The sequence below is a fragment of the Dromiciops gliroides genome, chromosome 1, assembly GCF_019393635.1.
Source record: "Dromiciops gliroides isolate mDroGli1 chromosome 1, mDroGli1.pri, whole genome shotgun sequence".
Taxonomy (NCBI): Eukaryota; Metazoa; Chordata; class Mammalia; order Microbiotheria; family Microbiotheriidae; genus Dromiciops; species Dromiciops gliroides.
Window position 1 is genome coordinate 76,154,269 of NC_057861.1, and position 70,919 is coordinate 76,225,187.

General features: G+C 44.5%; 2 protein-coding genes and 1 non-coding gene across 4 annotated transcripts; 1 reads left to right on the forward strand and 2 right to left on the reverse strand.

Annotated features, from left to right (window-relative positions):
• Positions 1 to 19,666: 19,666 nt before the first annotated feature.
• On the reverse strand, positions 19,667 to 45,872 carry PARP10 (poly(ADP-ribose) polymerase family member 10). Of its 2 annotated transcripts, XM_044005608.1 has the most exons (12): positions 45,808 to 45,872; positions 33,308 to 33,417; positions 31,482 to 31,742; positions 31,020 to 31,262; positions 30,625 to 30,861; positions 29,849 to 30,444; positions 24,979 to 25,200; positions 24,674 to 24,770; positions 23,975 to 24,559; positions 23,649 to 23,782; positions 20,939 to 21,113; positions 19,667 to 20,730 (listed from the first exon to the last, which is right to left on the reverse strand). In XM_044005608.1, exons 3-12 carry the CDS (start codon positions 31,651 to 31,653, stop codon positions 20,366 to 20,368), a joined length of 2,826 nt encoding a protein of 941 aa, XP_043861543.1. In that variant the 5' UTR covers positions 31,654 to 31,742; positions 33,308 to 33,417; positions 45,808 to 45,872; the 3' UTR covers positions 19,667 to 20,365. The 2 variants fall into 2 exon arrangements, with proteins under 2 accessions (XP_043861543.1, XP_043861551.1); XM_044005616.1 differs by lacking the exons at positions 33,308 to 33,417; positions 45,808 to 45,872 and adding an exon at positions 44,566 to 44,676.
• Positions 42,078 to 42,184, reverse strand: LOC122737602. The gene has a single exon (XR_006354422.1). It is a non-coding gene; the product is annotated as a U6 spliceosomal RNA (small nuclear RNA).
• On the forward strand, positions 44,575 to 49,890 carry GRINA (glutamate ionotropic receptor NMDA type subunit associated protein 1). The gene is made up of 7 exons (XM_044005625.1): positions 44,575 to 44,711; positions 47,130 to 47,481; positions 47,577 to 47,689; positions 47,861 to 48,061; positions 48,539 to 48,667; positions 48,771 to 48,914; positions 49,045 to 49,890. The coding sequence occupies exons 2-7, from the start codon at positions 47,154 to 47,156 to the stop codon at positions 49,192 to 49,194; spliced, it is 1,065 nt and encodes a 354-aa protein (XP_043861560.1). The 5' UTR covers positions 44,575 to 44,711; positions 47,130 to 47,153; the 3' UTR covers positions 49,195 to 49,890.
• Positions 49,891 to 70,919: the final 21,029 nt, after the last annotated feature.

A 70,919-nucleotide genomic window follows, 5' to 3' on the forward strand; every position in this document is an offset into this window, starting at 1 on the left:
ATATGATGTCCAAGCTTTTTTGGAGGGGATTGGGGGTTGGTCATGGCTTTCAGGTAGTCCAATGATCCTTAAACTATTTCTCCTTGATCTGTTTTCCAGGTCAGTTGTTTTTGCATTGAGATACCTTTTATGTTTTTCTTTCCCCTATCTTCTTCCCCCAGTGTTTTGATTTTGTTTTAGTATTTTTTCCACACGGAGTCATTGGATTCTGTTTGCCATTCTAGTTTTCAGGGAGTTTGTTGTTTGGGCAAGCTTGTGTACCTCTTGTACCAAGTTGTTAATGCCCTTCCAAATTCTTTCTTCCATGGCTTGTATTTCTTTTCCATTTTTCCATTCCTTATTCATTTCTTTTAAATTCATTTTTAAAAAATAATAAACATTTTTATTTATAGTTTTGGGTTCCAATTTTTATCCCTCTTTCCCTCCCTTCCCTCCCCTCTCCCTGAGGAATGTGTTATGCATGTATTATTATGTAAAACATTACTATATTTGTCATTTTGTACAAGAAAACTTGATTAAAAGAAAAAAATGAAAGAAAGTGAAAAATAGCATGCTTCAGTTTATTCCATCAACATCAGTTCTTTCTTTAGAGGTGGATAGTATGTTTCATCAATAGTCCTTTGGGATTGTCTTGGTCTTGATTCGTTTCTAAAAACATTTTAAAACTTTTCATCTCTTCTAGGAATTCTACTTGATTTTGTGGCCAATCAGCATTTTTCTCTGAGGCTTTGCTTGTAGATATTTAGATGTCATTCTCTTCATGTGAGTTTCTATCCTGAGCATTCTTGCCCCCATAATAGGTCTTTGCTGAGGGATATTCTTTTGATTTGCTCATGATTCCAGCTTGACTATGGATTTTATATTAAGCTTGGGCTCTAAACACTTCTGGAGGGAATGTCTGGGCTGGTTCTACTGATCCTTTCTTATGGTCTTGAGTGTTGTATTATTCTAGACCCTCAGGTAAACATGTCTACTGGTAGCTTGTTGGTAGGAGGCACACTAGTGGGGGCTCGAGCTATTGTGTTAGCAGGGAAGGAAAAAGCAAATATTTATGAAATACCTGCTATATGTCAGGCTAAATACTTTACAAACATTATCTCAATTTTGCATATGATTATTCCTAGACTTATGATTACCTCCCAGAACCTGAGGTAGTAGTTATCCCTCTAGTGACCCAACTTAAAAACCTCTGAGTATAAGTTGGAGAGTCAACCAGAGAGGATGCTTCTTTACATTGAAGAGGCGTGTAGAGAAGAGGGAAGCAAGGGTAGATTATGTTTTGTTTTGTTTTGTTTTGTTTTGTTTTGGGTGAGGCATTTGGGGTTAAGTGACTTGCCTAAGGTCACACAGCTAGTAAGTGTCAAGTGTTTGAGGCTGGATTTGAACTCAGGTCCTCCTGAATCCAGGGCCAGTGCTCTATCTACTGTGCTACCTAGCTGCCCCTGCAAGGGTAGATTATGGAAGATGAAAATAAAAATATGGCATGGTTTTCAATCAATCAGTCAACAAGTATTCATTATAAGAATAGTGTCAGGAGTGCTTAAATTCAGAATAAGCTGAGATTGGGGAGGAAAGCTAAGGACAACAAAGAAGCTTTTATAGATTAGGGAAAATATAAGAATTGGATAAGAAAATATGTTGCTGCTCTGGGCAAATTAAACAATAATAACTAATTAGGGAGAAAACAGGAAGCTCTTCTCCAGTCTGTTAAGAAGACACTTAATGGAGATTAATGTAAAGCCTTACGGGTTTTCAAACAATTGACTTCACAAGTGAAAGATCAGAGAGGTCTGGCTAGATAGCAATATTCTGAAAAGAAAAATCTAAGGATTTTTTTCGGGGGGATATCAAGTTCTATGTAAATCAGGGGCAGCTAAGAAAGTTATTAAAATTTAAGCTGCAGCAGGAGAAACATAGCATCCCAAACTAGGGAGGTCATGGTTCTGCAGTATTCTGCCCTGTGTAGTCTGTATCTGAAGTCTTGTGTTCAATATGAGGTGTTACATTTTAGGAAGTTCATAGTGGAGCTGCAAAGAATCCAAAGGAAGACACGTCGAAGGGCCCTTCAAGAGGATTTGCCGGAGGAACCGGGGATGTTTTGCTTGTAGGGGATGAGACTTACAGGGGTCATAAAAGCTATTTTCAGTTTTTTTGAAAGATTGTCACATGGAGGAGGAAACATCTGCTTGAACCCAGTGGGCATAATTAGAAGAAATGAATGGAATTTTCAGAGAGACAGATTTAGCTTGATGTAAGGAAAATTTTCCTAACAATGAGAACTATCCAAAGATGGAATAGGCTGTTTAACCCTCAGAAGCTTTTAAGCAAAGACAGGATAAATACTCCTCAGGCATATTGTAGAGGAGAGGTTTTGTTCATATATGGGTTGAAGTAGATAGATAACCTCTGAGATTTCTTCCAGCTATGAGAATCTATGATTCTGTCAAAGTGAGCTAAATTTTATCTTATCTTAAGCCGTTTCTGGCAAACAGGCAAATGATTGCTTAAATGGTTTTACATGTTGGTGTTAAATCTGTTTACATATTTTTGTGTGGGTAAATGGATATGTTTGGAAACATACACGTTGTTGTTTTTTTTTCTATGTTTGCATTGGGTTTGGCACCATGTCTCTGAAAAAGCCTGAAGTACCAGTTTTTTACTTTGTGGGGATAAACAATGGAAGGAATGGGGGCAGCTAGGTGGTACAGTGGATAAAGCACCAGCCTTGGATTCAGGAGGACCTGAGTTCAAATCTGACCCTCAGACTTGACACTTAATAGATGTGTGACCCTGGGCAAGTCACTTAACCCTCATTGCCCCCCCAAACAAAGACATCATAAGGAAGAGAACTGGAGGCCTGGAGTGGAAAGGGGGAGGAGGGCAGTGACTTTTGTAGTTTTGTGATTTGGAACTGAAAATTTACAAATCCCATAATAAAAAGTTTCATTGGACTAATTTTCCGAGCATCCTCGGCCAGGCACAAGACTTACCTAAATTTGCTACAATAAAAGGCTGAATGTATGTATAGCACAGGATACATTTGTTTATGTGAAGAACTATTTTATATCTAGGGAACTAAAGGGTACCTGGCTCTTGATTTTAAACCTTTTCTACTTGCTTTCATTTTGGTTCTCTTAATTAGAATTCATTTTCAGAAATTATCTTATTAAACATGGGTTCCTCCATCTGCATCAAGGTCACAATTATTTTGGAAAGGGAAGTTTTATTTCCAGATATCTGGAAAAAATGTCACATGACTGGAGTTGTTGGAATTGGCTTCCCTCTGAGCACAAAGGGATAAAGGCAATAAAACAGTGAGCACGCGAATAGCTTCAGTGTTTTGACTTTTACGGGCTCTGTAATCTGATTGGATAAGAAGCTGTGTCTTCAAAAAGGAATGTGACATTGCTGGCCTCTAGTTCTTGCTAGATAACCAAAACAAGGGGTGGGGTGCAAAACGAATTTATAATTCTTCACTTCTGGCTACTTTAAAAAAACAATTATTCAGTGGTATGTCCCATGAGTTATTTATTGTCAATAAGCCCTTGTCAAAGACTTGAAAATCCCTTTAATGTTCTAGGTTGCACATTAGCATATTTGTAGTAGGCAAAAGTCTTTGGGGAAATTCATAACATAATTAGGATACATATTGAGTTTTAACTGCATCAGATTCCCTCTCCTTTTTCTTGTATGTTTGCTTTCACCCCTAACAGGTAGGGGAACAGGGAAGTAGAAAGAGGTAGAATAATGGACAGATTCAAAAGCAACAGTGGAGACACTTTATAGAATCATAAGATCATAATTTTAGAGCTTAAAGGGGGCCATCTAGTCCAGCCCCTTCATTTTACAGAGAGCAAGCTGAAAGATAGAAAGGTTAAGTAAAATAAGAATAATAAAAAACAATGATAGTTCCTATTTATTTAGCCCTATAAGGTTTGCAAAAAATGTTTATGTATATAATATGAAATTAAAATATTTAAAATTCTATCAAATGTGTGTGTGTGTGTGTAAAATCTCATCAGAACCTCACTACAATCTTGTAAAGTAGGTGTTATTGTTATCTTCATTTTGTAGATAGGGAAACTGAAGGTCAGTGTGAGCTCGGAGCGCCACCTGGTGGTTCATGCAGAAATTTTACTTTCAGTAGCTACTCCTACCGATCCATCACTCTTAGTGCCCAGGAAGCTCAGGTAATCCTGAGTAGAGAAGAAATCCTGTACCTTACAGAAAAATTTAAAATCAAACCTTAGAAAAGACTTATTCACTAGGAACATATATGTTCCAGAGAAGAAAAGATGGTTTAACATAAGTAAAATAATCAGCATTATTAATTAAAGATTATTATAGCAACAGATAAAGAAAAAATTGTTGGCAAAATATGGTATTCATTTTTGTGTTTAACAATGAAATATTCACTTATGTTTTAAAAAACTAAAAAGAACCATAGGCATGAAACTTCTTCTTTAATCCCATCAAAAGTATATATAGACAACAATCTTTTGTGGAAAAAAGTAAGGCCAAAGATGAGAGTCACTCAGAACAAATTTAACCCTGGATCCTTAAAGAACCTGATTTCTAAATCAGGCTTTTTTTGTATTCTCTTGCTCATAACACACACACACACACACACACACACACACACACAACCTAGAGTAGGACTTTCAAAGAATCTCTAAAGCAAAGCTTAGAATTGGCTCACATATGATGATGATGATCGCATTTATAAAGTACCTACTATGTGCCAGGCACTATGCTAATAGCTTTACAAATAATATTTTATTTGATCTTCACACTAACCTTGGGAGTAGGTACTGCTAATATTCCCATTTTCAGTGGAGGAAACTGAGGAAAAAAGAGGTTAGTTGACTTGCCCAAGCTTACTAGTGTATTTTATTTAGCTAGTAAGTATCTGAGGTCAAATTTGAACTCCGGTCTTCCTGACTCCAGTTCCAAAGCTCTATCCTCTGTACTACCTAACTGCCCTTCATGGTCTGTCTAAAAGAGATTAAAGGATACCTTCTAAGAAAGTACTCAATGTACAATGTAGTTCAAGTATAGGACAGCTATTTATTTTCTTGGCCATAAAAGACATGCTTATGAGTGGGAGTTGGCCTTTGACCAGAAAACTCAAAGTATAATCATATAAAATAAAGGGCAGAAAATGAGGTATTAAACTAACTGTAAATGTGCAGCCATGACAAGGGATTCAGTGATTCCTTGGTCCTTTGTACTAAATATGGAAAAGTTTCTTGGTTGAATTAATAAGAGAACCTGAGCATTTGCTAGGTGAAAAACTGACCATGGCTTTGGGTTGATTGAACCTTAAAGGACTATTGAACAGCCTTGGTCATTTTGAGTCAGCTCAGGATGGTTAGTTCAGAATGTATGGAGCAGAGGGTCGGGGAAGGGATTTTTCTTTTCCATCTCTCCACATCAACCACAGCATGTAGTAGTGTATCGACTCATGCCATTCAGTAGTTTGAAAGGGTGTCTTGGAAGGGTCCAGGAGGGAGCCATCAAAGCCTATAGACACAGCCTCAGAGAGGCAGTCATTTCAGGGTAGAAGTAGTTTCAAAGAGGGGCAGCTAGGTGTCACAGTGGATAGAGTGCCAGGCCTGGAGTCAGGAAGACCCATTTTCCTGAGTTCGAATCTGACCTCAGACACTTACTAGCTGTGTGACGATGGACAAGTCACTTAACCCTGTTTGCCTCAGTTTCCTCATCTGTAAAATAAGCTGGAGAAGGAAATGGCAAACCACTCCATTATCTTTGCCAAGAAAACCCCAAATGGAGTCACAAAGAGTTGAACACAATTAATCGACTAAATGACAATGACAGCAAACTTCAAAGAGTGTTATCCCACTGCCTGCAACTGGCCCCTGCAAATGAGATTTAAGATGCAGAGAGGGCTCCCCCACAAGGAGAAGAAGGCTCTGCAAGACTGAAAGTGTGTATTCTTCTGTGTTCCCTATTTGTATGCCCAGCTGCCATTGTATTCCTGGTTTGTGCTCACTCTTCCAAAAGACATTGTCCTTTTTTTTTTTTTTTTTTGGTGAGGCAATTGGGGTTAAGTGACTTGCCCAAGGTCACACAGCTAGTAAGTGTTAAGTGTCTGAGGCCGGATTTGAACTCAGGTACTCCTGACTCTAGGGCCGGTGTTTTATCCACTGCGCCACCTAGCTGCCCCTTAGACTGTGAGCTTCTTGAGCAGAGAAGGGGCTGTTTGTTTGCCTTTCATCATATTTCCCAGTACTTAGCACAGTATCTGGTACCCAGTAAGTTGATCCTGGACAAGTCACTTAACCTATTTACCTCAGTTTCCTCAACTGTAAAATGGGGATAATTGTACCTGCCTTGAAGGATTGTTGTGAAGATGAAGTGAAATAATATTTGTCAAAGTGCTTAGCATAGTGCCTGACATTTAGTTGGATCTATATAAATGCTTGGGGACAACTCAGTGGTGAAGTACATAGAGCGCTAGGCCTGAAGTCAGGAAGACTCATCTTCACGAGCTCAAATCTAGCCTCAGACACTTACTAGCTGTGTGACCCTGGACAGGTTTGCCTCTATTTCCTCATCTGTAAAATGAGCTGGAGAAGGAAATGGCAAACCACTCCAAGAAAACCCCAAAATGAGGTCATGAAGACTCACAGGACTGAAACAATAACAAAATATAAATGCTTCTTCCCTTCCTTTCCCCCTTCACTTCATAAGTGCTAATTGACTGACTAACTGATTGATATACAGAGTAAATGCAAAAGTAAATGGGTGGGGGAGAAGTACTAACAATTGGGGAGATCAGGAATGGTTTTCTTTAGGAGTTAGTATATTACCTGTGCTCCAAAGGAAACTAGGGATTCTATCAAATGAATGTGAGGGATTAGAAAAAGCAAGAAGTAACATGACTAATGCAGAAATATGTTTAATGTTATTTTATACATATATATATATATAAAACCTATATCAGATTATCTGCTGTCTAGGAGAGTAGGGGAGGGAGGGGAGGGAGGGAGGGAGAAAAATTTGAAATTGGAAATCTTATAAACACAAATGTTGAAAACTATCTCTACATGTAACTGGAAAATAATAAAATACTTTTATTTTAAAAAAAGAGAAAGAGCAAGAAGTCTAGTTCTCAGCCCACCCCACCTCCTTGTGTTTTTTCTTTTATTTTTTTAAACTCATTTTTGAAAATTTTAGTGATTTAGCTAATAGAATATTCTAAGGATTCTCATATTTTATAAGCAATTGTTTTATCTTGGGTGTTCTTATAATTTTGATTGGGAAGCTTGGTTATTGTTTGAAGGCTTCATTAAAGTAATTGTAGTCACCCTGTAAACTTATTGTCTATTTCATTCTGAAATCTCATCCTTGTTTTCACAGAGCATGCTGAGTTTTCTGAGAAGATAGTTCTGGATTCGTGAACTATAATTTATTTTGTTTTGTTCTTTCTGATTTCTGCAATCCTCCCTTTTCCTCCTTGAAAAGCCCCCTCATGATCCTAATTATTTTTCACTGGTAAGGATTTTTTCACTCCTGGTAGTTTTGAGGTTTGTCTTTTTTTCCTTCTCATTGTATGACATGTTTAGGAGTTTTAAATCTTGGCTTTTTTCTTGTCAGGTCCTATGGATTTTTTTTCACCAATGTTCTTGTGAATTATAGGAAATTCTATTGCATATTTTCCTGTCTATTTTCTTCCCGCCCCCCCCTCCAAATTCTCTGGAATGTCAGTAATCCTGAGATTACTGTACCATGATCAGTCCTCCAGGTCTATCATTTCAGTCTGCATATTTTCCAATAGTCAAGAAGAATTTATTAAACACTTATTACATACCAGACATTGTGCTAGCTCTAGGGATACAAAAAAAAAAGGAAAAAAACACGGTCCTTGCCCCAGAAGAGCTCCCAGTTTAATGAGGAAGACAACATTCAAACGACTATGTACATGCAAGATATATACAGTATAAAATGGAGGTGATCTCAGAGGAAAGGGGGTTGAGGCGACTGGGAAAGGCCTCTTGCAAAAGGTGAGATTTGCACTTACTCTTGAAGGAAGTCAGGAAGCAGAGGCAAGGAGAAAGAACATTTTAAGCATGGGAGACAGCCAGTGAAAAGGTACAAAATCTGGGGGTGGAGTATTATGTTCAAGGAACAATGAAAAGGCCAGTGCTGCTGGATCATAGAGCTCATGGAAGGGAATAAAGAGTAAGAAGACTAGAGAGGTCCGGGTGACTAAGGGGTTTAGAACCAAAAGGAAGATTTTATATTTGACCCTAGAGGCTAATAGGGCATCACTGGAGTTTATTAAATGTGAAGGAACCATGGTTAGACCTATACTTTAGGAAGATCACTCTTGCAGCTGAATGGAGAGAGACTTGAGACAGGGAGACCAACCAGCAGGATCTATCCCAGTGGTAGCAATATGAGTGGAGAGGAGAGCTATATGAGAGATGTTATAAAAATAGATACAACAAGATGGCAAAAGATTGACCATATGGAGTGAATGAAAGTGAGGAATTGAGGATGACAGCAAACCTGGGTGATGGGAGACTAGTGGTGCCCTTAACAGAGATAGGGAAGTTTGGGAAATAAGAGGATTTGGAGGTAAAGATAATAGATTATGTTTTGGATAATGAGATGTCTATGGGACATCATCAAGATGTCCAATGGGCAGAGGTCAAGAGAAAGGTTAGGGCTGGATAAATAGATCTGAATAGAGATAATAATTAAACCCATAGGGCTGATGAGATCACCAAGTGAGATAGTATAGAGACAGAAGAGAAAAGGGTCCAGAGAGGGGCAGCTAGGTGATGCAGTGGATAAAGCACTGACCCTGGATTCAGGAGGACCTGAGTTCAAATCCAGCCTCAAACACTTGACACTAGCTGTGTGACCCTGGGCAAGTCACTTAACCCTCATTGCCCTAAGAAAAGAAAAGAAAAGAAAAGAAAAGGGTCCAGAACAGATCCAGCAAAGAATAAGGAGTAGTTAAACAGGTAAGAGGAGAACCGAGAAAGAGCAGTGCCATAAAAACCCAGAGAAGAGAGACTATGCAGGAGAAAAGGATGATTGACAGTGTCAGACACTGCAACAAGTTTAAGAAGGTTGAGGATTGAGAATTTATGAACAGACAAGAGTTAGAGAGCATTACAGGATGTAAAATGGATAATTTTGATTACATTAAAAAGGTTTTACACAAATAAAACCAATGTTGTCAAGACTAGAAAGAAAGCAGAAAATTGGGGAGACATTTTAATAAAGTTTCTCCGATAAAGGCTTCACATCTCAAATATATAGAGAACAGAGTCAAATTTAAAAGACTATGAGTCGGGGCAGCTAGATGGCTCAGTGGATAGAGCACCGGCCCTGGATTCAGGAGTACCTGAGTTCAAATCCGGCCTCAGACACTTAACACTTACTAGCTGTGTGACCCTGGGCAAGTCACTTAACCCCAATTGCCTCACATACACACAAAAAAAGACTATGAGTCATTCCCCAATTGACAAATGATCAAATATATGAAAGGCAGTTTTTAGAAGAAGATATCAAAACTATATCTACTCAGAAAAATGCTCTAAATCATTAGAGAAATGTAAACTAAAACAACTCTGAAATACCATCTCATACCTATCAGATTGGCTAAAATGATAGAAGGGGAAATAACAAATGTAGGATGAGATGTGAAAAATTGGGACACCAATACACCATTGGTGGAACTGTGTGAACTGATCCAACCATTTTGGAGAGCAATTTGGAATTATGCCCAAAGATTTATTAAACTGTGTGTGCCCTTTGACCCAGAAATAGCACTATATAGACCTAAGTCTATTTCCTAAGGTGATCAGGAAGAAAGGAAAACAACCTATATGTTCTAAAATATTTATAGCAGCTGTCTTTATGTCAGCAAAGAACTGGATATCGAGGGGATATGCATCAGTTGGGAAACGGGTGAACAAGCTGTGGTATATGATTGTAGTGGAATACTGCTGTACTGGAAGAAATAATGAGCAGCTTGATTTTAGAAAAAACATGGAAAGACTTGGAAAGAAATCATGACGAGTGAAATGAGCAGAACTAAAAGAACATTGTATACAGTAACAGCAATATCGTTTGAAGAATAACTGTGAATGACTAAGCTATTCTGAGTAATATGAATATTCAAATCAACTACAAAGGATTTATGAAGGAAGATGCTATCTACCTCCAGAGAAAGAACTAATATTTGGAAGTATCTATTTGATGGTTCCATATATATATATCTCTGTGTTAAGTGTTGACCCTCTCTAGTTCAGGTTTGGGAAGGGGGAGAGAGAGCGATCGCTCGTAACTCAAGATGTAGCAAAAATAAATTAATTTTTTTAAAGGATGAGGATTGAGAAGAGGTCATTAGATTTCTCAGTTAAGAAAAAATAATTGGTATAAGTCAGTGATTTTTTGAGTCCGCTGATTCCCAGGCGCTGTGCACTGTGTATGTGTGTGTGTGTGTGTGTGTGTGTGTGTGTGTGTGTGTGTGTGTGTGTGTGTGTGTGTGTGTGTGTGTAAGAGAGAGACATTTGAGTTTGCCTTCTTTGAATACACAGGGAGACAGCTGTGTTAAAATTCACTGGAGGGATTTGAAGAAACTCAAGATGCCGTATATGCGTCAGCCACCAGGTGGCACTCTGCTCTAGCGGTAGCCTTCCTATCTCGCCTAACAAACCTTTCTTCGGATCTGCACTCTGGCTGTTAGAGGATGATGCCCAAAGACTGAGCTATTCCTCATAGCGGCGTCCAATCTCTTTTGCCCTTTCACTTTCTCCTTGTTTGTTCCATGGCTTTCTGAGTCTATAGCCTAGGATTACAAATACTGAAAACAATAGAGGTTGCTACAAATCTTCTTGGCCCTATTCTCACTCCCTGGAATTATTTGCTCTCTCTGTTTCTCATCCCTCTGTATTCAGTGTTTCGGACACATGTGGATCACTCAAATTTCAATATATGGGAGATTAAGGTGTTTTAAGGCTCCGCCCCCCCCCACCTCCGCCGCCGCCACGTAGCATGGGAGTGACGTGGTGTGTAAGTATCTTATTTGTACATATTTGAAAGGAGGCACGAGAGGCATATCCAGCCTCTTCTCCTCCCACCCCCACCCCCCTGCCTCCCTCTTCTTCCAGGAAGGTTTAATTTCTGCCAGGAGGGGAAGCAGGAGGGTAGGGCTATCAGAAGCATGACCACTCTCCCCTCCTCAGATATGGGGAATATTGGGCTAGAATTAAAGCGATCTGCTCTCTTAAATATTATTAGTCTAGGGGATGAAAATTTCAGGTTCAAGCTAACTTTTGATCATGATGTTTTTCAATTGGGGGAAGGAAAGCCACAAGGTTTATATCCAAGCTTTGACTCCCCTCCAACCAAATATCAGTTCCATAATGAACACACAGAGGCAGCTAGCTGGTGCAGTGGATAAAGCACCAACCCTGGATTCAGAAGGACCTGAGCTCAAATCCAGCCTCAGACACTTAACACTTACTAGCTGTGTGACCCTGCGGAAGTCACTTAACTAACTCTCATTGCCCCTCCAAAAAAACCCAAACAAAACATAATGAACACACACACACACACAAACACACACACAGAGAACAATGAACTAAAAAATCCATTTACCCAAATCAGCAGCAAAACAGACATCAGAGAAAAATATAAATAGGAGAATATTATATATATATATATATATATATATATATATATATATATATATATATATATATATATACACCAGGCAACACAGAGTGAAGGAGCTCTTCCATTGGGAGCAAGATAACGCAGCTCAACCAAGAAAGAGAAGAGTCCTAGGTCTCACCCAAGGGGAAGATCCCTGAAGACTCTAGTGTAGCACCCTGGGGATATGGACATGTTGGAGACTTCCCAGTTCCTCTCGTGTTGGCTTCTTTGCAGTCTTTTCCTTCAGCACTCTGAAGCTGGAAGCCGGAAGCCAAAGTCATCTCAAATGACTATAGAACCCAAGGAGACTTAAAGAGCTTCTTCCCAAGCATGAAGAGGCGCCCCCCCCCAACCCCAACTGAAGAGTTCTCTCCGACATTCTGCCCCTCATGAAGGCTCAGGGCACAGATCTCCATCAACAAGGATAGAGTCCCATACCAAGGGGCTTTGCGATGGCATTACAAAGGTAAACGAAAACCAGACAAACCCTCCCGCTCCCAGTTGAGATGGACAGTCCTATTATGTTGCAGCCAGCTCCAAACTCTGCTGCAAGCATTCTGGAGCACATCCTCCTCCCACTGGAGCTCAGACTCCAACCCCTGGGGGTCCTGGGCTCCATAGGTGAGCCTGAGTCCCCCTTTTATCTTGCCTGCCAACAATAAGCAAGATTAGACATCGTTCCCAGTGAGGTGCAATCCTTGTGTGCATTCTGAAGCTCCTCTTCTGCTAGAACTCAGACTCTTCCCCAGGGACTCTGGGCTCTGCTTTCCAGCTCTAGTGGAATTACAGGTTATCTTTCCATAGGAGAAAGTAAACTCCTCGATAGCAGGAATCATCTTGCTTGTCTGTAATTGTATCCCCAGCACTTATCACAGTGCCTAGTACATTGAAAGCACTTAATAAATCCCTCCCTCCTTCCCTTTCCTCTTCCTCTTCTTCTTCGCAATGAGGGTTAAGTGACTTGCCCAGGATCACACAGCTCGTGTCAAGTGTTTGAGGTCGGATTTGAACCCAGGTCCTTCTGAATCCAGGGCTGGTGCTTTATCCACTGCGCCACCTCCTGCTTCTTTTATTCTTCCTTCCTTCCTTCCTTCCTTCCTTCCTTCCTTCCTTCCTTCCTTCCTTCCTTCCTTCCTTCCTTCCTTCCTTTCTTCTTTCTTTCTTTCTTTCTTTCTTTCTTTCTTTCTTTCTTTCTTTCTTTCTTTCTTCCTTCCTTCCTTCCTTCCTTCCTTCCTTCCTTCCTTCCTTCCTTCCTTCCTTCCTTCCTTCCTTCCTTCCCTCCTTCCCTCCTTCCCTCCCTCCCTCCTTCTCGTCCTCCCTTCCTTTCTCTATTTCTTTCTTATCCCCCTTATGCTTCTAAAGAAGCTGGGGAAATTTCCTCCTCAGGGGTAAAGGGTACTATTCTCACGTAGACTCTCAAGGGGAGGTGGGGGAGTTAAGCCTTTAGCTGTCAGGGCTTTAGCTGTTTGTGACAGCACACCTTCCCTTTTCATTGCCAGTTGGACCCACCTGCTCTTGAACTGCTGTTTCCATCCTGCCACATATCAGTGGTATCTTGACCCTGCCCACAAGTTCCAAAGGGTTCAGACCTAAATCAAAGTCATCCCCTTTCAGTGGCTGTCTGCTGCAGAAGCGATTAGAAGAACCACCAGAGAAAGGGGCTCAGTCTGTTTCCTAGCTCCCCTTCCTAATCTCTAGGACTTTCGGAAGATTCAAAAAGAGGGGCAAAGGAAAGAAAATTCCCCTGTGGTTACACGTGTAGTTCTAGTTTCCGTTGTAACAAATCTGCCATGAACTGCATCTGCGCATTTTTGGAGACTTTGTAGGCTATTCTGGTTATTGGTTTGGTTTTTTTTTTTTTCATTTCTTAATTCTCACTTAATGTACTTGGGCAATTTTAATTTTTTTTTCTTTTTCTTTTTGTGGGGCAATGAGGGTTAAGTGACTTGCCCAGGGTCACACAGCTAGTAAGTGTCAAGTGTCTGAGGCCAGATTTGAACTCAGATCCTCCTGAATCCAGGTCCGGTGCTTTATCCACTGTGCCACCTAGTTGCTGCCTTAAATTTTCTTTCAACTCTTACTTGATTTTTGGTATTTCTTAGCATTGTCAAATTTTGCCTAATTTCTTTATATCATCTATCCATTTGAAGACATCTCTCCAGATAGCTTTTGGGGTCTTCATTTTCTATGCTGATATCTGATTCATTTACTTTCTGATGCTTTTTCATTTTATTCATATTCTTCTTTGCCTTGTTTATTTTTTATTTGGTTGGTTTTTAGTTTCTTTTGCATTTTTAAAGCCATTTCTCTTCTGAGGCTGGTGTTGTGGACCCTGGCTTTCTTACTCTCACTGACATCTTGGCTCTTTCTCCAGGGTGATGGTTGGCTTTGCCAGTGGAGAAGAGAACATGGACGTGAGAAATGTTGTGGGCATAGAATTGACAAGACTCGGCAACTGAATGGATATGTAGATCAGGGGAGAAGGAAGATTTTGAGGATGACTCTGAGGTTGTGTCCCTGGGTGAACCCTCAAGGAGTTCCCCTCTTCCTCAGTTTTTACACTTGTCTGACATGGAAATGACTGTAGTCAAGACAGATTATAAAGGACAGGCCAAAAAGCTGCAAGAATGAGTGGAAACCCCAAATTAATAGGACTTCCATATTCATACTGATGTCCTCATTGAACACCCCAACCTTCCTATTCACCAGTGTCCTCAATTTCCATGACCTCTATCTTTTTTTTTTTTTTGGTGAGACAATTGGGGTTAAGTGACTTGCCCAGGGTCACACGGCTAGTAAGTGTTAAGTGTCTGAGGTCAGATTTGAACTCAGGTCCTCCTGACTCCAGGGCCAGTGCTCTATCCACTTCGCTACCTAGCTGCCCCCATGACCTCTATCTTAACTCTGTCCTACTTATGCATGAGAACATTCATACCCTTGGTCTCACTATCACCCATAACTGTTCTTCTTCCATGGTCCTGAACTCTGAAATTCCTACCATCACAAATCCCATCCTTTCATCTTTTCTGCCTTACTGCTCCTAAACATACTCTTCATTTTTACCATGAACTCAACTAAGACCAGCCATAGCCATCTTCTCTTGTCCTTGATCCCATTCCCTCTCATCTCCTCTAGGGGAGATAATAATCCTTAGTAACCACTTCCTCTTTCTAATTTTCTGTCTCTCCCTATATACTGTTTCCTTCCCTCCTGCCTATAAATATGCTCCAGTCTCTCATTCCTTTAAAAAAAACAGACCCCTTTACTTGACCCTATGTTCTTCTTAAACCATCGCGCTATACTTTTCCCTTTTCCTTTCTTTTTCTTTTCTTTCTTTTCTTTTTTTTTGACGGGACAATGAGGGTTTAAGTGACTTGCCCATGGTCACACAGTTAGTAAGTGTCAAGTGCCTGAGGTCAGATTTGAATTCAGGTCTTCCTGATTCCAGGGCCAGTGCTTTATCCACTGCACCACCTAGCTGCCCCCAGAATTGGACTCTCTTTCTTTTGAGGCCTTCTAAGTGTCACAGAAGACCTGAATTCAAATCTGGCCTCAGACACTTATGAGCTGAATGACTCTGGACTAATGATTTAACTTCTCTCTGCCTCAGTTTCCTCAGTAGTAAAATGAGAATAAATAATAGCTCATACCTCCCAGAGTTGTTGTGAGGATCAAATGAAATTATATTTGTAAAGCACTTAGCACAGTGCCTGGCACATAGTAGGTACTTAATAAATGCTTGTTCCATTTCTACTTTTCATAGCCAAGTCTCAAGATAAAGGTCCCTACATGTCTAGGAAGCTAGCTGATGTGGTCATTAGTGCAGGACTTGGAGTCAGAAAAGCCTGAATTAAAATCCTGTCTCAGCATATACTAGCTGTGTAACTCAGTCACCTAGATTGTTTCAGCCTCAGTTTCCTTATCTGTAACATGCAGATAATAATAGCATCTACCTCCCAAAGTTGTTGGGAAGAAAAAATTTTGGATCATTGCACTGCTGAAGACAACTGTCATTCATAGCAGAACATCTCACAATATTACTGTTATTTTGTATACAGTACATTCCACTCTGCATCAGCTCAAGCAGATCCCTCCAGGTCTCTCTGATAGTATCCTGCTCATCATTTTTCTCATAGTAAACTACATTCACATAGTACTTTAAAAAGAGATTTCCCTGGGGCAGCTAGGTGGCACAGTGGATAAAGCACCAGCCCTGGATTCAGGAGTACCTGAGTTCAAATCCAGCCTCAGACACTTGACACTTACTAGCTGTGTGACCCTGGGCAAGTCATTTAACCCCCATAGCCCTGTGCAAAAAAAAAAAAAAAAAAAAGGAGATTTCCCTACAATGAGCCCATAAGGTTGATCACTGCAACAACAGCAATTGATGACCTTTATATAGCACCTTGAACTTGACAAAGAATTTTCTTCACAACGGCCCAACAAAATAAGCTCGATACATTTTGCCATCAGTATCATCAATCAATCATCAAGCAAGCATCACCCATCAATCCTCATCATTATCCTCAGTAAATCCTCATCATTGTCAATCAATCCTTCTTTCAATCCTCCTCATCAATCAGTTCTCGTCAATCCTCATCTTCCTCCAATCATCATCAATCGTCATCATTCACTGTCATCCTACATTGCTCCTGCCTTCGATTAAAATTTTTTTCACAATTACTTTTTTTTTAATTTTTAAAAAATTATTTTTATTTTTTTTCCGGGGCAATGGGGGTTAAGTGACTTGCCCAGGGTCACACAGCTAGTAAGTGTCAAGTGTCTGAGGCCAGATTTGAACTCATGAACTCCTGAATCCAGGGCCGGTGCTTTACCTGCTGCGCCACCTAGCTGCCCCACACAATTACTTTTGTTAACTGTTTCCCTCTGTCCTATTCCCTTCCCGTGATATTTACTCCATTTTTGATCTTCTTTGACACCATCCCTCCTCAAAAGTGTTTTGCCTCTGACTTCCTCCTCCCTCAGTCTACCCTCCCTTCTTTCACCCCTCCTTCCTTATCCCCTTCCCCTCTTATGAAGCCTATCTTTTTTTTTTTTTTTTTTGCGGGGCAATGGGGGTTAAGTGACTTGCCCAGGGTCACACAGCTAGTAAGTGTCAAGTGTCTGAGGCTGGATTTGAACTCAGGTCCTCGTGAATCCAGGGCCGGTGCTTTATCCACTGCACCAAGCATATCTTTTTAACTTTATTTTTCTTGAGGATTTTTATGTCTATGTTTTCTTTCACCATATGACTAATATGGAAATGTTTTGCATGACTACACATATATAATCTATATAGAATTGTTTGCCTTTTCAATCGGGGGAAGGATGGGAAGGGAAGAAGGGAGAGAATTTAAAACTCAAAGTTTAAAAAAGTAAATGTTGGGGCAGCTAGGTGGCGCAGTGGATAGAGCACCTGGCCCTGGAATCAGGAGGACCTGAGTTCAAATCTGACCTCAGATACTTAACACTTACTAGCTGTGTGATCCTGGGCAAGTCACTTAACCCCAATTCCCTCACTAAAAAAAAAAAAAAGTGAATGTTAAAATTGTTTTTTACATGTAACTGGAGGAAAATAAAATACCAAATAAATAAAAGAAAAAGAAATGATGAGCAGGATGGCTTCAGAAAAATTCAGGAGTCTTATGATGGAAATTGAAGTGAGCAGAACCCGGAGAACATCATACACAGTAACAGTAATGTTTACAACAATGATCGACTGTGAAGGACTTAGGTACTCTGATCAAGACATTCATCCAAGACAGTTCCAAAGGACCCATGATGAAAAAATGCTGTTCACCTCCTAAGAGAGAACAGAGGAACTCTGAGTGCACATTGAAACATACTTTTTTTCACTTTTATTTTTCTTGGGGTTTTTGTGTGTGTGTGTTTCCTTTTGCAACATTGCTAACATGGAAATGTTTTGAATGATTTCATATATATAATTGATATATTGCTTGTCTTCTCAAGAGGTGAGAGAGGGCGAGAATTTGGAACTGAAAAATTTAAAAATAAATGTTATAAATATTTTAATGTAATTGGGAAATATTTAATGAAAGTAATAAAAATATTTACAAAAGACATCACCATTCTTCCAATTGCTCAAGTTCACAGCTTTAGGCATCCTCGGCTCTTCTCTTCCAGTAGTTACTAATTGTGTGACCACAGGCAACTCACTTAACCTCTCTGTAATTCTGTGCCCACATCCAATCAGTGGCCAAGTCTACCTCTCTATTACTTATAATAATCCTCTTCTCTCCCTTCATACTCTACTGCAGGCCCTAGTTGTCTATTGCCGGTACCATTGCCATAGCCTTTTATTGGTCTCCCTGCTGCCAAGCCTTTAATCTCTCAAATCCATCCTCCACACTGCTGCCAAGTTGGTCTGGCCTGGGACACCCATCTGGCTGTGTTGTTCTCTACTCCAGAATCTTTAGGGGCCCCGGGATGCATCTTGGATAAAATCCTAACTTCCCTCTACAAGTTGGCTCCCAGTTTTATTTCATATTATTCCCCTTGATTTACTCTTTGCTTAGGCAAACTGGCCTGCATACTGTTCTTTTGTATAAGTTTCACCTTCTCCCACCTTTCACCTTTGCCCAGATGGTCCTCTGTAGCAGCAATATAATTCTTTGAACCCCTGCCATTTTTCTGTGCACTGCTCAGATGCCACCTCTTGGGCAGAACCTTTCTTCATCTCCCCTTGCCACATACATTTGCCCAACCCTTTCCAACCCCAGTTGTTAGTTCTCTCTTCCTCTTGAAAGAATTTGTTTTTTGGCCTTGGATCTGTGGTTTCTTCAGGGTAGGGAACTCCCTCCCTTCCTTCCTTCCTTCCTTCCTTCCTTCCTTCCTTCCTTCCTTCCTTCCTTCCTTCCTTCCTTCCTTCCTTCCTTCCTTCCTTCCCTCTCTTTCTTTCTTCCTTTCTTTTCTTTGTTTTTGTGGGACAATGAGGGTTAAGTGACTTGCTCAGGGTGACACAGCTAGTAAGTGTCAAGTGTCTGAGGCCACATTTGAACTCAGGTCCTCCTGAATCCAGGGCTGGTGCTTTATCCACTGCACCACCTAGCTGCCCCCAGAACTCCCTTTCTGAATATTCTCTTTCATTGCTGTAGACCGACAAGTAATCAAAAGATAACAGTTATCTGGGGCACTAAGAATTTAAGTCACACAGCTAGTATGTCTGAAGCAGGAGTTTAATCTTATGTCTTACTCTCAAGATAGTTCTCTACCCTCTTCTCTAGACAATTATTTTGCATAAACTTTCTATATCCTTATTTGTGTACATGTATCCCCTACCAGTAGAACACAAGCTTCTTGTGGGAAGGGACTATTCCTTTTGTATGTTCAGCACCTTGCCCTGCACATAGTAGGTGCTTAATAATATTGGATTTTATTTGGAATCAAATGTACCCCTCCAGAGTCTCATCCCAGCCCATTCATTAGTTAAATCCCACAGTAGCTACCTGATACCACTCTCCTACACACTTTTTTTTTCTATAGTCCAGACTTGGAAGTTCATCAATATAGGAAATTCCCAACATCTGAAATTTGTGGTCTTAGTGAGTTGCCTGAGGCACTGATAAGTAATTTTCCCAGGGTCCCACAGTTAGCATGTGTCAGATGATGCAGTCTTCCTATCCCTAAGGGATCCCGACTGTACACCTTCTCAGCCCTTTCATCTGCCTCTCCCCTCTGATGGGAGGGCTGGAGTCGGGGAGCAACAAAATCCTCCCCAAGTCTTCCTTTCTAGAGGGCTGAGAACTTTCCAGCCAACTCCTCCTTTTTCATCAGCTGTTCTTGCTTTTAACATCATGCTGGGTCCCCCTGGTGGCCCCCACCCCCTACCCTTCTCAACTTCCTTTTATATATGGTCTTCCTCCATTAGATTGTAAGATCTCTGAGGGCAGGAATCTTTCTTTCTCTTATTTGTATCCCCAGAACATAGCACAATATCTGGCTCATAGATATTTAATAAATCTTTATTGACTTATATATCATGCTTTTTCTGGAAGGATCCCTATGGAATTAAAAGTACTTATCACGTATCTTTGTCTTTCTGACACACACATCTGAGGCTATGCTTTTTTTTTTTTTTGGTGAGGCAATTGGGGTTAAGTGACTTGCCCAGGGTCACACAGCTAGTAAGTGTTAAGTGTCTGAGGCCGGATTTGAACCCAGGTACTCCTGACTCCAGGGCCGGTGCTCTATCCACTGGGCCACCTAGCTGCCCCATGAGGCTATGCTTTTTATTATCGGTTTGCCTCTTGTCTGTTGTCTCCAAGGAATCACTAGCCTGCTTTCCCTGTTTTTCTATGTCATGCCTGCTGTTTTCTGATACCTAGATCGGCAGATCTATGTAAACAGTTTTCTCCTTCCCATGCCCTTTAAGGTCCCTTTTCACTTTCTATATCGTCTCAGTTTGGGGGGAGGAGGGAAGGTGGGATGGAGGGTGGAGGGAGAGTCAGAGACAGTAGCTTAGAATGAAAAGAAGGTAGCAGCAGAGAAGGAGGAAATCTTCTGTGCCAGTGCAAGGAAGCAGACCTCTCTCCATATTCTTCTCCCCACCTTATTTCATCCAACACTACCTAGCCTCCATGGACAAACCAGACCTGGATGATTCAGGCAAAGAGGGAGCAGGTGCATCCTGGGGCTATTTCATCAGTCAATAGAGGGGAGGTGATGGAGAGGAGGTCCTGAGGCCACTGAAGCTGTCACCATAGAGTCTGCTGGGGCCTGGTATGTGCTGACAGGTGATGAGGAAGATGGGCAAGGCCTGAGTGTCGTGGAAGATGACAAAAATTCTAGGCTGTCTTGTGGAGTCAACTGCACTGTCATAGCGCTGGATGCCCTGATTGGCACCCCTCAGGGGTGGGGCCCGAAGCTCTGGACGTCCTGGCCCATAGTCTCCTGTCAACACCCGAGCCACGAACACTGCCTTGTACCCCATGGCATCTGGGGGTGAGTACCGGTCCTTGACGGAGACCTTAGCCTGTACAGCAAAGTATACCCCCTGCCCGTACAAGGTAGCTGGGGTAGAGGGAGGGGAGAGATAAGACCCCAGCCCCCTACCCTCACTGTACCCCAAGCCTTCCCATAGCCCCAGGCCAGGCCCCTTTACTGCCAGCCTCCCCTCCCACACAGGTGGCCTTGCGTTTTGGTGCTCCCTGCTCTCCAATGTGTGCCATCCCTCTCATCCTGTTCCCCCAGACCTTTCTTGTGGGCCCCCGCCTCTCACCGTTGCGCCCACAGAAGCTGCGATTGAAGCCGTGGCTGCAGATATCAGGCACAGCTTGCCAAGAGGTCCCATGGTACAGGATTCGCTCAACAGGGTTCCGGGTACATGACTGTGCCAGCTTCTTCTTATGGAGCTCATACTGACTGTGAAGCAGGGGATGAGACACCCGTTCCACCTGAGGGGAAAGAGGGAGGTGGATCATCAGCGGGCAATAATTCAATCAGGCCAGAAGCTTAAGGGTTCCCAGGCCGTGACCCCTAACACACCCCAAAGACCCTAAGAATGCTCTTCATCTGGGCCAGAAGGTCTCTTCATTTCCTAGGCTGTGACTTAGGTACAGATGCAGTGAGTGTCCAGCAGCCACTAGAAGGCAGCCTCTGACCCTGACTCTGGCTAAGTCGCCTGCAGAACTTAGTAGTGGGCAGGGGTAGGGGTGGGGACGGGGAGAGGGCAGTCCATAATGGCTGAAGCATTAGCTTTAGCTCCCGGCCCAGAGACAGGCAGCCCTTCCTGATGACAGCTCAGGGCCCAGAGGTAACAGCAGTGTAATTTAGATTCAAGAGACTTGGGTTCGAATCCCACCTCCAGCAGTTACTAGCTGTGTCATCATGGACAAGTCACTTAAACTCTCGATGCCTCAGTTTGCTCCCTTATAAAATATAGCCTGTTTCCTTCTTTGAAAATTGCACTCACTAGAGCCCTATGGTTGTTGCAAAGTAAGCCCTTTGTAAACCCTTAGGGCACCTGAAATCCTAACATCAACTTTTGGACTACATCTTTACTCAGAGCTCATTTCTCTGGGCCCTTACTCAGAAGCAGTTTGGTGAGGACCGTGGCACAAGCCAGCCCGGGCTGGGGGTGGGGGCTTTTCCCCAAGTCCTGAGCTCAGGAAATACAGGCTCAGAAATCATAGTGATTGTGTTGGGAGAGGACCATGGGAAATCTTCATAAAGCATCCATATCAGGGTTCCCTCCTGACCTTGGGAGCCTGTTACGGGACCCTTTTGCTCCTTAAAGTCTCCCAGGAACAGGCCATGTTCCCTGCCCCCAAACCTCTGCCTTTGGACTTGGGGAAAAGCCCCAATTTCCCCCGTCATCCTCCTAGCTCAAACCTTAGGTTGCAATGGGCAGTGGAAGACAGCAAGGAGAAGGGATAATAATAATCAAAACAATAATAATTAGCAATTTTTAACTTACAAACAACTTTCTTTACAACAGTGGAAGGATTATCACCCCCATGTTACCAAGGAAGAAATAATAATAAGAGCTAACATTTATATAGTGCTTTCAGGTTTGCAAAGTGATTTACAAATAGCATCATTTGATCTTCACAACAACTATGATAAGTAATTACTATTATTATCCCCATTTTACAGATGAGGAAACTGAGGCAGACAGTGGTTAAGAGAGCTTTCCAGGATCACACAGTTAAGTAAGTGGCAGAGGCTAGACATGAACACAGGTCTTCCGGACTCCCGACCCCAGACTCTATATACCATAATTTGTTCAGCCAAGCCTGAATTGATGGGTATCCTCTCAATTTCCAATTTTTTGCCACCACAAAGAGCTGCTATAAATATTGTTGTCCATATAAGTCCTTTTCCTTTTCCTTTGATCTCTTAAGTATATGGACCTTCCAGCGATGTACCTGGGTCAGAGAGTGTGCAGTTTAAGAGTTCTTTGGGTATAAGTACAAATCACTTTCCAGAATGGTCAGACACTAATCACAGCCCCAACAACAGTGCCTTAGGTACCCATTTTCCCACATCCCTCCAGCATTTGTCATTTTCCTTTTCTGTCTGTCATCTTAGCCAATCTGATGGGCGTGAGGTGGTACTTGGGAGTTATTTTACTCTGCATTTCTTTATGTATTAGTGATTCAGGGTGTTATTTCATAGGAATATGGATAGCTCTGGCTTCTTTAGAGGGAGTTTCTTCATCTGGAATTTCCCTACACTAATGGAATCACTGGTCCAGGCCCTTTCCCTGTCTTTACCCTACCGAGAGAAACAAGGACTATGAAAAATTTCAAGGCTCTTGGGAAGCTACTTGTGCAGACAGAAGTAAGCAGAATCAGGAGAACAAGATGTGCGGCAACTACTATTGTATAAATGAAAAGAGCACCAAAAGGGGGTGCGAGAACTCTGACCAACCCCAATGATGGAGAACTGTCAGTGAGCCCCCTAGCGGTAGAGAGTGTCAGTGAGCTACCTAGAGGTAGAGACGGTGTAGAGCCCCCTAGCAGTAGAGAACGTGTCAGTGAGCCCCCTAGCGGTAGAGAACATGTCAGTGAACTACCTAGAGGTAGAGAAGGTGTAGAGGCATCAGTGAGCCCCCAGCGGTAGAGAGGGTGTCAGTGAGCCCCCTAGAGGTAGAGAATGTGTCCGTGAGACACCTAGAGGTAGAGAATGTGTCAGTGAGCTACCTAGAGGTGGAGGTGTAGAGGCATCAGTGAGCCCCCTAGCGGTTAGAGAGGGCGTCAGTGAGCCCCCTAGCGGTAGAAAGGGTGTCAGGAAGACACCTAGAGGTAGAGAAGTAAGGAACTCCCGGTGTGACGCACGAGGTAGACGCCGAAGAAGGTGCTGAGTATTTAAAAACCAAACCAAACAGAACCCCTGCTCTGAACTGCTGCGGGCCGGGGAAGGGGGTGGTGCTTGTAGTGGGGGGGGGGGGGGGAAGGTGCAGAGAGCGGGCGGGACTTCAGCCTTACCTTGATGACGCGAATCTCGCTGGAGACGTCGCCCAAGGTGCGGTAAAAGCCTCGCAGCGCCTCCTGGAATTCCGCACTGCTTTCCTCCAGGCACTCCAGCCCTGGTGGCTGCTCCCTCATCCCCCTAGGCACCACTGAGGAGTTCGGAGGGAGGAGGGAGGAGTGAGGGGCGGGTGGAGCCAAGCCCTCCCATCCCTTCCCTCCCCAAGTTGCTGACACTTTTAATTGTTGGGGTTTGGGGGGAGGGGAGAGGGAGAAGACTGGGCGTGTGGGCAGGTGACCCAGGAAAATGAATGCGCAGGTAGTGGGAGCAGTGCCAGCCTCACCTGCTGCGGCGGCAGCGTCTGGGGCCACTGTGTGGCTCTCGATCACGGGAATAGTCATCAGTTCCCTGAGGTGACTGGCAGCACATGCAGGCTGGGGGTCATAGCCACTTAAGACAGCGCAGTTTCCCTCCAGGGTAACGGTCACATCGTGGTGCCGCCCCAGCCGGGCCCAGAATGTGGCGGGTAGAGCCCGCTCCACACCCATCACCCTCTCCTCTCGCAGCTGCGTCCTGAGAGCAGTCTCCAAAGCTTGGCTCAGCTCACTGAGATCCTGATCAAAGGCGACGTGCACGATGAGTCTCCCGCTCCTGTCATTGTCGCTCCTGCCCTTGGCCTCCGTGTCATCCAGGAGGGACAGCATCAGCGCTTGCTTCAGACTTCTTGTCTCCCACATTGTCAGGCTCTCCTCCACCAGGGAGTGATGCAGGGCCAACTGCAGGGCTGCCTCCTCCTCTAGCGTCTCCTGTGCTCTGCAAGAGGCTGCCACCCGCTCCTCCAGTTCCTCTTCCTCCTCCTCCATCTCCGGGGGAGACCTTTCTTCTCCATCTACACCCTCCAGCGTGTCCAGAAACCTCTTGATCTCCTCTGAAGGTCAGGTAGAGGGATAGAGTTGGAGGGAGGAAATAGGGAAGGGGTAGATAGAAACTGGAGAGGGGGGATAGGGACAGTGGTTGAGGGGAGGCTGGGTGGTGCTCCTACCTATTTGGATGGCTGAAGTGTTGGGAGCCATGCTGCTAGGGGGCAGAGAGTTATGGGCCCAGCCTGCTGGTGACTTTAGAAGGTCCGGGGGGTCAAGCTGTGGGGACAGGATCAGATAGGGAGAAGCAAAGTCAGGACTCTACATACTTACTGCCATACTCACTCCCTTGTCTCTAAGGCCAGAGCTGAGATTCAAAGGTCAGAATGACAGTAGCATATCTGAGATTGGGCGGTTGTCAAGATGGGGTTAACAGATAGCTCAGAGTTCAGGATCTGGGCTTAGGGTGGAGGGCAAAGGCAGGTACCTCAATGGGGTCTGCATCGAGGGCTGCCACCACCTGCTGCTCTACTGTGAGGATGCAATGGAACTGGACCTCCAGGTCCTGCAGGAGGTCTTGGCCCTCACCACCCAGCAGGAATCGGGTGCTGCCTGGGTGTTTCAGAGGCAGTGTATGGCACTGAATGCTGCCCAGAAGGCTCTGTAGGAACTCTGCAGCAGCTTGGCATGGCTCCAGCGCCCCACTGAGCTGTGAACATAAAGAGAAGTTCTGAGGGAGACCGTTGAGTTGGGGGAAAATGAAATGACCTCTTTCCTCAGCGAGGTATGTCTGCTATCAGAGCTGCTGAGGTTATACTTGTGAAATCATAAACCTTATTCTGGTAGGACTCTGGGAGAGATCTCCCCTGGATGGGCCAGAGAAGAGAGATGTGGGAGAGACCAGGTGAAACTAGGTAGAAATAGGAATCTGAACTTGGGAAAATGTGATCGGTCACTTGGTTCAGGAACCCATCCACAGTCAATCTTTAGTGCCCCCCATATTGATTCTAGTATAAATTTAAATTCTGCCTGGCAGAGCCACACTCTGGCTCCCACTACTTTTCTGTGTGTTTTGTTGTTGTTGTTGTTTGTTTGTTTGTTTTGGTTTTTTTCGGGGCAATGGGGGTTAAGTGACTTGCCCAGGGTCACACAGCTAGTAAGTGTCAAGTGTCTGAGGTCAGATTTGAACTCAGGTACTCCTGAATCCAGGATTGGTGCTTTATCCACTGCACTACCTAGCTGCCCCTCCCACTACTTTTCAAAGACTCCCTCCTTTCCTTCAAAGCACAACTCAGGGACCATCTCCTGCCTGGGGTTTTTCCTAATCCCCCCAGTGGATAATTCTCTCTACCTCTTAAAATCATTTTGTGTCACCAGTGTTTGCTCAGCCTAGTAGGATGAATATAAGCTCCCTGAGGTCAGGGGCTTGGCATTTTTTTTTGTCTCTGTACCCCAGCATTTAGTACAGTGCTTTGCACACAGAGTAATTTGTCAAATTAAATGGAATCTCTTGTCACTTTTCAACAGTGTGGAATAAGAGTTGTCCTTATAGCTCTCCTGAAAAGTGGTCATCTAATCTTTGCTTGAAGAACTTCAGTGATGGGGAAATCACTACATCCCCAATGCCGCACATCCCACTGGGGGACAGCTCCAATTGCCAGAATTATTCTTATATTAAGCCCATTTTTTCCTTCCTTTTCAGTAACCTACAAGTGTGTGGGGGGAAGTAATGATTGGATAGATCCAGTGGGGCTTTTAAACATGAAGAGGTTAGAAATTCCCATCTAGCAATGAGATGGAAAGGTAGTTCCTATCTCTGTGGCCACACAGTTACTCCTGGCCCAGATAATTAATTAATTAATTGACTGACTAATTAATTAATAATAAAGTAACAGCTGATACAAGGTTTGCAAAACTCCTTGCATATACTATCTCAGTTAAGTCTCTCAGCAGCTGTTTGAGCAAGCAAATTAATAAATACAGAAGAAATTAAAAGTAATCAGGTGGCACAATATAACCAGGTGAAACCAGGAAAAGGATCCTTTCAGAAGTGGTATTTGAGGGCAGTTAGATAGCACAATGGATAAAGCATCGGCCCTGGATTCAGGAGAACCTGAGTTCAAATCCAGCCTCAGACACTTGACACTTACTAGCTGTGTGACCCTGGGCAAGTCACTTAACCCTCATTGCCCTGTCCCCCTCCCCCAAAAAAGTGGTATTTGAGCTGGACCTTGAAGAGAGCTAGGGGGTTATAGAACAGGGAGGTGAGGATGGGCATCTCAGGCATGGGGGAACAGTCAGTCCCAAGGCATGGAGATGGTGAATGGAACGAATGTTCTGTACAGGTAACCCCGTGAGACCCTATAGTTCACACCAGAGGGAATCCAGATCAGGAAATCTAATGAGAAATTACAAGAAATAACTTCTTCAGTCCCTAAAAATGCACCCCAAAAATTCAACTGGCAGCCCAGAAGTCATGGGAAAGGAGCCCACCAGCCCAAGCACAAAGTAGCCTCCAAGCATGATCAGACCAGAGTCAGGCCAAGCATATGTACAGCCTGTAAGAATCTGTGCCTGGAAGAATTCAGAGCAGAGAACCCTTAAGAAAACTCCAGGGTGGAGATTTGGAAATCTGGGGAGAATGGCCCACACAGCACAGCTCAGACCCTCAGGACTGGAGAACAGGATTGGAGATCTCTAATACTTTGGCCTGGGATGCCACAGAAGGCCCTGAAGATTCAGCACTGAATAGTGAAGGTCCCTGGGAGCCTAAGCCCAGGAAGTGGAGGTTGTTGGAGGATCCCGGATGAGATCAAGTGAGAATAGCCACAGCAGAAGGGTGGGCTGTAGCCCTGGCACAAAGCTATAATTCAAGAAGTAAGGCTGGAGAGATGATAAGATTAAAGAAAACACTGACTAGTATAAAAAATGATTGAGAAAGTAAGTATGGGGACAGCAAGGTGGCACAGTGGATAGAGTACCGTACCAGCCCTGGAGTCAGGAGGACCTGAGATCAAATCTGGCATCAGACACTTAACACTTACTAGCTGTGTGACCCTGGGCAAGTCACTTAACCCCAATTGCCTCACCCAAAAAAAAGAAAAAGAAAAAAGAGAAAGTAAGTCTGGTACAACTACAAGCAGAGATTATAGGAAGAGGGTGTGTGGGGGGGTGGCTGTATTTTTCCCCAAGGACTACATAAACACCTAGGGGCAGCTAGGTGGCAAAGTGGATAGAGCACTGGCCCTGAAGTTGGAAGGACTTGAGTTCAAATCTCACCTCAGACTAGCTGTTCGACCCTAGGCAAGTCACTTAACCCCAAATGCCTTAAACATATGGGTCCATCTCCAGTCATCCTGATCTATATCTTGCCACTGGACCCAGATGACTCTGGAGGGAGAGGGTGAAGTTGGTGACCTTACAAAGCCCTCCCTCACTTAAATCCAATTCACTGCAAGTCATGACACCACCTGATGTCATGGTCCTCTTTAGGGAGCGAAGGACAAACAACAACATAAATACCTGGAAGAAATAAATCAAGAAATAAAATAAAAATTTTTGTGGAAAGAATTGGAAGGAAAATAAGTAGCTCAGAAGAGAAACGGACTCTGAAAACCAGAGCAGATAAAAAAGCAATCAATAACTATATGAGATAACAAGAAACCATAAAAAATCAAAAGACTGAAAAAACTAAAAAGTTAAAAGAGATCTGATATTAAAAAAAAAAAAACAACCAACTGACCTAGAAAACAGATCAAGGAGAGAAACTTTAAGAATCATTAGATTCCCTGAAAACTGAGTAAAGATGGAAAGGGCCTTAGGGGAGGGAAGATGAGTTTGGTTTTGGACATGTTGAATTTTAGATGTGTGTACTGACAAAGGTCTCAAACTCATATGACTCCAACCAGATTAACATGCAATTAGGAAATGTTCAGCAGAATATTAAAACTACAACATATCCTAGATCACATCACTTTGTGGTTTTCTAAGTCAATATTCATGGCCAACAGGGGTCAGTTTCTATTCAAGGTTCCTACAGGATGATGTCCAGTTCAAGTTGTTTAAAAGGCGGCTGAAGATGTGAGACTAGAGGTCAGGAGAGTTGTGGTTTATTAGATTTGAGAATTATCAGCCTAGATATGGTAGCTGAATTCACAAGAACTGATGAGAAGGGTATACAAAGATGGAGGAAGGGCTGAGAATTGAGCATCAGATAAGATGAACCTCACTCATATCTGAAACAGAAAAAGGAGGACTGAAGGGACCCAGAGTTTGTTACTGGAATACATCCAGTTCAACAAGGAAGCAGTCAGGGATGGGGAGGAAGAAAGATTAAGAAGGAGGGAATAGTCACATGCAAAACAAATTTCTTTTTCTTGATGGGGAGAAAGAACACTTGATGGTGGTGGAAAGAGGCAGGAGAAAACTATAATCTAAGGGTTTGCCTTAAATTGCCTCCTAGACAACTTGTAGATGGCTGAACATATTAATGTAATGGAATATTATTGCATAAAAAATGATGAAAGAGACATTTCAGAGACTCTTGGGTTAATATGAAATGTTGGAAAATGAAGTGAATTAAGCCAGAACAATTTATACAAGGACAGCATCAATGTAAAGAAAAACAATTTTGAAAGACAAGAACTGATCCATCAAGCAGCCTGACCACCCCCAGAGCCTGGGAATTGGCTGGGTCCACCACAGGTTACCATAGAGTTGGAAAATGCAAGAAGAGAATCAGGAACCATTGGAGATGCTGGAAGCCCTTCTGGTCTATTCTCCTATAAGATGTCACTGTTCATTCTTATTTACTCTTTCCTGTGTTTTTTTCCCCCTTTTGTTCTGATTAATGTGGAAATATGTTTAGCATGATAGTTATGCATAACCTATATCAAATTGCTTGCTGGCCTCAGGAGCGGGGAGGGAAAGGAAAGTGAGAGAAAAATTTGGAACTCAAAAAATATCTTTACATGTAATTGAGAGAAATTAAAAATAAAAAATATTTTAAGAATAAATGATCAGGGGCAGCTAGGTGGCACAGTGGATAAAGCACTGGCCCTGGATTCAGGAGGACCTGAGTTCAAATCCAAACTGAGACACTTGACACTTACTAGCTGTGTGACTCTGGGCAAGTCACTTAACCCTCATTGCCCCACGCAAAAAAAAAAAAAGAATAAATGATCAGGGACATATTTTTTTTCCTCTTAGAACCACAGAGTTTGAGTGTTTGAATGAAAGAGTAAAATTGAATGAGTTGTAATTAAAAGAAAAGAAAAGAAAAAAAAAAGATGTCACTTTTCCCTATAGCCTATCACTGTGCTCAGAACAGCCCAGACACAGCATCAGGAGGAACTCACCCGGAAGCCAGCTACATCTGGGCTATCCAGTGGGGAGAGGGTCACTTCTCCAAGGCTAGCAAGAAACTCCTGGTAATAGAGCTGCAGAAATCGAGAGGCACCCGGATCCATGGGCAGCAGGATCTCCACCGGTACCACCGAGTTAAGCATCTCTTCTTTCCCTCTTTCCCCTGGCTCTTTTGATCTCTCCAGTGGTGGAGTTTCTTCCAGCACTTCCCCCAGGGGTTCTGTTGTCCCTGGTGTCAGAACAGTCACTGACTCCTCTGGTGTCTCCTTAGTCTCTGTCGCCTCCAGTTTCTCCAAAGGAGTTGCCCCTCCCAGGCTCTCCACAGGCACCGTTACCCCTGGTTTCTTCACAGTCATTGTCTCTTGCAGTCTCTCCATAGGCGCTATTTTCCCAAAGGTCTCTCTGAGCACTTTATCTCCTGGTGTCTCTGTGGGAATCATCTCTCCCAGGACTGGACTCTCTCGTTCCTCCGGCTCAGGCTCAGGCTCCGGCTCCGGCTCCGGCTCCGGCTCCAGGACATCATAGTGGGGGACTATGTTGAGCTCTGAATCGCCAAGTTGGTGAGACCAACCCAACACTCGCTCTGCCACTGAGAGGGGAAGAGTCCTTCATGCTAACGGAGACTTAAGGAACACCAAGCCGAATAAGCACACTGGGAAGGTGGGGTAGTGGGGTTGGGAGAGCATCCGGGCTCCAGCTAACATGGGGACTTCTCCCACGCACACCCCGGCCCTGGGGAATCAGGGGCAAGTGAAGAAGGGGTACTCACCCTCCCACTGCTGGAAGGTGACAACGGTCCCCCGGGCTCTAGGGAGTGCCCGCAGCTCCTCCAGGACACCGCCCCCACTGCGGCGCTCATTCTCCATGTAGAGCTGAAGCAGCTTAGGATCTGGGGGCTCATCGCTCTCCACAATCCTTACAGCACGGGCCTGGGGCACCCAGGCTAATGACACCGCGGTGCCGTCCAGTGTTTTCCTTCTGGACCGCACAGCCAGCTCTTCAAACTCTGCCATAGGGAAGACGGTCAGGCTGGAGAACTTTGGAACAATTCTCTTCCTTAGCAGGCCCCCAACACTCTCTCCCACCCTAGCATTCCCGCTCCACTACCCTCCCCACATTTCTGTGCCTCTCCCGTGTCGGCCCAGGCCACTCAGATACCCTCACCTGCTTCCGAGAGAGGCGCGGGTAATTGTACCAGGGTCCGGTCTGGCCGGGGACTGGCGAGGGCCTGACACTCCCCCTTGGAGCTCAAGAGGTTCTCCACATAAAGTTCCAGGAGCTCTGGCGTTGTGCCGGGCTTCAGGCCCAGAAGCAGCAGACGCTGGGGAGCCCGGGGCGGGGAAGGCACCACGCTCACAGCCGTGCCCTGCAGCACATGGCTGGCCTGGGCCAGCACTCGCTGGGCATCTGAAGTAAAGGATGGGGAGGTCAGGCTTCCTAGCACGGATCTCTCTCAATTTGGCTCCAGGGTCCTGTTCCCTCCTCCCAACACAGACACAGACACAGACACAGACATAGACAGTGACAGACACAGACAGACACTGACAGAGACAGAGACAGACAGACAGACAGACAGACACACACACACACACGAGCCCTTCCAGGCTCGCCTCGGCGCCTCCTTACCCTCTGGGTTTTGAAAGGTGAGGATGCCCCCCCTACCCAGCCGCTGCCAGCCTCGCAGAGGGCCGCCCCCCGAGCGCCGCCGGTTCTCGAAGTACAGTGTCACTAGCTCGTCAGACACGGCTTCGGGAAGACCTCGGAGCTCCACCTGCATCTCGGACCCCAGCTCGGTCATCCTCCGGCCCTTGCTTCTGTGCCCTCGCCCCGGTGCCACGGTCCCGCGCTCTCCCACCAACCGCAGGAAATCATAGGCACTTCCTTTCCCTTACGAAGAAACGAAACCAAAAGTGAAAACTTGACCGACAAGTCCCGGGGGCGGGGCAGAGTTGGAACACTGCTCATTTAAGAAGCAGCTGATGTACTGGGTCTAGATTCAGGAAGACCTGAGTTAAAATCCTACCTCAGATACTTACGAGCTCTGCGACCCCGGGCAAGCCACTTAACCTCTGTCTTCCTCAGTTTCCTCGTTTGTAAAATGGGGATAATAATTGCACCTCCCTCCCGGGGTTGTTGTGAGGATCAAATAAGATTATTCTTAATGAGCCTAGCACGTAGTAGGTGCTATTTAACTTCTAGCTATAATTGTTATGGTTTATCGATGTGGAAAAGGCAGGGACCACCAAAAGTCATCCCGATCCACCACCCCCCACCCCCCATTTCACAGCTGAGGACACTGGAGCCGTCAGAGGTGAAGAGACTTGCTCAAAATCATTGAATAAGTGTAAGCTAGAATTGGAACCCTGAGCCTCTGATTGCCGAGTCTGCAGAGTGTCTGCAGTTGAAATCCATTCAATGCAAAATTCATGAAGAGTCATGTTTATCAGCTAGCTTTCCTGTGTGTTGGAGTCTGTTAGGAATATTAATAAGGCAGGCCTCTAGACCAAAGCTTCTTAAACTGTGGGTCTCCACCCCCTATAGGGTCACATAACTGAATGGGGGGGGGGCTGAAAAATTTGGCAGTAGTAAAAGTTACATATATCTATTTTATATACCTATATACCTGGGTAGGGTAAAAAATATCTTGGGTGAAAAGGGGTCTCTGGTGGGAAAAAAAAAGCCCTGGCCTAGTCTAAGCCCCTCGCTTTATAGATAGGAAAATAAAGGTCAAGAGAAGTGAAGGGACTTGGTCACCGTGGGTGACTATACTGGTAATCAGTAGCAGAAGTGGGATTTGAATTCTGGTCCTTTGGCTCTCTATCCAGTACTCTTTCCCTTGCATGGGTGTCCTTGACAGAAAAAGTGAAGTTAGGAAGAGGGGTACACTTGGAGGAAATGATAAGTGTTTTGAACATGTTTCTTGTATTTGAATTGCCTATACAGGACACTCAGGTGTTATATAACCAATAATTATACAGTGGTATAGGATTGGAGGCTGGGAGAAAGATGTGAGCTGGATCACATCCCATTCGGCTAGGCATTAGGTACCTCCTATCCCTCCCCACCCCCCCACACCTCCACATCTTGCTCTGGAATCAGATCAATGGTGCCCTTCTAGAAAATGCATGTTTCATGTCAGTTTCCTGCAGTGTCCCCATGAGACCTCAGATCAAATTTCCCTTCTTTGGCCACCACTCTCCTTGATGTGTTGTCTCAACCTGTTAGGATGTAAGCAGACAGGGACTGCTTCTCTCTTTGTATATTTTAAACATTTTTTTATTGATATCTCATTTTCCCATTGCCTAAATTCTTTCTAGCGCTCCTTTCCCTTACCAGTCCCAGAGAGCCATTCCATACACCAAAGAATATTTTTAAGAAAAAGAGAAAGAAAAGGGGGGGAAATCAGCCAAACCAATCAATACATGAAAAGGTCACAAGTATGAACCTCCCACCTCTGAAAAGGAGATGGGGGAGAGTTGTCTTCTTACATCTCTTCTTTCCAGCCAGGCTTATTCTCTGTGGTGCTATAATATTCACTTTCAGTTGTTTTCTGGTGATTGTTCTTTCCATTTAAATTGTAGAAAATTTCCACTTAAATTGCAGTCTTTTGCAGCATTTAACATTGTTGATCCCCAATTCACTTCCATCTTGAAACTCTCCCCTCATTGGAATTTTTTTTTAACTTTTTTTTTTGAAGGGCAATGAGGGTTAAGTGACTTGCCCACAGTCACACAGCTAGTAAATGTCAAGTGTCTGCTTTATCCACTTTGCCACCTAGCTGCCCCCTCTCAATGGGATTTATTAATACCACTCTTTATGCCTCTTCTACAAGCCAAACCATCCCCCTTCAGGCTCTTTTACAGGACTGTCAATCAAGCCCCATCTTCTGTGTATGTGGGGTATGCCCCAGGGCTTTGTCCTGTGATTTTTCTTTCTTGGTGATCTCATTAGTTCCCATAGGTTCAGGAGTGAGGTGATTGCACCCTGCACCAGGGTGTTGACAGTGTCAGAGGAGAGAAGGGGGCTTATACAAGAGATGTTATAAATATAGGAATGACAGGACTTGATGATTGATTCGATAGGGGAGTGAAAGAGCATGAAGAGTAGAGGATGGCACCATAATAATAATTTTAAACTTTTCAAAATGCTTTCAAAATATTATATTATTTGATCTTCAAGACAACCCTGAGAGCAAAGTAATGTTGTATCCTTATTTTGCAAATGAGGAAACTGAGGCAAAGGATAAGTGATTTGCCCAGGGTCACACAGCCATTAAGTATATGAGGCTGGATTTGAACTTGTCTTTCTGTATCCAGGTCCAGGACTTTATTCACTCTATTACCTAGCTGCCTCTAGGTTTCAAACATGAGTGGCTGGGAAGATGATGGTTCTCTCAACAATAATAGGAAAAGGGGATGGTTTTGGCAAAATGAAAATTAGTTCAGTTGTGGACATATTGAGTTTCAGATGTCCAAGGAAGATACAATTCAAGATGACTAATAGACAGTTGGAGATGTGAGACTGGAGAGAGATCAGGTTGGAGAGAGGTAAGGGCCGGACAAGCAGATCTGAATGGAGATGATAGTTAAAAACACGGGAGTTGATGAAATCACCAAGTAAAGTAGTATATAGAGAGAAGAGAAGAGGCACAAAGAAACAGCCTTGGAGAAGATCCATGGTCAGCAGATGCAACAGGGACAAAGATCTAGCAAAGGAGACAGAGCATACGTGGTCGGACAGGTAGGATGAGAACTGGGCGTCATGAAAACCTAGAGAGAAGAGAGCATTAAGGAAAAGGTGGTAATGGACACTGTCAAAGGCTGCAGAAAGGGGCAGCTAGGTGGTGCAGTGGATAGAGCACCGGTCCTGCATTCAGGAGGACCTAAGTTCAAATCCGACCTCAGACACTTAACACTTACTAGCTGTGTGACTCTGGGCAAGTCACTTAACCCCAATTGCCTCACAAAAAAAAAAAAAAACCCAAAAACCAAACCAAACAAACAAAAAAAAAGGCTGCAGAAAGGTCAGAAAGGTCAAAAAAGAATGAGAACTGAGAAAAAGCCATTAAGTTTGGCAATTGAAAGATCAGTAGTAATTTTGGGGAGAGCAGTTTCAATTGAATAATAATGTTGGAAGACCGACTGCCAAGAATTAAAAAGAGTGAAAGGAAAGGAAGTGGTGACATCTACTGTAGTTGGCCTTCTTGAGGAGTTTAGGGAGGAGAAACGATTGTTCAGTCATGTCTGACTCTTCATGACCCCATTTGGGGTTTTCTTGACAGAGATCCTGGAATGGTTTGCCATTTCCTTTTCCAGTTCATTTTACAGATGAGAAAACTGAAGTAATCAGGGCAAAGCGACTTGCCCAGGGTCACATAGCTAGTAAGTCTCTAAGATCACATTTGAATTCAGGGTTCCTGACTTCAAGTTTAGCACACTATCTACTGCATCACCCAGCTGCGGTCCCAGCCCAGGCCTCATTTGGTCATCTTTTAGCCCCTAGATGGCTCAGAGTGGGCATAAATAGCAATTGTTTCTATTGTGGCCAGAAACCCTGAGGGTCTCTCCTCCCCCCTTACTTATTTGTTTGTTTCTTTTCTTTTTGACTAGGTAAAAGGGACCTTTCTTTGCCTCTTTTCTTACCTAGCCTTAATCACTGAGTGGGCTTTGCCTCAGGCAAAATGAGACCTGTGAAAGGCCTTAGTTTAAAAGGCTAAAGTCAGGGGCAGCTAAGTGGCACAGTGGATAGAGCACCAGCCCTGGAGTCAGGAGGACCTGAGTTCAAATTTGACCTCAGACACTTAACACTTACCAGCTATGTGACCCTGGGCAAGTCACTTAACCCCAATTGCCTCACCAAAAAAAAAAAAAAAAAGGCCAAAGTCTCCCACTACATCCCAGGCCATCTCCAGTCATCCTGATCTATATCTTGCCACTGGACCCAGATGGCTCCAGAAGAGAGAGTGAGGTTGGTGACTTTGCACAGCCCTGCCTCACTTAAATCCAATGCACTGCAAGTCATGACATCACCCTGATGTCAAACAAAAGACAACAACAGGAAGGAGAAAGGATGCTAGCTAGCAAGGATGGATGAATTTTGAGGGTTGACATGAGTATGTTTGTAGGCAGTGGGATTGTAGTCAGTAGAAAGGGAGTTGCTAAAGATTAGTGAGAGAATAGGGATATAGAGAAGGATGGAATGGAATCCCTTGTGAATTGAAAAGGGTTTCCCTTGAAAAAGAGAAGGGCCCACCTCTTCATCTAAGATAGGTAGGGATGAAGGAGATAACTGCATCTGATCAAGGCCAGATGAGGAAAAGAGAAGAAGAGGGAGCTCTTGGCAAATGGCCTTATTATTTTTTTTTTTCAGGAGGCAAGGTTCTCAACCAGGAGGCTGGTTAGAATGAGTGATATGAGAGATTTGAAGAGGAACGAACACCTTTGGAGAATCCACTGTGTTGAACAGGATAGTGAACTGGTCAGAGAGGTGTAAAAGGACTACCTTGGGGGCAGCTAGATGGCGCAGTGGATAGAGCGCCGGCCCTGGAGTCAGGAGTACCTGGGTTCAGGTCCAGCCTCAGACACTTAACACTTACTAGCTGTGTGACTCTGAGCAAGTCACTTAACCCCAATTGCCTCACTAAAAAAAAAAGGACTACCTTGCCACAACGAAGTTCCAATCTGAGTTTCTGTAACATAAACCTGTAGTGAACCCAGTTTAGACAGTTCTGTGATTTTTCTCTAGTTTCAGTAGCAAGTGAGTAGGAGGCAAGGTGGGGAATGGTGGGATTAACCCAAGGCTGGGTTTGGAAGGACATGATCTTTGATAAGATAAAGATAAAGATAAGATAAGATAAGATAAAGAGGAAAGAGACTCTAGAGAAGAGGACAGGATGGAGTTGAGGTCAAGATGGGGAAGAGAAGAGAGTGTAATCAGTAGAGGTGGGAAAGAACTATGGAGTACCAGGATTGCCAGTTACATTGAGGAAGAACAGGAGTTAGAGTCCCAAGGTGGAAGGTGAGGTGGAATGACATAATCTGCAGATTATGATCAGATAAAGAAACCTCAGAGTTAATGAACATGGCAGTGATGTATTTGTGACAAGAGCCAGGGCATGATCGTCTCTTTGTGTAGCTGAGGTGGGGTGGAGGAATAGGTCACAGGAAATGTTGCAGAACTGGGAGGTTGGGGAGTTTAATGGAATATCGCTGGGTATGTTGAAGTTCCCTTGTATAAGGGCAGGGGGTGGAGAAGAGAGACTGTGATGTGAGCCAGGCACTGAATTCATTGAGGAAGGAAGGGGAGTATCCTAGAGGTGGGGAGACAACAGCTATCAGAATCTTGATTGAGTGATAAATATTGGTTTGAATGACTCTCAGTGAAGGTGGTAGAGGGAGAGCCTGGAAGTGGCAACAATGGGCAAGACATAATCCAATTCTCCCACCATGATCGGTGAGTCAGGAGTGCAGCCAGAGCTGAAAAAGGTTGTGGGGAGGCTGTGTCATCAGGTGTGAGCCGAGTCTCAGTGAGAGCAATAGAATAGATGGAATGAGAAAGGAAAGATTTAAGATGAAATCTAGTTTGTTAGCCTACCTATCAGGCATTCCAGAGAGCACAGTAGAAGGGTTGGGTGGCTTTAAAGTAGGGAGCTGGGGGTGGGTGAGATTGGGTTGAGGGGGATGGGAATAAACCTTTTGGAGATGTGACCTGGCAACCAGTTCTGCACGTTCTGAAAGTCTGGGAAAGAAAATGACCATCACCACAATCTCGTTAAATGGTTCAAAATCAGAAATGATTCAGCAATACCACTGCTAGGTTTATATTCCAAAGACATCCCCCAAAAGAGAAAAAGACCTGTTTGTACAAAAATATTTCTATCAGCTCTGTTTGTGGTGGCTAAGAATTGGAAATCACAGGAATGCACATCAACTGGGGAATGGCTAAACAAGCTGTGGTACATGATGGAGACGGAATATTATTGTACTATAAGAAATGACAAACAGGATGATTTCAGAAAGGCCTGGAAAGACATGTATGAAACGATATATGGTGAAGTGAGAAGAACCAAGAGAACATCGTGCGCAGAGACAGCAATATTGTTTGATGAAGAACTGTGAATGACTTGACTATTCTCAGCAATACAATGATCCAAGGCAATCCTAAATGACTATTGATGAAACATACTATCTACCTCCAAAGAAAGAACTGATATTGATGGAACAGACTGAAGCATGCTATTTTTCACTTTCTTTCTTTTTTTCCTTTTAATCAAGTTTTCTTGTACAAAATGACAAATATGGTAATGTTTTACATAATCATACATGTATAACCCATTTCTGATTGTTTGCCTCCTCAGGGCGGGGGGAGGGGAGGGAGGGAAGGAGGGATAAAAATTGAAACCCCAAACTATAAATAAAAATGTTTATTACAAAAAAATAAAAAATGAATATAATTTTATAGTGGCAATAATATTAAAGAAGATATACTACCATTTGTTTTACCCCTGCAACCTAAGGAGCATGGGATCTTTCCATCCAACTTACTGCTAAAGCCTTCAATATATGTTGATCCTCCAATTAGAAACTCAGCTCTTTGAGAGCAGGGACTGACTTGCTTTTCTGTTTGGATCCCCATTGCTTATCAAAGTGCTTTACACATAATTAAGCACTCAATAAAAAGCTTTTTCATTGCTACATTGATTTTCCAGCAAGGGAGTGCAATATCTCAATTGTCCGCCAGATGGCACTATACTCAAGCCATCAACCAAGAAGTATCCCTAGAGGCCGTCTCTGGTGTTCATGTGCCAGGTTTAGTGGGCCAGCTCCCGGATTTAGACTAAGGAATAATGTGGCCATATGACTCCAAAGTATTAAAACGGGAAAATCCATGGCTTTACCCCAACCCTGGGTCTATGAGTTACTCTCTAAGCCCAGCACAACCACTGTCAGGGAAACCACCCCAGGAAGAAGGGGCCAGCCAACCCACCAACTGCTAATTAACACCCATAGGGCAGGCAAGCCAGTGCTCCTAGGAGGACTCCCATACCTGTCACTCTGCCTGGGGCTTAGATAATAGGGAAGAGAACATGTCTCTCCACTTTCTCAGTAGCCAATCAAGAGTCCCATCTACTGTGTCACCCACTCTGATATCAATAGCTGCTGGAGTCTTAGGTCTTGGGATCCTTTTTTATCACTTCTGCAGTGCTGGCCTCAGGCAGTTTCTGTGGCTGCAGCTGGGCCCACAGTATTGGTAAAAAGTGAATAGTTGCTCTTATACTATATCCAGCATGGTAGGCAGGAAGTCACTTTATTTTTTTTGTTTTTGTTTTTTAGGCAATGGGGGTTAAGTGACTTGCCCAGGGTCACACAGCTAGTAAGTGTCAAGTGTCTGAGATTGGATTTGAACTCACGTTCTCCTGAATCCAGGGCCAGTGCTTTAACCACTGCGCCATCTAGCTGCCCCAGGAAGTCACTTTAAAGAACAAGAGGGGGAAAAAAGAGAGAAAACCAGTTCTAGGTCCCAACATCATTCAGGTTTTGTTCCCCTTTCATTATGCAACTTCCTGGCCATTGAAAGCAGGCATCTAGGGCATATTTTTTAGTGATGTGGGAAGGGCAGAGTGAGCAGTAGAGAGAGCATTCTAGTTTTCTCTCTGTTCAGAATGATGTCATACTGGGTCCTGGGATAAATAATAGTATGAATAAATACAAAAACAATAGTATGAGAGGGGTAAGAGAGCATGGCATGACTAGCAGTTATACCTGGAATACTTTCCCTTCTCACCTTCATCTCTTGGAACCCCTAATTCCCTCCAAGCCCCAGCTCAAGTGCCCCCACTGACAAAAGGCCATTCTTGACATATCAGTTGCTAATGTCCCCTGTCCTGTATTCAGGGAAGCAGAGGTGGCAAATGACACAGTTTTTGACCCCACCGAGCTCACAGTCATATCAAAGATGAATCAGAAGCTAGGAGCATAATTAGGAGACTGTCCAGGTGAGAAGGAAGGGACTAAACTAGTGTGGTGGCCTAGTGAGTGGTGATAAGGGAGGTAGAATATTACTGAGGAGGTAGAAAAACCAAGATTTTGGTAATTGATTGGTTATGGTTGGGGAGATCAAAGGAAGAATCGAAGATAACTCCAAGGCTGTGAACCCAAGGAACTGGATGGATAATGATACCCTCAAAAAAAAGAAGAAAAGAAACAGAAATTTGGAGGAGTAGGGAAGTTGAGGTACCTCCAGGATATCTATGGAGATGTGACCTATTAGAGATGAGATGTCCAACAAACAGTTGGTGATGGGGGCTGAGAAGTGAGGCGAGAGACTAAGGTTGGATTTGTCCATGAATGAATGAATGAATGAATGAATGAATGAATGAACGAACAAGTATTTGTTAATTGCTTACTGCATGCAAAGCACTGTGCTAAGTGCTGAGCATGCAAAAGAAAAGCAAGACAGTACCTGCTCTCGACGGGTTCACATTCTAATGTGGAGATAGAATACATATAGGTTTTAGCTATAAGAGAGATAGAAAGATCCGTGGTCTTTAGGGTGCAGTGGCCAAGTCGAAGGTAATGCAGCTTCTTTAATATTATTTCCATCAATAAAACCACATTGCTTTTCTGATGTTGAACCATTTGATAGAGCCAAGGATTTTGGTGCTAAGAACTTCCTTTTCTGGGTCTTTAATAGCTTTGGTTGCTTGGAAGAAAGGGGCTTCAGCACCTAGAGAGAAAGTTACCAGGTCACATCTTCAAAAAGGTTCACTTCCCTGGACTATGTTTTTGGGAGAAAGGCTGGTGAGGGGGAATTGTTAATGATGTTGGGGCTCAGAGTACTTGCCTATTTCCACTTGTGTATGTGAGGAGGTGGTGGTCAGGGTGGTTTGGCCTGCTTAGAAGCTGAAGGTGACTTGTCTGCTTGGCCAGAGAGTTGGGCAACAATCAGTGTTGGTGGGTTCCCTTTCCACATGGGTTGCTCCCCTCAATCGTGGTTATCAGGGACAGGAAAGAAGCAGATCTGGGGAGTCATCTGGATAGAGATAATAACCAAACCCATAGGAAGTGATCACTAAGAGAAAAGAACATATATAGAAAGAAGAGACAAGGGCTCAGACCCTTTGGACAACCCTAGTTAAGGGGCAGCACAGATACAATAATCTAGCAAAGAAGACCGAAAAGCAACAATCAGACACAAGTAGAAGAAGGACCAAATGAGTAGAGTTATGAAAATTCAGGGAGGAGAAAATAACTAGGAGGAGATGGCCAATAGTGGCCAATCCTGCAGAGGGGGAAGAAAGGAAGCATTTACCACGTGTCATCAACTGTGCTAAGTGCTTTTAAAAATATACAAATATTATCTCATCTGATCATCACAATAACTCTGGGAGGTAGATGCTATTATCATCCACATTTTACACATAAGGAAACTGAGGCAGAGAGAGGGTAAGTGATTTTCCCAGGGTCACACAGTAAGTGTCTGAGGCTGGATTTGAACTCAGGTCTTCCTGACTGCAGACCTAGCACTCCATTTAGTGTAACACCTGGTTGGTTGCTTCTAGTTAGATGAATGAGGACTGCTAAAAGAAGGCCATTGGGTTTAGCAATTAAGAGGTCATTAATAACCTTGAAGATGGTTTTATTGGGTCAGAAACCAAAATGCAAGGGGTGAGGAAGTGAAAGGAAGGTGAGGAAGTGAACAAGTGGAGATAGCTTTTGTTGGGGGGATGGGGTAGGACCTGTGATGTCTTTACTCTAGGGAATTCCCAATGAGGAACTCTACCAAAGTAGATCTATAATTGTTTTGCAACTTAGAGAGTCTTAGTTATCCAGGAAGCAGGTTTCATCATCAGCCTTTGGGCCTCATCATTGTATTGATCAGACTTCTTTAGTCTCAAAGCCGTAGCCTTTTACAATATGGTAGTCACTGTATAAGTTGTTCTGCTTCTTCTGCTCACTTCACTCTACATGAGTTCACATAAGTCTTCTCAGGTTTCTCTAAGTCCTTCCCTTTCTTTATTTCTTACCACACAACATCATTCCATTACATTTATATACCCTAATTTGTTCAGCCATTCCACTGATGGGCATTCCCTTTGTTTCCAGTGCTTTGCTACCCAAAATAATTCTGCTATATTTTGTACATATGCACTCTTTCCTTCTGTCATTGATCTCTTTGGAATGTAGTAGTATTGTTAGGTCAGTCAATAAATATTTTTAAAAATAAAATATTTAACACTTAACAAATTTTCATGTCATCCTTGAACAGGGGCCATGCTAATCTTCTCTGCATCATTCCAGTTTTAGTATATGTACTGCCCAAGGGAGCATTCAATAAACATTTACTAAGCACCCAGTAAACACTAGGAACTGTGCTAAGAGATGGGAGTACAAAGAAAGGCAAAAGCCGGTGCCTTGCCCTCCAGGAGATCAATAACTTAAAGGGTCAAAGAGTATGCAAAAAAAAAAAAAGTTAATTTGGGGGTATGGAGTTATATAGTTTATATTTACAAATTCCTCTAGAATTTTGCTGGACCAATTTTTTTTTTTTTTTTTTAGTGAGGCAATTGGGGTTAAGTGACTTGCCCAGGGTCACACAGCTAGTAAGTGTTTAGTGTCTGAGGCTGGATTTGAACTCAGGTACTCCTGAGTCCAGGGCCGGTGCTCTATCCACTGCGCCACCTAGCTGCCCCGCTGGACCAATTTTTAATCCAACTAACAGTGCATTAATATAACACCCCTCCCATAGCCTCTCTCTAGGAAAGTAATTTTCCATTTTTGGTCATCTTTGTCAATCTGATGAGTGTGAAGTGGAACCTAGGAGTTGTTTTAATTTGCATTTCCCTTATGATCAGTGTAATCTGGAGTTTAAGCTTGGGCTTTTGCATAAACCTCTCCTCATTGGGGAAAGCTAGGTGGCACAAGTGGATAAAGCACCGGTCCTGGATTCAGGAGGACCTGAGTTCAAATCCAAACTCAGACACTTGACACTTGCTAGCTGTGTGACCCTGGGCAAGTCACTTAACCCTCCTTGCCCTGCCCCTACCAAAACAGCAAAACAACAAAACAAAATAAACCTCTCCTCACTGATGGAAAAGATGACTAGCCCTACACAGCATCCTAGACCCAACACAGGTCAGGCTATCCCTGGGGAGGGATGAGGGACGGGTACCAACTAGCAGTTGTTGCTCATGCCTGGAAACTGAGTGCAAATCCAGTATGGACTAAGGAGAGGACCTGTGCTTAGAGGTAAAGAGACGAAGGGAAAGAATAATCATGAGCCTGAAGCTGTGCACTGGACAAGGATCAGGAACAGAAATGAGTAGCAGACCTCAGAGAGGGTGTCTCAAAGCCAGCCCCTAACCTGGTCAGAAGCCTGTAGCTGAACAAACAGAAGACAGAATGAGGTTTATCTGGGAGAAGGGGTCCCAAGAACAGAACACACTAGAAAGGCCATGAAAGATTTCTGAAAAGTTCCAGGGAAGGACACATAGACCACAATCTGAGCACAAAGAGGCTGGTAGGAGGACCCTGACTATAGACCCATGGACTAAAGGCAAGATCCTCTTGAAGTGGGGACTTATGGGTCTGGGATGAGTGTCAAGAACAGGCGGCAGACTCGGCTCCTGGGCCTAACTCATATTTACTAATGTGTATGATTACACCCTCTACTCTCTGGGTGAGGTTGAGGCTGGGGTGCTGTGATAGGAGATGGGAGGCAGGCCCAGCTGGTAGGTGATACCACCCAGAAATTCAGGGATCAGGTCTGAGGGTTCAATGGGCATAGAGGAGAGTGATGAGACAACTCACATTTATATAATGCTTATATAATGCTTAAAAGGTTTCCCCAGGATTACCTTGTGAAAGGGAGGAAGCAGGGGGAGGGAGTGAAATGGGAAGGGATAAGGTCAAAGGGGCAAGGGGAATAAAGAGGAGGAGTATTCGAACAGAGGGGAAGGGGCAAGGGGGGACTGGTGGAGGAGATGGAGGATAGAGAAGAATGGCAGTATAGAAAAGATGAGAACAAAGAAGGGTGGGCACTAGGGAAGAGGAAATTAAGACAGAAAGGGGAGATGAAGATGGATGAGAAGAGGCAAGAGGTTCGGAAGAGGGGACAGAAGAACAACTAGGGACTGGGGATGTAGAATGGGAGGAGAGGCTCAAAGGTCATCTAGGTCAGTCCCCTAATCTTACAGTTGTGTGCCCAAGGTCATATAGCTAAGAAGTCAGGATTCAAACCCAACACACTCCAACAGTCACCTAAGGGGATGAAGAAAGGAACAGAGGAAAAGGGCAAGGATGGAGGGGGGGGGCAGAGGTGGGAGGAGGATGGTGATGAGGGTCAAAGGAGAATGAATGATGGGGTCGGGGGAAGGAACTAGCCTAAGAGCAGCGATGGATCGATAGAGGGGGATGACAAGAGCAACAAGGGCACAGAGAGGGTACCCTAGCCCTGGTAGGCGAGAAGCCGCCCCCCCCCCCGGGGGTGGGAGGCGGGGCCCCTCCCGGCCTAGTGACGTCACAGAACCTCGGACGTGCCCGCCCCACCCCCACCCACCTTCTGGAGACAGCCGGAGCCCAGGTCCCTCCCCAGCACTTGCCCAGCCGCCGGCAGCTGAGCCTGCACTGCCCTGCTCCGAGCTCGGGGCTCCGGCCCCACCCCGGCCAGGCCCGGCCCGGCCCGGCCCGCCCCCGCCCCCTGGCCCGCCCACCTGCTTCTTGGCTGCAGCAGTCGCGGCAGCGCAACCCCGAGCCCGGGGCGCAGCCGGCCTGAGAGCCGGGCGGGAAGACGGACGCCCGACCGCAGAGAGACAGTCACCGCGCCGCAACTGACCGTGACCCTGACCGCGGGCCGCGGGTGAGTGAGAGCGGTGCGGCCTGCGGCGCCCCCCGAAGGCCCCAAGCAGCCCCGAGGCCCAGCGGCCGCCCCTTCCCCTGCTCCCCTCCCCCTCTCCTCTCCCCTCTACTCTTTGCCCCCTCCCCCCTCCCGTCTGTTTCTCCCCATTTCCCCCCTTCCCTCCCCTCCCCTCCCGTCTGTTTCTCCCCATCTCCCCCCTCCCTTCCCCTCCCCTCTGCTCTTTGCCCCCTCCCCCTCCCGTCTGTTTCTCCCCATCTCCCCCCTCCCTTCCCCTCCCCTCTGCTCTTTGCCCCCTCCCCCTCCCGTCTGTTTCTCCCCATCTCCCCCTTCTCCTCCCGTCTGTTTCTCCCCATCTCCCCTCTCCCTTCCCCTCCCCTCTGCTCTTTGCCTCCTCCCTCTCCCGTCCGTCTCTCCCCCCTCCTTTCCCGTCTGCTCTTTGCCCCGTCCCCCTCCGGTCTGTCTCTCCCTATCTCTCCCTCCTATCTCCCCTCCCCGCTTTGCCGCCTCCCTCGGACAGTCCTCTCTCTTCCCCTTCCCGTCTGTCTCTCCACATCTTCCCCCTTACTCTCCCCTCCCCTCTGCTCTTTGCCCCTCCCCCTCCCGTGTCCTCCCTTCCCCTCCCGTCGGTCTCTCCCCATCTCCCCCTCCTATCGCCCTTCTCCTCTCCCCCTGCTCCCAGTGCCCCCCTTCTCGACCTGTCGGTCTCTCTCCATTTCCCCCCTCCTATCTGCCCTCCTCTCTTCCTTCTCCCCTGTTACCTGTCTCCTCCTTCCCCTATCTCCCCTCCTCTTCCTCCCCCTCTTGTCTTTCCTCCCCCATCCCTCCTCAGTCTCCCCCTTCTCTTTCTTCCCCCCTCCCTCCTGTCTTTTCCCTATACCTTCTCCTCCTCCCTTATTTCTACTCCCTTCCCCATATTTGTAACCTCCTTTTCCCCCTTCTCTAACTCCTTTCTTCCTTTTCCCCTACCCTTCCTTTGATCCCTCTGTCCACCTCCCCTCTTGCCCTTCCTCCTGCCGCCTCATAGTCATCCCCCTTTCTCCTCTTCTACACTCTCCCTGCATTTCCTTCCCCACTTTTCCCCGTCCCCTCCAGCTACCTGGGCTCCTCCCTTCTGCTACAATCTCCCTTGCACAGACTGCAGGCTTTGGCCTCAAAGACTCCTTTCGCTTTCCTGCCGTTCAACAATCTCAAACCCTGATGTTTCAACCACAGTAGAGTTGGGGATGGGGGGGGGGTGGGGTGCAGACTGGGCTTCCAGAGGCAGATGGAGGGGGGTGGGCAGCCTCTGCGGCAAGGGTTGGCTTCCGTTTTGGGCCTTTGGCCCCATCCTCCTTAACCCCTTCTTCCTGGACCTCCCTGGTCCCTCCTCGACTCTTGTCCCTAATATTTTCCACCTTGCCTGGGTCTCTTCCCCAGGGACTGTGCTTTCAGGGGCAATATAAATTAGAATCCTCTTTGCTGGAAAGGGTCAGAAATCAGGAACATAGGCCTTTGCCCCTTCTGTACCTCAGTCCCTTACCCACAGATGCTGTGAGGATTTCTGAGGCTGGAAATAGCCCCAATAGCCCCATTAGCCCCGCCCTCCTAAAGCTGCTTAAAGCAAGGAAAGAAGGCGTGAGGGTAGGCTGGCTGTCCCCAGAGCTTGGGCCTCGGGGCCCGGCTTCCCTACTCCTTCCATTTCTCTCTGGCATCCAAATGCCAAAAGAAATCCAAGGCTTTAACCTCTATAAGATGGGACACTGGGCAGAGCAGTCACCTAGGCCAAAGTAGCGCCAACCCCTTCCTCCCCCACCCCTTAGTGACTTGACTGAAAGAGGCCCCAGAGGTCATCTAGTCAATCCATTTCCTCTTCCCTTCCCCCATTTTACAGATGAGTTCACCTTACAAGGTGAATTAACTTGCTTGAGGTCATCTCCACAGCTAGTTAGTGGGGACTGGATCCCTAGTCCCCTCACTCTCAGGCTAGGGCTTTTCGTTCCTGCCGAGAGGCTGTCCACTGCCCTGACTTCACCTCTGTAAATATGGGATGGAGGGGGCACTAGCTGTGTGCCCGTGTGTCATTCCTTCCCTTTTGTTCTGGGAAGGCACAGGACCAGAGTTCTTTCTGTCATTAAGGATAGGGGTGAGGGGGGGTGGGTGGTTGTTCTGTTTTTTTGGTGTGCTTCCTTTCAGCACTGGAATCCACAGAGCCTCTTTTAAAAGGCCCAGAACACCTGCGAGTCCTCCTGACTTGGATTTGGGGAATGGTTTGCAGAGTTTTCTCTTTCAGGCTATTTTTCCCAAATGTCTGGGTTTGGGGACTTGGGCCCCAGAGCTGACTCCAACCATTCTCCCACAGAGAGGGCTGGGTTTGGGAATCCGTGCTTTGGGTTTATTAAGTTCATTTTCTCTCTCTCTCTCTCCCTCTCTCTTTCTCAGGTGGTAATTGTCAAACCTGCCAACATGTCCCACGAGAAGAGTTTCTTGGTGACCGGAGATGCTAATACCTCTGCCAACCCTGGATACCCTGGGGTGGCTCAGCCTCCAATGCCCCCCTATGGTCAACCATCCTACCCTGTGGCCCCACAGCCCCCCTTTCAGGCTGGTTATGGCCAACCAGGGTACCCCCAGGGGCCCTACCCCCAGGGGCCATATCCTCAGGGGCCATATCCTCAGGGGCCATATCCTCAGGGCCCTTACCCAGTAGGGGGTTACCCCCAGGACCCCTACCCACACAGACCTTTTCCCACTAATCCTTATGGACAACCACAGAGCTTTCAGGACCCCAACTGTGAGTAATGGAAAGTGGAGAGACTGGGGCGTGGGCATAGAAAAAGGGGCCTTACATTTGACCTTCCCATCTTTTCTTCCTTCTCCCTCCAACAGCACCAATACGTGGAAACTACCATGGGGAAGGGCCCCCATCCTATTATGACAACCAGGACTTCCCGACCACAGACTGGGATGACAAGAGCATCCGTAGGGCATTTATTCGAAAGGTGAGGAAGAGGATATTGAAATTCTTGTATTTGGGGGGAAATGGGAAGGAGAAAAGAGGGGGCTGGGAAAGGACATACATTGGGTATGGGGTGTCAGGGTAGTAGCCTGCCTCCAGCCAGGGTGGTCTCCCCAGCTCTGGGACTACCCCCCAATTATCTCTCCCCATCTAGGTGTTCCTGGTCCTTACCCTGCAGCTGACTGTGACCCTCTCCTCTGTGGCTGCATTCACCTTTGTGGACCAAGTGAAGATCTTTGTCCGGACCCATGTCTGGACCTATTATGTCTCCTATGCCTTCTTCTTTGTCTCTCTCATTATCCTTAGCTGCTGTGGGGATTTCAGACGAAAGCACCCTTGGAACCTCATTGCCCTGGTAAACCCATAGGTCCTAGAACTCTAGTTGCCCAGTGGTGAGATCTGTCAAACTTAGAGACCCTCAGGGGGGCCAGAGATTCCACCTCCAAACCCCAGACTTTTTTCAAGCATGAGATTCCCCCTTCCCTCAAAGCCTAGTTCAGGGGTTCCTAACCTTTTGGACCCCTTTGGCAACCTGGTAAAGCCTAAAGACCCCCTTTTCTGAAATGATTTGTATTTTTTATAATTGAAAGAAGTGGTGAATTTCAGGTAGAGTGTAATTTCCCACTCATCTAAGTGCACAGAACCCATGAAACCCATGAAACCCCAACCACTGAACCCTTGCCCTAGACCCTAATCTCAAGGGTTACCTTCACTCTCCTTGTCCCATTACCAGAAGATCACCTGATCCAGGGCCCCTGCCCACTAGGCTACATGGTGAGCGCTGCTGGGCTTTACCCAATGCCATCTTCTCTGACTCTTCCCTCCCTCACAGTCCATCCTGACCCTGAGCTTGTCATACATGGTGGGCATGATTGCGAGCTTCTATGATACGGATGCTGTCATCATGGCTGTTGGTATTACCACTACCGTCTGCTTTACTGTGGTCATCTTCTCCCTGCAGGTAAGGAGGGTAGGGCCCCTAAAAGACCCTCTCCTCCCTGCTCCTAGCCTGTCTCGGGCTTTTGGCACTCACGCTCCTTTTTTCCACCACCGCCCTTCCCCAGACCCGGTATGACTTCACCTCCTGTATGGGCATCCTCCTGGTGAGCACAGTGGTACTGCTAATCTTTGCTCTCCTCTGCATTTTCATCCGAAACCGGATCTTGGAAATAGTCTATGCTTCGCTGGGAGCTCTGCTCTTCACCTGTGTGAGTCAAAGGGAGAATGCAGAGGGGTGGGGTGGGGGAGGGCAGAGAGAGCTGTATGCTTCAGGCCCTTGGGTGCATGGGTTCACCCTTCTGAGACCTTAGGGTACCTCTTTTTTGTCCCCAACCCCAGTTCCTGGCAGTGGACACCCAGCTGCTTCTGGGGAACAAGCAACTGTCTCTGAGCCCCGAGGAATATGTGTTTGCTGCCCTGAACCTCTACACAGACATAATCAACATCTTTCTCTACATCCTTGCCATCATTGGCCGGGCTAAGGAGTAGCCCTGCCTAGCCACCCACCCCACTCTCTCTTCCTTCTTTCCTTCTCTGTTTTCTCCTTCCCCCTTTCTCTAAACTCTCTCCCAACCCCCTTCCCTCTTCCCTCCCCTCTTCCCTCTCTAACCTCTCTTCCCTCTTCCCTTCTCTTTTCTCTCTCTCCTCAAGTCTGGGTGCTGCTGCCTCATGGGCAAGGGGCAAGGCAGTCTGTGCTCTTCCCCTTCTCCTTCCCTAGGGCTGAGGCTGAGGCTCAGGGAGCCCCCTCCCCCTGTATATAATTGTGCATATATTTATGTTCAAACCATAGCTGAGACTGTGGTGGCCCTGTCCGTGTCCCCAGCACGGCCTCACCCAATTCCAGAGCTTGAGGGGAAGGGACTGACTGAGCCAGGCTCCCTCTCCTTTTACCATGCTGCATGAGCCCTGCCCTCTGACCCTGCCTATTCCCTAAGGTAGGGGCAGGTTTCAGGCTTTAAGGAAGAGGAATGAGCCCAAGGTCTGAGGGTGCACGTCTTCCTTCAGCACTCCCACCCACTCACCCCTTCAGCCTGGCCCAGAGCAGCCTCTTCCTCCTCCCTTGTCCCCCTGCCCTCCTTTGGGGGAGGAGAATGCCCCTCCCCTTGGACTGAGCATAGAGGGGAGGGGGGGACTGGATGTGTTTCAACCCTCCAGCTACTGTCAATAAAGCTCTAATAAATGTGATCCTCTCTTTTTCCTCTTTTCTGGCCTATGCCATAACAGGGCTTGGGAAGTCCTTTGCTTGGTTCAGAGCGGCGTAGTCCATTATGGGGAGTGGTGGTCATACTCTGCTTCTATTCCCTCCTCTCTCCAGGGACCAGAGGTCCCTGGAAAATTCTGTGCTTCCAAATCAGAGGCTTGTGTTGGCAAAATCCAGGACCAGGGTGACCAGAGCTGGGAGAGAGAATCCCAGTGGCACGCAGTGGTGAGCGCAGGTTGGAAGCTTTGCAGTTCACACAATATTGGGGGGGGTAGTTGTGTTAAAATAACACTTGTAGGATTCTAGTAGGGGAACCTGGTGCCTTGGTGATGTTAGGTGCCAGGCCTACTTTGTCCAAGCAGGCCTGAGCCCTGTGACGCAAGGCCCTGGGATCTCCAGGGGGCACAGAGAGGAGGCAGAACCCTCAACTTGGAGGAAGCAGTCCCTGTCCTTAAGCCCCCAGCTGGGCTTAGAGAGGAATTCCCTACTCCTCATACAATTGATTACATATTTACTGAGCATGCCCTGTGAAAGGGCTCATGCTATGCTATTTCTGGGATTGTGAGGACACAGAGAGACATGAGCTAGTCCCTGGGAGCTTCATCTAGTCAGGGGAGAGGTGAGGTTGATGCATGCAGAATCCAATATTTCCATAGCATTTTAAGGCTGTATATTTTCCTCACAACAGTCCAGTGGTTCAAGTTATAGAAGCGACTCCATGTTGTGGATAAAGGAAACTGAGGCTCAGGGAGGAGGAAAGATTTTTCTTTCTCCAGCAATTACAGAAAACAAGACTCTTTCCAGAAGATAATTAGTTCCCAACTACCCTCTCCAGTATTGGACACCCCTGTCCTTGTGCCCGGGACATAATGGCTCAGCAAGAGGAGGAGGGAAAGCTGCTAGCATATTCCACATTCCTTGTTAGCACTGCCAGATCCTCCCTCTGCTACCCTCATCAGTCAGTAACCTCTCCCCCTCTGAGGTTTCACCCAATTCTTCCTGCTCCAGGTCTTTGTTGCTGTGATCTACTGGACTCTTCTTTTTCAGTTCAGTTCAGGGAGCACAGGGTCTATTAAGTGCCATGTAAGGTATTGGGGATGCAAAGAAAAAATGAAAAACAAAACCTGATCCCTGCCCTCTACTGGACTTAGATTCTAATGGGAAATAACCTCGAAATAGACAACTGCAAGGAAATTTGAGTCCAGAGAGTACTAGCAAGTAGGGAGAGCGGGAAAGGTTCAAGACAGGGCACCTGAGGGGCATGGGAGGAGAGAAGGAAGGAAACTTGTTCAGTGCCTGCTGTGTGCCAGGTCCCCTGCTAAGCACTTTACAAATGGCTCATTTGATCTTTGCAACAGTCCTGGGAAGTAGGTGCTATTCTATGACAGGTAAAACTACAGGGGTTGACCTTTCTAAGGTTCAGTATCCCAAACTTACCTCATAATTCCCATCTCCATTTTATAGTTGAGGAAACTGAGGCAGTGAGAGGTTAAGTGACTTAGGACCAGGATCACAGAGCCAAGTAAATGTCTGGGGCTGCATGTAAATGCGGATTTTCCCAACTCCAGGTCCAGCATTCTATCCTTTGCCACAACTAGATGTTAGTGGGATGGAAGTGGAGGATCCAGAGAGGTAAAAGATGAGGACAAATGGGCATGGCAAGGAGCCAGTGAAGAGGTATGGCTAAAGGAGATGGAATTCTAAATTGGGTGAGCAGGGTTGGGTGAGCGGATTAATGTCAATTAAATCTGAAAAAGTCATGCTTTCTGATGCCCTGACCTCTGCTTTCTTCTCCAACCTCAGCCCAATAGTTAGTCCTGCTCGGAAATCCATGGTCCCCTTTCTTGCCAAATGTCGAGCCCCAATTATTCCCACCATCTTCCTCCTCTACTCCTACTCACGAGCTGCTAAATGCAGCTGGAGGAAGCCTCACAACTCTGCTGAGTAGGCCCATTACAAATTCATGGTATTCCACGTCATCTGGGCCATCCCTTGAGCATTCCTCCTTGATGGATCCCCTGTCTCACTCCCCACAGAAATGATTCCCACACTTCTCCCTCCTCCCCCTCTCAGCTAAGGACTTTACCCTTTCCTGAGAAAATTGAGGCCAACTGATAGGAGCTCCCTCATCTGCTACATTCTTCATCTGAAAACCCCTTGATGCCATCTTCCACTTTCTCAATCAGTCTAGTCATGACAGTGGTGGTCCTTGTCCCGGCTAACCCTCCTGTTTTCTCCTCAAGCATCTTCAGTCATCCCCTCACCCCTCTCCTTTCCTTCTTGCCTCTCTTATCCTTAAAAAACCTTAACTGTTCCCTCAGACAATCCTGCTACATGTATCTCACCTCCTTTTCTCAGCCAAACTCCTTGAAAAAGATGCCTATACTTGCTGCTTCCCCTTCATTTCCTCTTGCTGACTCCTCAGTCCTTTGTGGAATGACTTCCAAGCTCATCCCCAAACTGGAAATGCTATTTCCGCCCCACCCCAAATTACCAGTGATCTCTCTCTTTTTTTGTGGGGCAATGAGGGTTAAGTGACTTGCCCAGGGTCACATAGCTAGTAAGTGTCAAGTGTCTGAGGCTGGATTTGAACTCAGGTCCTCCTGAGTCCAGGGCCGGTGCTTTATCCACTTCGCCACCTAGCTGCCCCACCAGTGATCTCTTAATGGCTAATTCTGACAGCATCTCTGGCCTCAACCTTTTGGACATATATGCTGCATTTCACGCTCTGATCATCCTGACTACTCTCTCTGGTCTCTTCTAGTTCTGACTATTCCTCAGTCTCTTCTGATGTCATGCCCTGTAACTGTGAGTGTTCCTCATGGTTCTATTTTGGACCTTTTCTCCTTCCAGGGCTTAGCATGGTGCTTGGTACATAGTAAACATTTAACAAATGCTTGTTGCCTGACTGCACTTTCTTGGTAACCTCATTAGTTCCCATCAGTTTCAACAATTGCCTCTATGAAGATGACTTCCCAGTTCCACAAATCCAGTCTCTGCCAAGCTTCAGCCCTGCATTACTGCCAATAGCCCACTGGACGTTTTAAATTAGCTCACAACTCAGCAAGCTCCAAACTGAACTCATTACCTCTCCCACACCAAACTTTTCCATCTTCCAAAAGTTCCCTATTTCTGTCTAGACATCACCATCTTTCTAGTCTCCTGGGTGAGACTTCATGACCTCAGGGTCATCCTTAACTCCTCATTCTCCCCCACCCCACCTATCCCATCAGTTGCCAAACCTTCCTGTTTCTCCCTTCACAGTATTTCTTTTCTTTTCTTTTCTTTTTTTTTTTTTTGCGGGGCAATGGGGGTTAAGTGACTTGCCCAGGGTCACACAGCTAGTAAGTGTCGAGTGTCTGAGGCCGGATTTGAACTCAGGTACTCCTGAATCCAGGGCTAGTGCTTTATCCACTGCGCCACTGAGCCTTCCCCACAGTATTTCTTATCGACAACTTCTCTCTGCTCACACAGGTACCACCTCAGGGCAGACCTTCATCTCTTCTCACCTAGATTATTGCAGCAGCCTCCTAACTGGTGGCCCTGCCTCCAGCTCATCCTCCACACTGCTGACAAAGTCATTTCCCTTAAGTGCAGATCTGACCATGTGACTGATTCTGAATTACTCAACTTCCATGGTTGCCTCTAGGATAAAATATAAACTCCTCTTACATGACCCGACCCCACCCTACCTTTCCAGCTTCACTGACAGTACTTCCCTGGAACTCTGATCCTTCATCACACATAATGCTCTCTTCTCTTCATACCTTTGCCCTGGCTGCACACATGCCTGGAATGTACTTCCTCCTTAACCTTTGCCTCACAGAGTCCTTTTTCTTTAAGACACAGCCCATGTATACATGTATGTGTATACATACTTTCATATATACATGTATAAACACACATAAAACATGCACACATGTATGTATACATATACAGGTACCTGCATGTCTGTATATCTATACACATATTCAAAATGAGTGTGTATACATACATATGTGTGCATGGGTTTATATACACATGTATATACGAGACCATTCACACCTGTGTGTAACATATATATACACACACGTGTGTGTTTGTGTATGTGTGAATGGCCTCCATTTTCCCAGTAAAGTTTGAGGTAAATTCTGCTAAAAGGGAGGGGGCAAAGAGTGACACAGAGTTTGTGTGTATGTGTTTATACATATGCGTGTACATGCATATGTATACCTACATATATGTACACACGTGTATAGGATTAAAACAAATATAAAATGTGTGCATGTATGTTCTATATGTGTATATACGTATATGTGTTATATATAGTATATAGTACTATATATACCATATAGGTATATATAGTACTATATTATATACATACATACATACATACACACATGGATAGTACACATCATAGATAGATAGATAGATAGATAGATAGATAGATAGATAGATAGATAGATAGATAGATAGATAGATAGATAGATAGAGATATAGATAGATAAGAAAGTACACTGAGTGCCTGGGACAGTGCCTGCCACATACTAGCGGCTTGTCTATTGACTTGCTATTTGAAGGATAGGCTTCACTTCAGCTAGTGAAGGTATGCCCAAGATATGTCATTCCAGAGAAAATGAGGAAGCAGTGGAGATGCTTGATCAGAGAAAGGATGTGGTCCTGTTCTTTTAGTGAGATTATTTTGGTAACTGTTTAGAGGACGGGTTGCAGGGTGTGGGGAGGCGGGGGAGACCAATTAGGCTATTGTAATAGTCCAAGGGAGAGAATCTGGGCTAGATTGGTGTGAGGAGAGAAGTGACGTATGGAAGTCATGTGGAGGTGGTGTCAGTGTGACTTGACATCTGATTAGGTATGGAGGTTGAGAGAAAGGGAAGACTTGAACATGACTCAGGTTGTGAGCCATGGGGAATGTTGGAGGAGTTAGGGGCCAGCCTTTCTCTATACACTTATCCCTGCCCCCTTACTAGAGGATATCTATTGATGGCATCTCAGATTAGCTGGTCTTCCAGTTCACCCTTCTCATCAGCACCCATGACCTGCGCTTCATTCCACCTCAAGCAGCTTCTATAAAGTGATGGGAGAAGAGATCTTACTGAAATGTCACCATTACCCAAGACTGGTGCCTCCATGTTCTTGAACTCTGAAATTCTCCTCTCTGGCCATAATTTCCTGTCCTTTCATCTCTCTCCATCCTTTGTACTTATTGTGACCTCCATTCATTCCATTCCCCCTCACACTCTGCTTTCCCAATCCATTCCTCCTTTGGTGTCACTTTCCTCTCTTTACAATCTTGGTTCCATTGGACCAGTCAGTGTTCTCCACCCTTGCATCCTCTGACCCTCTTTCTCCTCTACCAGTCCTCCACCTTGGGTCACCCTATCACTTGCCATCCCTGCTTCCACTCCAGAGCTATTGAACACTGCAGGGGGAAGTCACAAGTCTGGGCCCACTATACATTCAGGTAGTTGAACCTCGACTGGCTTCCATTGCTTCATAGTAATGCTTTTGTTCTTCCCTGATTGAATCAGTTGTTATCTCCACACCTTCTTTGCTGTCCTTGTCCTTTGTCGTCTCTGCATCACTCCTTGCCTTCTCCCTCTCTGCAGAATTTACCTCAGTCTTTACTGAGAAAATTGAGACCACCATTCACCTTGAATTCTTTTCCCTTAATCCACCTCTCAAAATTTCTCCACTTTTTTTTTACATTCTTTACTCCTTTGTCCTAGTTTTTGAGGAAGAGTATGTGGGGAGGGGGTGGGGGAAGAGTCTTCCTTTTCAAAACTAGCTTGCTCCATTTTTCATTCTCTCTCATATTCAGTTTTTCCCTTTGGCTCTTTCCCTGCTGCCCTCCTGCCTTAAAAGACCTTCATTTGATCCTGCCATTCCCTCAAGCTGTTAGCCTACCTCTTCCCTTCCTTTCACAGCCAGATTCCAACTGTCAATACCACTTCTCAGTCCTTAGTATCAGGCTTCTAGTCCCATCACTTCACAGAAGCTGAAGCTTCTCCCTTCAGGATTACCAGTGATTTTCCAACTGAAAAATGGAATCACCTTTTCAAAATCTTCATCTTCATGGGCTTCTCTGGAGCTTTCAGCACTGGTGACCACTGTCTCAGCCCTTGACTGAGGCTACATTTTAACTCAATCTTCTTGGCTCCCATGCCCTGCTTTATCCACTGCACCACCCAGCAGGTTTTTGCAAGTAATATTATACTTACTGGTGGTTAATTATCAAAAAAGCATTCAATGCAGTAGAGCAAAATGCCATCTTTTTTTTTTTTTTTTTTTTTTTTTTTTGCGGGGCAATGGGGGTTAAGTGACTTGCCCAGGGTCACACAGCTAGTAAGTGTCAAGTGTCTGAGGCCGGATTTGAACTCAGGTACTCCTGAATCCAGGGCCAGTGCTTCATCCACTGTGCCACCTAGCCGCCCCCCCTTTTTTTTTTTAAATAAACATTTTTATTTAAAGTTTTGAGTTCCAAATTCTTTCCCTCCCTCCCCCCTCCCTGAGGCAGTAAGCAATTAGATATATGTCCTTCATCTTTTTTTTTTTCCAGTGAGGCAATTGGGGTTAAGTGACTTGCCTAGGGTCACACAGCTAGTAAGTGTCAAGTGTCTGAGGCCAGATTTGAACTCAGGTCCTCCTGACTCCAGGGCTGGTGCTTTATCCACCGCGCCACCTAGCTATCCCAAAATGCCATCTTAAAAGCCTCTCTTCTAATGAAGCATCACCTAGCCATACACAAGAAATTATTCAAGAGTCCTTGAAAGATATACAGAGATAAATTTGTATGAAGCTCAGACCATAAATATCAGGCAAATCTCCAAATAGGGAGACATCTCTGTTCCCCAAAGATGTTCACTACTGTTCATGGAGGTAACTCAAGATGGAACACCAAACTGAAGGCCTCTTCTCCATGGATAGTGAAGTCTTCTAGATGTTCCTGTTTGTGGATTATGTCACACTACTTGCAGAGCCTCCTAGATTAGATTTCTAACCATTCAAAAGAATTTGACCTAACCATCCCCAGAAGAAAAAACAAGTGAATGAAGAATGTCTAATGGACGTCAATGCGTATAACTTGGACGGGCAGTACAAATGGAGTATGAGCAATAATTGAACAGAGTAGAACAGGCTAGATTGCCTTTAACAATTCCTTTTTATCATAACTTCAAGGCTCTTCTGGGGGAAGAAGAGCTCAAATTTTAATGCCAATATTCTTCTGTTGATGGTATGTGGCTCTAAGTCATGGACTAGTACAGTCTCTGGAGAACTGAAGTTGTAGATTACTTAAATGGCGATAAAAAGGCATCCCCATGTGTGAGCAGGCTGCAACTTGGAACAAATAAGGAACTGCAAAGAAGTACCAGAGTCAGGGACGTGATCAGGGAAATGTGTGATCAAAAAAAGAAAATGGACTGGTCATGTGGCAAGAGTGAAAGCAATGACAAGTGGGAAGCCTAAGTGTTCTGTTGGTGTCCTTAAAATGTCAGGAGAAGATGAGAGAGGCTCCCAGCATGTTAGGTGGGTCTGTATGCTGAGCTCATGGGAGGATATGGGCTAGAGTAGCACAGGACCAGTAAACATAGATAGGCTTATGCTCTCTATATTAGAGGGAACATCCAAATGGATGAAAGAACAAATTCATTTGAGCACAAGTTAAATATGAGTATGAGCTGTCTGTGACTGCAAAAAAACCTACTCTATGTTCGGGTGTGCCACCACCCAAGCTTTTTTCCATCTTCTCAAGCTCCAACAACACCCTTGTCACCATATTTTCCACAGACGGCATAGGCTGCTACTCCACTAAGATTATCCTCCCACCTAAACTCACCCCTCTTCCAGTCCTCTCTGTTTCTGTCAATGATACCTGCCAGTTCTACAGGTCCCTCCCCCCAAGTCATTTTTTTTTTTTGTGGGGCAGTGAGGGTTAAGTGACTTACCCAGAGTCACACAGCTAGTAATTGTGAAGTGTCTGAGGCCGGATTTGAACTCAGGTCCTCCTGAATCCAGGGCTGGTGCTTTATCCACTGGGCCACTTAGCTGCCCTATTCTCCCCCACCAAGGAATTCTTAACTTTTTCCTTTTCCTCATCTCCCAAATCCAATCAAGTTTATCTCTTATATCTGACCCCTTATCTCCATCACCCATCCATTACCCTCATCACTTCACCCAGATTGTTGTAGCAGCCTCTTATTTGTCCTTCCTGTTTCAGCCCCTCTCCTCTTCAATCCTCCCTCTTTCCACAACTGCCAGAATCATTTCCCCAAGATATGTATGCCAACAGTGGTAGACCCCAATGGGCAGTGGTGTGCTGGTAAATAGAGGTAGCTTAGGTGGCAAAATGAACAGAGTACTGGGCTTGGAATCAGGAAGACTGGTCCTTGTGAGTTCAAATCTGGCCTCAGACACTCACTAGCTGCATGACCAAGTAAGCAAGTCACTTAACCCTGTGTCTCAGTTCCTTATATGTAAAATGAACTGGAAAAGGAAATGGCAAATTCCTCCAGAATCTCTGCCAAGAAAACCCCAAGTGGGGTCAGGAAGAGTTGGGACATGACTGAAATGACTCAGCAACAACAACAAAGTGCTGGTAAATGTTGAACAGTGTTTAGTAGCACTCTAAAAAAATGTATACATGGCACACTTTTAAGTTTAATCTACATTATTGTTTTCTACATCACTTTACTAAGTCTAAACTACAAATGAGGCCTTGATTTATTTGTTTTTGTTTTGTTTGTTTGTTTTTGGTGAGGCAATTGGGGTTAACTGACTTGCCCAAGGTCACACAGCTAGTAAGTGTCAAGTGTCTGAGGCCAGATTTGAACTCAGGTCCTCCTGACTCCAGGGCCCGTGCTCTATCCACTGCATCACCTAGCTGCCCCGAGGCCTTGATTTATACTAAATCAAGGTCTCATTTGTAGTGTTTAATGATTTCCTTACCTCTGCCATAGATGCCTGTGGTACTTTAGAATCCTGGAGGCACCCAGACGTTCATGTACTCCTGACTTTGAGGGGCCCAGAACCTCTGGGTGTGGCTGGGTGCCAGGGACAAGGACCCTCAAATAACAGAACCATCAGAAACCAGCAGCTAGGGCCTTGCTCTGTGTCTAGATATCTTTAATTAAGGTCTTAGGGATCCAATCAATAGGGCCCTTGAAGACCTCATCCTCAAGGCACAAGGCACTAGAAGGCTGGCTCTGGAGAGAATTCTAAACCATCACAGATCCTAAGGAATAGCGCACCAAACCACTAGGGGTGGAGGAGACACTTACTTCTGGACACTTCAAGATTGGAAGTTGAGTCTCTGCTCCGTGTAGGGAGCAGAAGATTCTGGATGTGTCTCATTCTCCTCCATCTTGGGATAAAGACTTTGAATTCAAGCCATCCTCTAGGACCTAATCACTATGTTATTTTTCCTCTGCCACCTGGGTATTGGAACACTAAGACATTCCAGTTCTCTGGGAGCCAAAGGAAGTGGAAGGTCCTTAATTCATTTGCAATCATCATACAACCAAAGGGTAGTTGGAACTTTTGGGGCATGCAACTCGAGTATGTGCATATTTGCTTATTTATAAATTAAATATATTTACTATTATACTAACAATTATATATATTGTAAAACACAAAAAAAGGAAATTAAGAATGAGGTAAAGGTGAAATAATATTTGATCCTAAGGTCAATAGGAAGCCACTGATGTTTATTGAGTAGAAGAGTGATAATGTCAGACACATTTTATGAAAGTCACCCCCGAAGCTGTGCAGAGGATATATTGGAGTGGGGAGAGAGTTGAGGCAGGGAGACCAGTTAGGAGGCTGTTGCCTAAGTGTGTGAGTAGACAGAATGGGACAGATAAGAGAAAATATGAGGTAGAAATGACAAGATTTGGCAACTGATTGGATTTGTGGGGTGAGTGTGAATAAGGAGTCAAGGCTCTTGCTACAGTCATAGCCTGAGGGACTAGAAAGATGGTGGTGCCCTCAACAGTGATGGGGAAGTTTGGAAAAGGGGTAAGTCTCAGCCCCTCAGGGATTAAGATTGTGGGATCATCAGTCTGTCCTAGCCTATCCTTGCTTGTTCCCTCCTGTCCCAAACAAAAACTTAACCAGTTACAGTCTCAGAGCACAAATTTTGTCTTTGGAGGGGCATCTGCCCCAGCCATTGGGTGATAGATTATAATTGTTCTGAGGGGCCTGTGCCTCACACAGTAAAGGGAAGAGTTGGAGAGGGGGAGAATTGCAGAATAAAGACAGATGAGGTTATGTTGAAGACAAGTTCCATCACTGATTATCACAGAGAAAGTGGAAGCCCATCCCTCTTTTCACTCTGATTGGTTGATCACACACCCACAGAACAGGCTACAGCTTCTCTGGGAACCCTGGTCACTTGGAGATCATTGCCCTAAGGTTGGAGGACTCCATCAACTGGTCATTCTTTATTTAACTCTATTCCTTACACCCGTGATATGGTGGTCAAATGACCAGTTCTTGCTCCCCTTATCCCCCCTCCCCCTTGAGTCAACACCTACTAAGGCCAAAATCCTCTCCCCATTCTACCTTTCCCCGTGCTTCCCCACTTCAGCCCCACCCCCACTTTTTATAATCCATATCTTCCTCTACTCTCACATTCGGCTGTATTTTGAACCTTTACTCTTTTGTTAACACACCCATCTTTGTCCTGAATTTCTTAATTTTGCAGAAAAAAAGAAATCTGGTTCCCATTCCCCACCTCTCACTCAAAACACTGCGTCCTTTGTTACTCCTTTCAGTACTAAAAAGAAAGCACACAGTCTGACATGCATTCTAGATTTAGTGAAAGCAGATTTCAAAGGATTCACAGGAAAAATGGGTAGGATCCCATGGACTAAAATTGTATAGAGAAAACCAGCCTAGTGAAGATAGATTCTCACAGGAATGAAATTCCAAAGAGGAGGAGAAATAAGAGGGTTTTGAAAAGACCAATATGATGCAGACACAGATAATCCACCCACCCACTTAGATTTTTTAAAGATATGTATATTAGGGTTGTGCTCAGCTGATTGTTCAGTTTTCACTGTGAATATTAGCACTTCAGTATTCAGCAAACACAGCAAATCAGGGCTTGATTTTGCTTTGCTGATTGTCTAGACTTAAGAAAGTGATGGACAAAAATAATAATGCAGATTAAACTTACAAGTGTGTTTTGCCATGTGTGTGTGTGTGTGTGTGTGTGTATTTGAAGAGCCAGTTGTTAAACATTTACCAGCACATCCCTGCTCAATCTCAATTTATGTAATTGGACTGTTCAGCAGGCCTCTATGTAAAGCAATTTTTATATAATGTAAATTTGCCTATGGATGTGGAGGGACAGAAAGAGGTAGAAAGAAGCCACTGCCTCCTCTCCATAGTTGCGGGAGACAAAGTAAGAGCTGGAGGAGAAATCCCTAGGCCAACCACATGGGGCACTGATGGGAATGAGAGGAAGAACCTGAGTGGGGAGGGGCAGTGGCAAAGACACAGGGAGCTCCTACAAGAACACAGACAGGAGAGGACAAGCGATACCCTGATGGTCTCAAGCCAAGCCCCCAATACTCTATCTTTTGGCTCTTTCCCTGATGCCTCTACCTACTCATATCTCCCCTAACCTTAAAACCCCCTACTTAACCCTAACGTCTCTATTAAGTTCTCTTCCCCATCTTAGCTAAACTCCTTGAGAAAGCTGACAATAGTAGGTATTATCACTTCCTCTGCTCTCAATTGCTTTTTGTTTGTTTGTTTGTTTGTTTGGTTGGTTTTTTTGCAGGGCAATGGGGGTTAAGTGACTTGCCCAGGGTCACACAGCTAGTAAGTGTCAAGTGTCTGAGGTCAGATTTGAATTCAGGTACTCCTGAATCCAGGGCCAGTGCTTTATCCACTGTGCCACTTAGCTGTCCCCCTGCTCTCAATTGCTTTTAAATCCTCTGTAATCTGTCTTTCAGCCTCATCATTAACCTGAAATTGCCCTCTCCAAAGTTACCAATTATTTTTTGGGGGGGTGAGGCAATTGGGGTTAAGTGACTTGCCCAGGGTCACACAGCTAATAAGTGTCAAGTGTCTGAGGTCAGATTTGAACTCAGGTTCTCCTGAATCCAGGGCCAGTTCTCTATCCACTGCACCACCTCGCTGCTCCACCAATGATTTCTTAATTGCCAATTCTAATGGCTTCATCCTTCATGACCTATCTGCAGCCTTGGACCTGATTGTCCTCTTCTCCTGAATAAATTCTCCTAAACTTTTGTGATACTGCTATCTTCTGATTCTCCTCCCATCTGATGATCCTTTTTTTCAATCTCCTTTGCTAGATCTTCATCTGAATCACATCTGCTAACCATTGGAGTCCCTCAAGAATTGATCCTTGGCCCTCTTCTCATCTCCTATGTTAGCTCAGTTCCTGATCTTATCAGTTCCCATAGCTTCAATCATCATTTCTAGGCAGATGATTCTTTTATATGCCCAGCCCTAGTCTCTTTCCTGAGCTCCAGCCTACATCTGCCTTCTGGTATCCTGTAGACATCTCAAACTCAACATGCTCAAAACAGAACCCACTCTCTTTCCCCCAAACTCTCTCTACTTTCCCACTTTCCTGTTACTGTCAAAGATACCATCATTTTTCCAGTTATCCAAGCTCATAATGCATATATTATCTTTGGGTCTTCATTGTACCCATCACACATATCCAATCTGTTGCCAAACCTTTGTCATTCCTACTGTTGTGAGAATTCTCTCAGACATAGGAAAATCGCAGTTTATTCACTCAGTGTGTGACACGCCCCACCAGAAGAGGCTGGACGTGTGTGTGTGTGTGTGTGTGAGAGATAATTTGCAGATGACATTTACTCCAAAGCTACTGAGCCAGAGAGACTAATCTAAGAGAAGCTTTGCTTATTATAACTTACCACTCATAACATAGCCATTCACACTAGATTAAGGAACCACCTTCATAAATCAATCAATTGGGGGGGGGCAGCTAGATGGTGCAGTGGTTAAAGCACTAGCCCTGAATTCAGGAGTACCTGAGTTCAAATCCAGCCTCAGACACTTGACACTTACTAGCTGTGTGACCCTGGGCAAGTCACTTAACCCCCATTGCATGAAAAAAAAAATCAATCAATCAATCACTAAGCATTTGTCAAGTGCCTATTATGTGTTTTATCAGATTAAGAGCAGGGACAACTTTCTTGAACTATCCAGGTCCTAGGGGTCTTCTTTTTGTAGTCATCAAGCAATCAGGAGGGAGATATTGAAAGAGACAGTTCCCTTCGTAGTAAAAAGGGGGCAGATAAAGGACAAAATGGAGTCAGTTATGTCAACTCTCAACATCCCACTTTTAGTTCTTAAAAACCCTCTTTCAACACTACTTTTACAACATCTCTATATGTTCCCTTCTCTCCACTGACACAACCAACATCCTCGTGCAGGCCTCCATTACCTCACATCTGGACTATAGCAACAGCCTTTTGGTTGGTCCCCGTGCTTCAAGACTCTTCTCCAAGACTCCAATCCATTCTCCAATCTGCCACCAAAGTGATATTCCCAAAGCCCAATTTCAGCTACTTACCTTCCCTTACTCAATAAACTCCAGTGGTTCCCTATTATGTTTAGTATAAAGTGGCTGGTACTGAAAACATCACAGCCTGACTCCTTCCTCCCTTTCCAGTCTTCTTCTAGCACCTTACTACTTCCCTCTTGGGTACTGCACAATCTAAGCCAGTCTGGCTGACTTATCATTCCTAAAATGTTCTCCTTCCTCACCTCTGCCAATCGGCTTCCTTCAGAATTTGGCTCAAGGCTCACCTTCTGTAAGAAATGTTTTCCAATATGTTTCTTACAATGTTCCCCCACCCAACCCCTGGGGATTTGTTCTGAAATAAACTTTCTCTCTCTCTCTCTCTCTCTCTCTCTCCCTCTCCCTCTCTCTCTCTCTCTCTCTCTCTCTCTCTCTCTCTCTCTCTCTCTCTCTCTCTCTCTCTATATATATATATATATATATATATATATATATATATATATATATATATAAAATTGTGCATGTACACAGTTACTTGCATGATCCTTCTGCAGGGGTGTATGGGGTATTCAGGGAGGACTAGCACCTCTGGTGTGAGGGCTTGCCCAAGTCCTTTTCAGGGCTGCTTATCTGCCTTTGGTATCTACCTCACACTCAGCTCTCATCTGTGGCTCCAAGAAGCTGTCCATGCACAGCAGCCACAAGCTGGTGAAACCATCCAGGCATATGGGCTAACCCAGGCTGAAGGTAACCAACAGGTCTCAGACCCATCAGTGAGGTAGAGGGGTATCTATCCCAAACATGTGAAGACTTCCCCTGGCTGAATTGTCATATGAGAACAATTTGTTCCAATGGCTATGAAGGTGGCTAAAGCAGGAGCTGTGGAGTGCTTAGAGCTTGGTCAGACATCAAAGATGCCAAGGTCATCTGCCACATCCCAGGCCATCTCCAACCATCTTAACTTTTGTCTTGCAATTGGACTTTTGGGAGAGAGTCTGGGAGAGCGAGTGAGACTGACGACTTTGTGCAGCTCTGCCTCACTCAAATCCAGTTCACACTCAAGATATCACCTTCATGATGTCATTGGTCCTCTTTAAAAATGAAGGATGAGGGGCAGCTAGGTGGCACAGTGGATAGAGCACTAGCCCTGGAGTCAGGAGGACCTGAGTTCAAATCCGGCCTCAGACACTTGACACTTACTAGCTGTGTGACCCTGGGCAAGTCACTTAACCCCAATTGCCTCACTAAAAGAAAAAATGAAGGATGAACAACAACAAGAACAAGACCCCAGTCTGGCCGGAGCAGAGATGGCAGCCTTTCCATGCTTCCGGAGGGATTTTTAAAAGTTATTTTGGGGGAGTTTGGGGAGACTGGGTGATTAACCAAGAAGAAGGAGAGAAGAAGAGAGGAGAGGAGAGGAGAGGAGAAGGGAGCATACATGTGTAGTATACTTCATAGGCATTTTTTTTGGAATGCAGATTTTTTTCAGAATTGTTTACCTAAAGTTAGATTGTGAAATGCTGATTTACATAACATAACAGTCTTTGTGTGTGTGTGTGTGTATACATACACACATATATTTTAAAATCCTGTTGACAACATATGTGTATATACATGTAATATATATAGATATGCATATTGTATATATACACATATGTATATCTATTTTTCTATCTGTATATCTAGTTGCGATAAGATGCTACCCCACATGCAGTAAGTTGGAGAGATGGATGCTACATATAGCAAAGTTTCAAGGGTCTGGGGTCTTACCACACCTCATCTTGTAGGTCACTGAATCTCAGCTTGCCATTTGATTCATTGCTTTTAATTTAATTTTCTCCTCCCAATCTCTCTAATGATCTAGAGGAATGTTGTGATAAATTATTACTCATTAATAAATGCAATATTTTTCATCAATTAATTAAATTGTTTCTACTTTAGCTCATTAAATATTGTAACATTTAAAATTATATGTGTGGTTGCCTTATTTCTGTCCCAAGTTTAGGGAAAATTAGGTGGGGTTTCTAATATATTTGTTACTTATAAATTAGAAGCTTTAGCACCAATTTTGGGCACTAAGTATTTATTAAAGCATACGAAGATTAGTAAAAAGAGAACACCTGGGTCAGAAAGTTAAGAAAAGGCCTACCTAACCTAGAGCTCCAGCCTGGCCTGATTCTTCTCCAAGTCCTCTACCACGATCATATCTGATAGACCAACAACTCAGAGTAGAAGCTTTTTCTGCATCTGGAGGAGAGGCAGTCCTTACACCCTGCTTCAAGCTAATTGGCTAGCATCACCTAAATCCATTGGTTCACTGGACTTGAGGGTGGTCCTGTGTTGAGCTTAGAGTCCACAGCCTCTGAGAACATAGCCTCTTGAGGGCCAGGCAGGTATGGTTTTAATTGAATTAACTTTAAATGAGTTAATCAGTGAAATCAGTCAATCCAATCAATCCAATCAATCTCTTCTGAGCTGGGGCCTTTGGGAGTTCCAAAACCCATTATTTTCTCACAATGTTAACTATTTAATGAAATGAAAAAACTTCCTTTCCCAATAGTAATTACTCTTATTTATCTATAATTTAATTTTCAGCTAAATATGTATAACAGTTAACAAATGGCTAGTAATAAACATTAAACATATAGAATTATTTAAAATAGTTTGGTTATGATCAATGACATATCTTGAGTCACCTCAAACCCTCCAAATAATGTCAATGGACTTCACTTCTGGAAACTCAGGTTTTACAATAATCAGTTTTTCAACATTCTTCTTGTTGTTCGGTCATTTCTGATCTTCATGCAAAGATACTGGAGTGATTTGCCATTTCCTTCTCCAGGATGCAGGGGATCCATTTTGTCAGTCCTCAGAGGTTAAGTGACTTGCCCAGGATTACACAGCTAAGAAGTATCTGCAGCTGTATTTGAATTCAAGTCTTCCCAACTCAAGGCCCAGAGCTTTGCCCACTGAGCCACTAGCTGCCTCTAAAATAGTTATCTAGTAATATCTCTTCTCAAAATCCTTTGTGTAGGGGTGGCTAGGTGGCACAGTGGATAGAGCACCAGCCCTGGAGTCAGGAGTACCTGAGTTCAAATCCAGCCTCAGACACTTAACACTTACTAGCTGTGTGACCCTGAGCAAGTCACTTAACCCCAACTGCCTCACTAAAAAAAAAAAAATCCTTTGTGTAAGATAAAGTTGAAAACCTGACATCTTTCTCTTGAAGACAGCCGCACCCCAACTACAACAGGAATCAATCTCATCAGTTTCTCCCACTCTCTCACTCTGAACAATCTGTCTTTATAGTTTATCGAGTAGAACTTCACTGATCACAGATTAAAACATGCCCTTTTCTTCCTGACTCCATAGGGAGAAGCATTTCATTTTCAGATATGTCTCAAATGTCATTTCAAAACTCTCAGAACAAACTCTTAATAGAATTCTCTTTATAAAGTTTCATTATAATACATCACTTACGATAGTTCTGATGAGGAAGACGTTTAACATCACTTTTCTCCCTTCTCCCTTCTGCTCCAGTTCTTCATAAATCCTCACTTAACCCCCATTGCCTTGCCAAAAAAAGGATAATAAATCCTCATTGATCACAGGTTAAACACATCCCTTTTCCTGACCCCCATAGGGAGTCACACTTCCTTTACATTAAGCAATTTTCTCAAATGACTCTTTAAATTGCCAGCACAAACTCCCCCCCCCTTCTCATAATTTTCTTTGAGTTCTATCTGGCTCTTAAAACTATAATAACAATATACGTAGCCTATGAGAGATGCATTTGAAATAGGGGTTATCTATAGGAGTTGGAATGTAGCAGTTATCTTTCCTCTACCAGAGTCTGATGGAAGAAAATAGATGAGTGAGCCGCCAGGGAACATTCAAAAATGTATATGGGGATTCAGACAGCTAAATCCTCACTTTACTTCTTTCTTTACTTTTGGGGAGATTTCTGGTAGCCATTCGTTGTGTTTGAAAACTGGAGGAGAGATAAGGGAGAAAGACTGATTCCAGAGCTGAGAGTCCTGCAGCATGATAGGCTAACACAGGCCTGTAAAAATACTGCCAGGGACAGATAGAAATGGACAATGTTAGAGGTTCAGCTGAAGGACAGGTACACTGTTGGTGTAGCTATGAACCAGTCCAGCCATTCAGGAAAACAATGGAGAATCATGCTTCAAAAAATGACAAAAATGCCAGAGTATACATTGAGATCTAGAAGAGCACTTAGAGGCTATGGAGTCCAACATCAAAACCTTTGAGTCAGTGATCTCCCTGAACCAGGCAGTATCCCAGTGAGGTAAATGTCCCATCAATTTATTTTGTGGAAGTGGAAACAAAGCAGGTGCCCATCAGTCAGGGAATGACCAAACAATGGGGCAGGAACATAAGCAACATATATCACTGTGCTTTGAGGAACCATGAATATAAAGAATTCATAGAAGAATTCAAAGACACTTGAACTAATGTAAAGTGATATAAACAGAACCAGAAAAATATTTTTTCTTTTTTTCAATTTAAAATATTTTTTTAAAAATCACACAAAAAAATTTCTCTCTTGCCCACCTTCCTATTACCCCAGTGGGAAAAAAAGAAAAAGAAAACCTTCATAACAAGTATTCATCATCAAGTGAAATAAATTTCCACATTGGCCATGTTCAAAAATATATGTCTTACTCTGCATCTGTCAGGAAAATAATCTGTCGGGCATGCTTTATCATTAGTCCTCTGAAATCTTGGTTGATTATTAATCAGAGTTATTCTTTCAAAATTACTCCTTGTTACATTGTTGTTGTTATTGTATAAATTGTTCTCCTGAGATCCAGGGAAAATAATATAGAAATGATCACTACTATGTAAATAGAACAAAAAAAAGATGAACAAAACAAAATGTGATGCAATTTTAATGGCAAAGGTTGGCCACAGAGAAGAGATTTCAAAGTGTACCTCTTTACCCTCTTTCTAGAGGTAAGGTACTGGAAATGTAGAACACTGCTTTCATGGAAGACTCAATTAGTTTTGTTTTTGTTTTGCGGGGCAATTGGGGTTATGTGACTTGCCCAGGGTCACACAGCTAGTGTCAAGTGTCTGAGGCCGGATGTGAACTCAGGTCCTTCTGAATCCAGGGGCCGGTGCTTTATCCACTGTGCCACCTAGATGCCTCCAGACTCAATTAGTTTTGATGAGAATTGCTTTTTTTCCTCTTTCTTTTTTATTCTTTGTTTCAAAGGATGCTTCACTGGGTAAGGAAGAAATAAAAGTGATGAAAAAACGAGATATAAAAATTTTAAATAAAAAATGTCAAAATTATATATATACATATATATGTGTGTTTATATATACTATATATACACTGATACTATTATTTTATTTATATATAATATAAATAAATTATATATATGTATATGTATAGTAGTGTCAGTGGTACCAAAGCTAAAAATGAGCCAATGTTGGTAAGGGAAGCTAAAAATAAAAAGGTATTTGTTTTTAAGTTATATTGGGGAGAAGCAATAAAGAAAGGAGAATACTGTTGTTTGTGCTGGATGGGACAAAGATCACTCTTTGCCAATGGAGAGAAAGCAGAGCTGCTCAGTACTTGTTTGGCTTTTGCTTTCTGGGACATAGAGAATGACCTCTGCAACTGTAAAAAAAAGGTTCCTTTTTTCAGCAAAAGCTAAAGATAGGTAGGGCTGAATAGGCAGGGACCTTGAAACAGTTTGAGAGACCTCAAGCTTCAGAATAAACATTCCACTCCTTATTAAGGATCTGAGACTTCAATTGTATATGATGAAGCCAGCAAAGCCTAGGGACTTTTGTCCCTAGCCACTCATCTGCACAAGACATGCAACAGGAATATATCTAACTGATCTGAGACTGATCCCCATAAGTCAAAGTGTAATACTTTTGACTTTCTTTTTTTTTTTTTTTTTAGTGAGGCAATTGGGGTTAAGTGACTTGCCCAGGGTCACACAGCTAGTAAGTGTTAAGTGTCTGAGGCCGGATTTGAACTCATGTACTCCTGAATCCAGGGCCGGTGCTCTATCCACTGCGCCACCTAGCTGCCCCAACCTTTGACTTTCAACTAGAAAGGATTGTTGAATGAGAGAGACCAACGTTCTACTGCCTCCTTCCTGGAAGTGAAAAACTTTACAGTAATGACTGAGGCAATCAAAAAGAAGAAGTTACTGACAATCTCAGGCTAAGGGTCACTGCCCTAGAAAAGGCTTCCTTCCTTTCGAGGAAGGGCCCAGGCTGCATGCCTTTCATTCCTCTGCTTCTGATTCTCTGGATTTCACCACTAAGCCTCAGCCATCTTCTCATTCTGGAGACTTTCTCATCCTCTGTGGTCTTCTCATTCTGTAACATCTCTCCACCTTTGGGGGCCCTTTCTTCCATTGGTGGATTTTCCTTATAACCTCTGTTTTGGGTTTTGAGAAAGGATACAGACCTGCCATCCTTTATTCCTCTCCCAGCTGACACTTCATTTATTATCACCATGCCCCAATGACTTATGTTGAATTTTAGAGCAGCAGAAATAATAAAAAGTCAGGTTAAAGCAAGTCATCTAGCCCAAGATAGCTTGGGTGGACATTACAAAGGATTCGACCTATGGGGTGGTGGTCTGGCCAGGAGTGAAGAGGTGCAGCTATAGCCTGTCAACAAACAACAAACCTCGGGAGCAGCAGTGCTGAGGCAGCTGCAGCTTTGGGAACTTTGACCTCAGGGATGGTGGGGGTTGGGCAGCTGATCAGAGGAAGACCGAGTGGCTGAGGCGTCCACTGGCACTGAACACAGCTTTGGCTGTGGCTACAGAGGAGGATCGAGCACACACTGGTGAGTGCAGTCACACAGAGGGAAGGAGTCCCTGCTTGTGGTTCCCACATGGAGAAGGACTGGTTGTGGTCACTTGAAGGAGAGTGGAGTCCCTTGTTTCAGTTGCAGGATAGAGGGACCAAGTGACACTTGCAGCCTCTGTGAAGACCAGTGTGCTGTGTTTCAGGGACCTTGAAGAATGAGAGGTTTAGAGGTGGCAGTGGTGCTGCTGGGGCCCTGGTCATAGCTTAGGGATGGAGAGGAGTGCCAGAGATTTCTCATAAACCAGGAGAACAATGACCACACTTGATCTTGGATCATAGCATATTGGAAGAACCAAAAAGTCAAAAATGACCAGATAGAGCTCTGAAAACAACATGAGAAGTCTGAGACATTACCTGAGATAAATTATTTTTCTATTATATCAATAACCAATGATTAAATTAGGATCGAAGTTTTTCTTTTCTATTTCTTCATCCAGGGACTAGCCCTTACAGGTCAGTCAGTGAGTCTCTGAGGGACGTTGTTGATAGATGAGATTGCCCAAATCCTCTGGGTACATGATCTACAATAAGATTTCAACAATTAATATGATGGTATACTTGGAAAATCCTAGATTCAACTAAAAATTAGTTGAAATAATTTTAGCAAAGTAACAGGATA

What these genes read in the sequence shown, in the direction of transcription:
- PARP10 (XM_044005608.1), bottom strand. Translation starts at nt 31,653, where the DNA reads ATGACCGAGCTGGGGTCCGAGATGCAGGTGGAGCTCCGAGGTCTTCCC. An exon ending in TCGATGCAGACCCCATTGAG is followed by an intron (nt 24,771 to 24,978) that starts GTACCTGCCTTT and finishes CTGTCCCCACAG; the next exon opens with CTTGACCCCCCGGACCTTCT. An exon ending in AGACGCTGCCGCCGCAGCAG is followed by an intron (nt 23,783 to 23,974) that starts GTGAGGCTGGCA and finishes CGAACTCCTCAG; the next exon opens with TGGTGCCTAGGGGGATGAGG.
- GRINA (XM_044005625.1), top strand. Translation starts at nt 47,154, where the DNA reads ATGTCCCACGAGAAGAGTTTCTTGGTGACCGGAGATGCTAATACCTCT. An exon ending in GTAGGGCATTTATTCGAAAG is followed by an intron (nt 47,690 to 47,860) that starts GTGAGGAAGAGG and finishes CTCCCCATCTAG; the next exon opens with GTGTTCCTGGTCCTTACCCT. An exon ending in GAGCTCTGCTCTTCACCTGT is followed by an intron (nt 48,915 to 49,044) that starts GTGAGTCAAAGG and finishes CCCCAACCCCAG; the next exon opens with TTCCTGGCAGTGGACACCCA.